Source organism: Pistacia vera, unplaced genomic scaffold, assembly GCF_008641045.1.
Source record: "Pistacia vera cultivar Batoury unplaced genomic scaffold, PisVer_v2 Contig405, whole genome shotgun sequence".
Lineage (NCBI taxonomy): Eukaryota > Viridiplantae > Streptophyta > Magnoliopsida > Sapindales > Anacardiaceae > Pistacia > Pistacia vera.
This window is the reverse complement of record NW_022196230.1, coordinates 445254-517342: the sequence shown is the minus strand read 5'-3', so window position 1 is coordinate 517342 and position 72089 is coordinate 445254. Positions and strand designations below refer to the sequence as shown.

General features: G+C 36.0%; 2 protein-coding genes, 1 non-coding gene and 1 pseudogene across 4 annotated transcripts; 3 read left to right on the top strand and 1 right to left on the bottom strand.

Annotated features, from left to right (window-relative positions):
• Positions 1-14826: 14826 nt before the first annotated feature.
• TRNAL-AAG lies at positions 14827-14907 on the top strand. Its single transcript has one exon. It is a non-coding gene; the product is annotated as a tRNA-Leu (tRNA).
• Positions 14908-16570: 1663 nt separating this feature from the next.
• On the bottom strand, positions 16571-21835 carry LOC116142157 (histone deacetylase 19). The gene is made up of 8 exons (XM_031427592.1): positions 21649-21835; positions 20883-21410; positions 19211-19651; positions 18446-18676; positions 17593-17663; positions 17458-17515; positions 17063-17134; positions 16571-16954 (listed from the first exon to the last, which is right to left on the bottom strand). The coding sequence occupies exons 2-8, from the start codon at positions 21408-21410 to the stop codon at positions 16856-16858; spliced, it is 1500 nt and encodes a 499-aa protein (XP_031283452.1). The 5' UTR covers positions 21649-21835; the 3' UTR covers positions 16571-16855.
• A 6217-nt stretch (positions 21836-28052) lies between these two features.
• On the top strand, positions 28053-35964 carry LOC116142110 (annotated as a pseudogene).
• A 957-nt stretch (positions 35965-36921) lies between these two features.
• LOC116142152 (phototropin-2-like) lies at positions 36922-42844 on the top strand. 2 transcript variants are annotated; one of them, XM_031427585.1, is made up of 13 exons: positions 36922-37198; positions 37670-38282; positions 38374-38556; positions 38890-38981; positions 39063-39333; positions 39636-39852; positions 39956-40026; positions 40776-40882; positions 41102-41151; positions 41253-41357; positions 41974-42033; positions 42501-42587; positions 42769-42844. In XM_031427585.1, exons 2-13 carry the CDS (start codon positions 37702-37704, stop codon positions 42814-42816), a joined length of 1872 nt encoding a protein of 623 aa, XP_031283445.1. In that variant the 5' UTR covers positions 36922-37198; positions 37670-37701; the 3' UTR covers positions 42817-42844. The 2 variants fall into 2 exon arrangements, with proteins under 2 accessions (XP_031283445.1, XP_031283446.1); XM_031427586.1 differs by having other exon boundaries at positions 41974-42038.
• Positions 42845-72089: the final 29245 nt, after the last annotated feature.

Genomic DNA, 72089 nt, shown 5'->3' with positions numbered 1-72089 from the left:
TTGATGATTACTCACGATATATGTATCTCTATTTGCTTTATCACAAGGATGAAGGTGGGTGCTTTCAAAAATATAAAGCAGAAGAAGAGAAACAATGTGGAAAACAAATTAAGATTGTAAGATTTGATAAAGGTGGTGAATATTATGGTAGATACACTGGTACAGGACAAGCACTTGGTCCATTTGCTAAATTTCTTCAAGAGCAAGGTATTGTGGCTCAGTACACCTTGCATGGCACACCATCTCAGATGGTGTAGTAGAACGGAGAAATGAACATTAATGGATATGGTACGGAGTATGCTGAGTAACTCCAAACTTCCTCATTCTTTGTGGATTGAAGCTCTCAAAATTGTAGGTATATATTAAACCGAGTTCCAACTAAGGCGGTTCCCAAAACACCATTTGAATTATGGAAGGGTTAGAAACCAAGTTTAAGTCATTTACGCATCTGGGGTTGCCCAATGAAGTTAGGTTATAATCCATAAAAGGAAGTTAGATCTTAGGACTATTAGTGCATCTTTTATGGATATGCGGAAATCTAAGGGATATAAGTTTTATTGTCCTAACCATTCCAGTAGAATTGTGAATCAAGAAATGCCAAATTTCTTGAAAATGATGTGGTCAGTGAGAGTGATCAAATCAGAGACTCAGTCACTCAGAAAATTGATGTTTTGACAATGCTCCTACATTAAGTAAAGATTGGTTGTTCATCCAAATAGGTGAAATTGAGGAACCACTCAATCAAAATCCACATTTTGATGAGATTGTTTTAAAAGATCATTTTGAAAAACCTCTGCCATAGGAGAAACAACCAGTTGTGCAACAGTCTCAACAAGAGATTGTTGATACAAAATTAAGGAGATCTACTAGAACAAAGAGATCGGCAATTTCTACTGATTATGAAGTGTATATGCAAGAGTCTGACTGTGACATAGGTATTAAGGATGATCCAGACACGTTTTTACAAGCTATGAACAATAGTAAATCTGAGTATGGTAAATGCCATGATAGACGAGATGAATTCTATGGCGGATAATGAAGTTTGGGACTTGTTGAGTTGCCTACTGGAAAGAAACCTATTGGTTGTAAATGGGTATTTAAAACCAAAAAGGATTCATTAGACAACATTGAGAGATACAAGGTAGACTTGTTGCAAGGGGTTCACGCAGGAAGGAATAGATTATAAGAAACATTTCTCTAGTTCTAAAAAGGATTCCTTTCGTATCATAATGGCATTAGTTGCCATTTCAATTTAGATTTACATCCAATGGACGTGAAAACAGCTTTTCTCAATGGAGATTTGGAGGAAGAGTTATATGAACAACCTGAGGGTTCATTCAAGTGATGGTGACATTGTTTTGCAAGTTAAGAAGTCTATTTATGGACTTAAACAAGCCTCCCGTTATGGTATTTAAGATTTCACACTGTTATCTCTTCATTTGGTTTTGTAGAGAATATCATGCATCAGTGTATATACCACAAGGTCAGTGGGAGTAAAATCATCTTTCTTGTGTTATATATAGATGATATTCTACTTGCAACCAATGATTTGGGTTTGCTACACGAGTGAAACAATTTATCTCTCAATATTTTAGTATGAAGGATATAGGTGAGGCGTCTTATGTCATTGGCATTAAGATTCATCGGGATAGGTCTCAACATATTTTGGGACTATCTCAGGAAGCCTATATTAATAAAATTCTTGAGAGATTTAGGATGAAAGATTGTTCACCCAGTGTTGCACCCATTTTTAAGGGTGACAGGTTCAATCTGAACCAATGTCCTACACTTGAGATTGAAAACGAACAAATGAAAACTATTCATTATGCTTCAACTGTTGGAAGCCTAATGTATGCCCAAGTCTGTACTAGACATGACATCGCTTTTGCAGTTGGCATGTTAGGAAGATATCAAAGTAATCCAGGTTTGGATCATTGGAGAGCTGCAAAGAAGGTCATGAGGTATCTTCAAGGAACTAAAAGTTTCATGCTTACTTATAGACGGTCCAACATTTTAGAAGTCGTCGGATATTCAGACTCAGACTTCGCTGGCTGCGTTGATTCTCGAAAATCAACATCCAGATATGTTTTTATCTCGCCGGAGGTGCTACATCTTGGAGAAGTGCCAAACAATCCTTAGTTGCCACTTCTACCATGGAAGCTGAGTTTGTTTCCTGTTTTGAGGCCACTACACAGGGTATTTGGTTGAGAAGTTTCATTTCTGGGCTTGGATTTGTTGAGTCTATCTCTAGGCTAATAAAGTTATATTGTGACAATTCAGTTGCTGTATTCTTTGCTAAGAATAATAAGAATGGAAGTCGAAGTAAACACATCGACATTAAGTACTTAGTAATAAGGGAGCACGTTAAAGCTAAAGAAGTGCTCATTGAACACATACATACCGAGCAGATGATTGCTGATCCTCTCAGAAAAGGCATGCCACCAAAGACATTCAAGGATCATGTTGTTCAAATGGAACTATGTCCCACTTTGTCACTATGAGAGGTAATACTTTCATTGTCTGAAACTTTGTAATTTAGTTTGTTTTCTCTTTTAAGTTGTATACATTTTGGTTGGCGACAAACAAACATTCTAGAGGACTTGGAACAAACATTTGAGGTTTGTTCATAAAGTGATATTCCACATTTAAGCGTTTATTTAGAAAGAGAAAAATTGTATTGTAATACATGGAAGGTAATACTTGTTTAAAAGGGACTTACCGCTATGATTCATATAATTTCCTCTTTCTAATTGAACATACCGCATATACATCTCTTGTGTTCTGGATTATATTATAAACGTTTGGACCAAGTGGCAGAATGTTAGACTTTTTGCATTATGGTCCTACACTTTTAATATAATTACATTATGGTCCTACACTTTTATACTGATGTGGACTGATGTAGTCATACGATTGTGTCTCTTCTCTTGAGCAGTTGTCTTTGATGAAAAGACAACTGCATATAAAAATGAGACTTTACAGGTCCCCATTAAACACAATTTTCATTTTAGATTCCCAAAACCATCATTCTAAAATTGCAGTCAGTGGAAGATCTTGTATTTTGAAGGAGCAAGAAGATTAAACAATAATTGCTATGGCTGGAGGTTTGTCTTTTACTTCCGCATATATTCCATGGAGATTTTATGACGAAATTGATTATATTATCAACTTTTATATGAATATTGGAATATGAATGTATTTTACACCCATCCCTTGTTTGTGAAAGGTCTTTATATATTTGTATATATAAAACTTGTTAATTTATATATTGACAATTATACTGTCTTTTGTGAAAGGTCTTACTAATAATTTAGCATAAAATTAATTTATCTTCTTTATTGTCGTATGTTTTTGTTGAAGAGAATTTATCTCGGAAACTTAAAAAAAGAATAAAATTAATTAAAATAGGGTATAGCAACATTTGCAACATTTTTTTTTGGGCAAAAGGTAATTGTATAAAGAATAAAAGAATGTGGATCTAAGAAGAGGACCTCTACAAAGTCAAGTTCCTTGGACAAGCCCAAGAAACAAAGCAAAACAAAACTAGCAGAATAGACACGGATTTACAATTCAAAAGAACCACCAAACTTGCCTCAAAGAGGACTATACAAAAAAAGTGACCAGTAGCACAAAAATAATGCAGGTCTTTTGATAAAGAAAGGCCAACTGCACAAGCTGTACATCAAAATCAGCTACCAAAAAAGACAAAAAAAAAAAAAAAAAAACCCAACATAACAGCTGCAAAAATCCTGCACATGAACAGAACCAAACAAGAGGAGAAAAGGCAATAGCAGGCATCAACACTGTAGATAGCTTCCCAGTGCATACAGCTCCCTGGATAACAATCCTATCAACTAGTCTGCATGCACATAATCTAAAAGTCAAACTAACCTCCATACCAGCCAGACAGAGTAAAGAGAAGCACCCTACACTAGACCTACCAATTAGGGCCGTCTCAAGAACATTTGTGACCCTAGACAAGAGTTACTTTGGGGCCCTTTTAATAATATAAGTATATATTAAAAAATTATTTCAAATTAATTTTTCTTGCCTTTTGAGATGCAAAATCACTAATTAAATTTTTATATTCAAGTTTAGAAATCAAATCTTTTTCAATTGATAATATAGCCAAATTACCTAATCTTTTTTGTGAAGGCGAGAGGTGGACAGCGGGCTACCAGGGTCAGGTAAGTGAGGGGTTTTAGGGATGGGGCTGAGAGGGCTAAGGGGACGAAGATGGTGGTGTCGGGGAAGGTCAACGACAGCGGATACATGTCGGAAATGGCTATCGCACGTGGTGAAGAATGAAAATGGGTTGTGAAAATCAGCAAAAATCGAACAAATTGGGGGTTGTCAAGGTTGGGAAAATGTTTCAGAAATGATTAAGTGATGAATCCAGTCGATTTTGGTGAGAAAATTGACCGGAATCATCACTTTAACACCGACAGGGACACTATGGCAGTGTAAAGGGGTGGAAATGCAATGTTTTCATCATTTTAGGGATTGAATGAATCTTTTGAAATTTTAGACATTTAAATAACTAGTTTAGTTAATATAAGGGTGTGAATGGAAAATATGAAACATGGTTTTTTTGTAAATTTATGTAAAAAAAATTATAATGAATTTGGGCTTTTTCGGCTTTTTTGGGGCCCTTTGGACCGGTTTGGATAAAAAATTATAAACTTTTTTAGGCCTAATGGTATTTCTGTAAATATTTTTAAAAAAATCTTAAAATATTTTTGGGGCTTTTTTTTAGGGGGCCCTAGGCAGGTGTCTCACCTGCCTACCCCTTGGGCGGGCCCTGCTACCAATATGGCAGAATTCTAGAAACTAATAGATGCTAACCCCTCAAAAGCCCACCTCTCCTTATCACACGCCCACCAGCACCCCATAGGCCTGGAAGCTTTGGTTCAACCACTATTCAACCACTTTTCCAAAATACAACCACACTTAGAACCCCACTCTCCGTAGTTTTCGAGCTGCTCTTGAGGGAATAAAAAGGGCTTGCTTCTCTCTAATAACATCAAACTCCCAATATCAGGAAAGAAGGGATTGAGAACATAATAACTATCTACTAGAAAAGTGTTTACTCCATGGGGTATTAACCTGCAAAAGGAAACATAGTAGAAAAAAAGAGGGGGTTAGTAAAAGAGGTTGCAGTGAAAGGCACCCACAGTCCAATTTTAGGACATCTGCAGCTAACAAGATCACCCACAAATAAATTCATCCTCCGCCACATCATAAAGACAATTAGCATCAAGGTTTCAACTTAATACACCTCATGGGGAGACCCCATTCAGTCAGCACTCTCCGGATTCTCAAAGTATCTTTGAATTGAAGGGAAAGAAAACAAGAATTAACATCATCAATTATTTTTTGTTTCACAGTTTCAGCGCTCCTATTAGTGCCTTTGAACAACCGGTTATTCCGTTCTTGCCAAATCACATAGACAGCAGCCCCAAACACAGGGCCGGCCCAAGGGGTAGGCAGGTAAAAAAGCCCCAAAAATTGGCTCAAAATTATTTTAAGATTTTTTTAAAAAGATTTACAGAAATACCATTGGGCCTAAAAAAGTTTATAATTTTTTATCCAAACCGGTCCAAAGGGCCCCAAAAAAGCCGAAAAGGCCCAAATTCATTATAATTTTTTTTTTACATAAATTTACAAAAAAACCATGTTTCATATTTTCCATTCACACCCCTATATTAACTAAACTAGTTATTTAAATGTCTAAAATTTCAAAAGACCCATTCAATCCCTAAAATGATGAAAACATTGCATTTCCACCCCTCTACACTGCCATAGTGTCCCTGTCAGCGTTAAAGTGATGATTCCGATCAATTTTCTCACCAAAATCGACTGGATTCATCACTTAATCATTTCCCAAACGTTTTCCCAACCTTGACAACCCCCAATTTGGTCGATTTTTGCTGATTTTCGCAACCCATTTTCATTCTTCACCGCGTGCGACAGCCATTTCCGACATGTATCCGCTGTCGTTGACCTTCCCTGACACCACCATCTTCGTCCCCTTAGCCCCCTCAGCCCCATCCCCAAAAACCCTCACTTACTTGACCCCGGTAGCCCGCTGTCCACCTCTCGCCTTCACAAAAAAGATTAGGTAATTTGGCTATATTATCAATTGAAAAAGATTTGATTTCTAAACTTGAATATAAAAATTTAATTAGTGATTTTGCATCTCAAAAGGCAAGAAAAATTAATTTGAAATAATTTTTTAATATATGCTTATATTATTAAAAGGGCCCAAAGTAACTCTTGTCTAGGGTCACAAATGTTCTTGAGACGGCCTTGCCCAAACAACGGTCTATAAATAATCGCTTGGATATTGTTTCCTTTGAATAATTTCATACATCTAGAAACCATATTATCCCAGCCAATATTTGGGATGCTGAATTTACCTTTTTCTTGGGCCACTTTCCAAATATTCCTCGAAAATGGACAATCAAAGATGAGATGGTCATGAGAATCCATACGAACACTACAGAGGGCACAACTTAATATTTGAGGATCACTCCAGGCTTGCATTCTATCTTGCATAAGCAGCTTTTTTCTTATAGCCAACTAGACAATAAAGGAGTGACATGGAACGCAGGTTCCATTCCACACTAAAGAGCTCCATGACACTTTGTCATAGGTTGGGGATAAATCTTTCCACACTTGGCTAGTAGAGAATTTAATTGTTTTCCCCTTCGAGGTTTTCCATAAAACACAATCTGTGGTGCCGTCCAGGGCAATAAAAGGAAAATAATTGACAACTGTAGAAAATAAAGACTTGAAGAAGGAGGAAAAACGTACTCTATTTCTTCTTGTGTTGTTTTATTCAATCAAGAAGACAAATAAATAGGTAACAAAGGTGAGACAATTCCGGAAAGGAATCTCTCTTAAAGGAAGAAATAAAAATAAATCAAGAAGATTTGGCAATTAAGAATTCAATCTTCTTGTAAAAGGAAAAGAATAATAAGAAAATAAAAAACTCCTAAAATAATAATAAAACTCCTAAAAAAACAAGATACACTAGCTAATACACAAAACAACCAAATAAACACAGTCAATGACTTGACTTTCAACACTCCCTCTCAAGTCGATGTATAGATGTTGATCATACCAAGTTTCTCTACAAAGTCTTTGAAGTTAGCTCGAGCAAGAACTTTTGTGAGAATATCTGTATTTTGATCAGCTGTCGGAGTGTAGCTAACCTTAAAAATTCCTTCTTCAATCTTTTCTTTGATAAAATATCGATCTATCTTCACATGCTTAGTTCGATCATGATGAACCAGATTCTTGGCTATACTGATAGCAGCTTGATTATCACAGTATAATTCCATAGGATGCTCCAAGGTGACCTTTAATTCTAACAATAATCTTTGTAACCAAATTCCTTCACAAATTCTTTGTGCCATAGCTCGAAATTCTGCTTTTGCACTACTACGGGCTACAACTGATTGCTTCTTGCTTCTCCAAGTCACCAAGTTTCCCCACACATAAGAACAATATCCAAAAGTTGATCGTCGATCTGTAATGGATCCTGCCCAATCTGCATCTGAATAAACTTCGATATTTCTCTTAGAAGTTCTTGAGAAGAATAGACCCTTACTCGGAGTCATCTTGAGATATTTCAGAATTTTGTATACAGCAGTCATATGTCTCTCAGTCAAGCAATTAATGAACTGGCTGACTACACTGACGGAGAAACCGATGTCAGGTCTAGTATGGGAGAGATAGATGAGTTTCCCCACAAGGCGTTGATACTGTCCTTTGTCAACAGGAGCACTCCCATTATTAACTTCAAGCTTGACTGTTGGATCCATAGGGGTCTCGGCAGGTTTACAACCAAGTATTCCTGTTTCACTCAACAAATCTAGAACATACTTACGTTGGGAGACAGAGATGCCTTTCCTTGACCTACCAATTTCCATCCCCAGGAAGTACTTGAGATTCCCTAGGTCCTTGATCTCAAATTATTTATCAAAGAATTGTTTGAAAAGTCTAATTTCTTCCTCATGGTCACCTGTTAGAATGATGTCATCCATATAAACAATAATAATGGTCATCTTCCCTTCAGGGAAGTGCTTCACAAACAGAGTATGGTCAGATTATTGACACTGGGAATATCCATAACCTTTGACTACTTTAGTAAATCTCTCAAACCATGCCCGCAGAGATTGCTTGAGTCCATACAAGGATTTTCAAAGTCTACAAACCTTGTTGGAGTTAGATGATGTCTCAAGCCCGTCAGGAATATCCATATAGACTTCTTCCTCTAGATCACCATTGAGGAAGGTGTTCTTCACATCTAGTTGATGCAAATACCAATTAAGGTTAGCTACCAAGGATAAAAGTACATGAATAGTGTTAAGCTTCGCAACTGGAGCAAAAGTTTCCTGATAGTCAATGCCATAGGATTGGGTGAATCCTTTGGCAACCAAACGAGCTTTATACTTGTCCACACTACCATCCACCTTATATTTCACTGTGAAGATCCACTTACACCCAACAGTTCTCTTACCTCTCAGAAGATCAGTAATTTCCAAAGTTCCATTCTTTCTTAGTGCCTGAATCTCTTCATTAACGGCAACCTTCCACTTAGGACACTCAAAGGTTTCCTGAATATTACGAGGAACCTGTATCTCTGTAAGACTACTAGTGAAGGCATGAAAAGAAGGTGACAAACCATCATATGAAATAAAGTTTCCAATGAGATGTTGAGTGCATGACCGAACCCATTTTCTCCAACCTATGGGCATATTTAAGATCTCATTTTCTAACTCAGAATCAATAGAACCATCTAAGTCAGAACTATTACCTGCAATTTCGGGAGGATTAGGACTTGGTTCAGCTTCATTGTTTTGTTGAGAAAGTGTTCTTTTCTCTGTTTCCTCTTGGATGTGCTCCGTATCCCACAAATCAACAATGAACTCGGTGTTTTCGGCAAGTTAAGGGTGACTAAATGACTCTAGAGGAATGTGATTTTCTATGGTGATGGGTGACTCTAGGAATGACTCAAAGTTCCAAAACTGATATTCCTGAGCTAAGTTCTCCCCCTGAATATCAAGTTTGGCGTAGTATGGTTGATTCTCAAAAAAGGTGACGTCCATTGAATTGTAGAATTTTCTTATGACAGGAGAGTAACACTTATATCCTTTTTGATTTGTTGAATACCCAAGGAAGATGCACTTGAGTGACCTAGGATCAAGTTTACTTCTATATTGTTGATGGACATGGACATGGACAAAGACAGAGCATCCAAAAATTTTAGGTGGAATAATGGAAATGAGACGAGTAGTCGGAAAAGATTTTGGAAGGGTTTGACATGGTGTTTGAAATTTTAGCACCCTAGACGGCATCCTATTGATAAGATATGCTACTGTAAGAACGTCTTACCCCCAAAAGAATTTAGGTACATTTGTGGAGAACATTAGCGACCTAGCTACCTCTAACAAATGTCTATTTTTCCTTTCAACGACTTCGTTTTGTTGTGGGATGTCTACACAGGAATTCAAGTAAACTATCCCTTCTTTTGATAGGAACTCCCCTAGAACGATGTTGAAGTAATCTCTAGCATTGTCAGACTTTAGGATTTGGATTTGTGACTGGAATTGGGTCTGAATCATATTTTTGAAATTTTTAAAGATTTGACTTATTTCTGACTTGTCTTTCATAAGAAACACTCAGGTTAATCTAGTATGATCATCTATGAATGAGACAAACTACTTGGCACCTGTTACATTTTTTATTTTTGACGAACCCCAGATATTGTTGTGAATCAGAAAGAATGGTCTAAATGCTTTATAGGGTTGAATAGGAAAATGAGATCGGACATGCTTGGATAATTGATAGATTTCACACTGAAGAGATTTTGGATTTTTATTAAATAACTAAGGAAATAAACGTTTGAGGTACATAAAATTGGGATGACCTAAACGATAGTGCCATAACATAATAGTACTATCATTATTTTGATGAAATACTGAAAAAGAACTAACGCTAACTGTCGTTTGAGGTTGTTCTTGTGAAAGTGGGCACTCCTTAAAGATATAGAGTCCAGAGCACTCCTCAGCATTGCCAATCGTCTTCCCCAAATCCAAATCCTGAAATTCACAATGAGTGGAGAAAAAATTAGTAACACACATCATTTACTTAGTAAGTTTACTAATTGAAAACAAATTGCACTCAAACTTAGGAACAAAAAGAACAAAATTAAGTGTAATATCTTTTGATAACACAACTGAACATGTACCAGTAACCTTTGGTAGTGAACCATCTGCTATTCTAACAGTTAAATTATTTGGACATGAGTTAAATGTATTAAAAACCGTTGCATCCTTTGTGATATGATCAGATGCTCCTGAGTCCACAATCCAGGGTTTGTCTTGTTTCTTATACACAGAAAAAATGCTCATAGAATTACCTTTGTGAGCCAGGGTTCCAGAACCAATGACATGATTTGAAGACGAACCAGTTTGTGACTGAGTAGACAAAAAAAGAGACAATAATTTTTGAAGCATCTCCATTTGTTCCTTATTAAAAGGACTTACTTCAGGTGATGGTGGCTCTTCTGTGGAGATGTGATTTCCTTGGCCTTTTTTCTCCATCTGACATGCTGGCTTCCAATCAGATGGCTTCCCATGTAATTTCCAACATGTTTCCCTCAAATGTCCTAGTTTTCTGTAATGATCACACCAAGGCCTTCCTCCTTTAATTTTCTGACGATTATCTGAAGGGGCAAACTGAGTTCCTTAGTGAAAAAGGCAGAGTTTTTGACTACACTCGGATGTTGAGGTGACCCCATCATGACTTTCTTTCTACTTTCTTCTCGTCGGACTTCAGAGAAAGCTTCTCTGAGACTAGGTGATGTCTTTGCTCCCATGAGTCTCCCACGGACCTTATCAAGATTTTTATTCAAACCTAGCAAAAACTTGTAAACAAGTTTTTTCTCTACAATCTTTTTGTACAATAATCCATCAGTAGTACATGACCAATTATGAACCTCATACATATCAAGTTGACGCCAGTTGCAAGTAAGAATATTAAAATATTGAGTTACCGTAAGATCCCATAGAATATTAAAATATTGAGTTACCGTAAGATCCCCTTGTCGCAAATCATGGAGAATCCTTTCAATCTCTGCCACCTCAGAAGTGTTCTCGATGTCGGAGTAAGTCTCCTTGGCTGCATCCCAGATCTCCTTAGTAGTTTCAAACGCCAAAAAATTCTCGCCAATGTCCATATTCATTGAGTTAACAAGCCATGACATAACCATGTTGTTTTGTGCCAACCACTTCTTGTAGGTAGGAGCCATTGGTTCCGGGGCTACAGAATCACCAGTGAGGTAGTTGTATTTCTCTTTCCCCCGAATGAACATTAAGAGGGATTGAGACCATGGGACATAATTCTGTCCATTTAATTTATGAGAAGTAATAGGAACATTGGTGGCTTCCATATTGTGAACAAAAGGAGATGAAGGAACGATGATGCTCGAAGACGTTGAGGAAGAATTACTTTCTGTAACCATACTGGAGGTTGGTCCGTATTTGGGCATGAAGATTTGGAAAACCAAAAAATAACGAGTAGGAAAAACTTGATGATGACGATTAAAGATACAGGATTAAACCTGCTCTAATACCATGTAGAAAATAAAGACTTGAAGAAGGAGGAAAAAAATACTCTATTTCTTGTTGTGTTATTTTATTGAATAAAGAAGACAAATAAATAGGTAACAAAGGTGAGACAATTCCGGAAAGGAATCTCTTTTAAAGGAAAAAATAAAAATAAATCAAGAAGATTTGGCAATTAGGAATTCAATCTTCTTGTAAAAGGAAAAGAATAATTAAGAAAATAAAAAACTCCTAAAAAAACAAGATACACAAGCTAATACACAAAACGACCAAATAAACATAGTCAACGGCTTGACTTTCAACAACAACATTAGGGAAGGCTTCTTTGATTTCGTTAGGCCAAATCCATTGACCATTTTTTGAAAACATCACATACTTTGGCTTGGTGGCCTAACCTTGACTCATAGAACATCCTAGGAGGAATAACTTCATCAACCGGTCCAAGGGCATGCCATGAATCATGCCGTAGGGATGTTCTATCACCTTTGCCAATAAGGGTATAAAAATGTTTCTTGAGTGAGTCCCTCATACTAAGAATTTCGCAACATTTGAAGAGCTAACATGCAATACTTTTTATCTTAGTTGATTCAATTCTAAATTTATTTCATTAAAATTTCTAAATAAATGAAAATATCTATACAACCCCACCCAATTACAAAATAACCCTTTTGTTTATATTTCCAATCCGAAAATTAAACTTTATCAATTATATATTCTCTATCAACCCAATATCATAATTCTCTTTTACTTTGTTGTACTAAGGTTTATGCCATTTTACCTTGTTCATAATCTTAACAAGTTATTTTCTTTACAAACTACAAGTTTCTTTCTTATAATTTCCTCTTAGTTGAAGAAAATTTTAGCAGTAATTATATTCGTGCTTTCAATTCGAAACATTATAGGTTTTAAATTTCTTCCTTTTGATGTATATGTTTCTAAGATTATAATACAAAATACTTAAACAAAACCTAAGGGTCCGTTTGGCACACTTTTCTTCCCCTTATCCTATTTCACTATCCTATCATAAAAACCCAAAAATGCATTTGTGTTAATATTCTTCAAAATCCAATCATATCCTACTCAACTCAAAACATTAGCAATTATCTTTCACAATAAAAGTTTTAAAATTAACAAAAACATCCGCCAGCAGTTGTCGTTGCCACCGCCAGCCACCGGCACCGTAACGAAATATGAACAGTTGGATCTGGCCGGTCGTGTGCTGATCTTTATGTTTCTAGCTAGATCCATGGCCAGATTTTTTGCAGTAGATTTGCTCGTTTCCGACTAGATTCAAGATGGATTTGGCCAAAAAATGTCAGATCAGCGCATGAATGGCCAGATCTAGTCGGTTGTGTGCCATTCTAGCAAATTTCGACCACCTTCTGACAGTGGTGGCCAGCTGCTAGAAATATGTGGGTGGTAGTAGGGGTGTTCGATTCTAGGTACCCTGCATTTTTTGAAGAAACCGAAACCAAAACCGAAACCTATAATAACGGTTCCGGTTCCAGTTCTGGGTATCCTATAAAATGACAATTACCCCCCAAAAGTTTTTAAAAGGGCAAAAAAACCCTTAAAAACTCACAAATACCCCCCCACCTGGCACTTGTTAACAAAAATAAAATTTAAAATTTAAAATTACAAACTCCATTACTTTGTAAAGGTAAATTCTCAAAAATCAAACCAACTTACTTTAAATGTTATGAAATATAAATATAAATGTATTCATATTACTTTTTCTATAAAAGTTTTTATTAACCCCCCTACTCTTTAATTTTATTTTATATTAGTCTCGGTTCCTGGTTCCGGTTCTGGTTCCTAACTATAGAAACCAGAATCAGAACCGCACAGTACCGGTTCCAAAAATTTGTAATCGGAACCTACCCATTGATGGCTGGTTCCGGGTAGGAACTGGAACCAAACCCCGAGTACCCACCGGTTCTAGTTCCAACCGGTTCTTTTGAACACCCCTAGGTGGTGGGGGTGTTTTTGTCAATTTATAAACTTTTATTATTGAGGGTGTTTAGTTAAATTAACAAACCTAGGAGGTTAAAAATAATTTAAATATTTTTAGAAAATGATATTCAGAAATATACCAGAAACTTCTCAGAAGCCTATCATATTTTCAAAAAATGCTAAGTAGCATAGAATGCTATTCTAAATAACTAACCAAACGGAGCATTAAAATCTTTGGAACTTGGTAAGAATAACGTAAATTTATCTAATTTTGAAGTGTGAATCAATAGAAGAGTGAAGAAAACTAGGGTTAGGATTTATGATTAAAAGGTAAAATTTGAGTTAGGGTTTATGATTAGAAGGGAAAACAATTTTTTTAGATTAAAAAAATGATATCCTATTTAGTAACTTTTATAAAGGATAAAGTTGTAAATAAGTTAAAAATAGTAAATGAGGTCTATTAAGATAAATTGTGGGGGGCAATAGCATCACTCTACTATGAATCCTTATTTAAATCTAACATAAAAAAGAAAAAAAATCTAAAATTTTAGATAATTAAATAGTTGAAAAGACCCAAATTTGATGTTCTTTTTCTCTTCATATATTTTGATGAAAAGATAATTGCAATTCCTAAAAATTCAACCAATGGTCGAAAATTAGTTAATATAGTTTTAAAACTCCAACTTCTTCTTCTCTTTCCATACTTTATTTTTTCTCTCATAAAAAAAAACTTTTATTTTAAATTAAGATTTTTAATTAAAAAAAAAAATTGTAAATGGGAACCAACAATTAACATATTTAAGATAAGCTATTCGAGACAAATAAAAGAAGTGGTAATTTGAAGGAGTTTTATCGGTTGTAGAGGTGATAAATTTCATTTTTTTTTTTTTTTTCATTTTTTGTGTTTTTAGACAAACATATTGAACAGGTTCTCATTTTTTGTGTTTCGGAAATCTATTTTTAGACAAGCATGTCGAATGTGTTTTATTTTTTATGTTTTCCAATCATTTTCAATATTCTCAAAATATGAAAAACATAAACATAAACTAACACATCCTTAAACTTTAAGGTAAAGATTCAATATCTTAATGTGAAAGGGTTATTATTATCATTCAACCCCTTGAGAGATTAATGAAACACAAATGGCACCACGATTTTTACGAAGTGTTGTAGGACTTTCATTTATTTCAACATAAATTATAAGATAATTTTTATTACTTCTAGATGATTTAACAGAGTTGAGATGGCCGAGTTGGTCTAAGGCGCCAGATTAAGGTTCTGGTCCGAAAGGGCGTGGGTTCAAATCCCACTCTCAACAAATATTTTTATTTTTGCAAACTTAAGTCTTGATGGGCTGGGTTTACTTAATTTGGATTCTTTATATCTATTTTTCTTTAAAGCCTAAAGTCTTGATGGACTGGGCCGAGTTGACTATTTTGTTTTTTGGAAGTTTTTTAGCCCCATCTAATTTAAGAAAGTGATCAGTATCTCCCACTTTTAAATATACTTTTTTTGTTTTAACATTTTTAACCTTAATAAAAGTTGTTAAAAATGGCATAAAAATTTCTACACACTCATATTATGTATTATATTTTTACTTTAATTCTCAAACATAAACCCTAACTATAAATCTTCTAAATCATTGAAACATATTTTTTTTTTGTTTCAAATATTTATTTGATTGATGAAATATATTGCTAAAGTTATGGAGAAAATAATCACATAACACGATGAATTTGATTATGAAGATAAAAAATAAGTTTAAAATTTGAAATCTAAAACCTAATTAAAAAATTGGGGAAACCCTAATTAAGTTTGAAATTGAGGGAAAGTGATGTAAACAAATACCATAATTAAGTTGAAATTGGGGAGAAAAGGTGCAAACAAAAACTTAAATTAAGCAGGGTTGTTTTTGTTATTGAATGGGGTTTAAAGAGACATTTTATAAACATGATAGAGCTGTATTAGTACTGGGAGCTATATATATGTCATCTTAAAGTAATTTTAATTAGCCCCAATCAAATTGATTAATAGCTCCCAGTACTATATATATATATTTGTATGTTTAACATTCAATCTTATATAAACCCTAACCCTAAATTTTCATAATCATAGAAATCTTTTTTTTTTTTTTTTTAAATTCAAATATTTGTCTGTTTGATGATAAAATAATAACAAAATAACAAAAAAAGTAATCGTACAACAAAATGAATGGAATCTAAAGAAAAAGTTAGTTTCAAATTTTAAAATTAAGAACGCTGGGAAGGATATAAACAAAAAACCTAATTAAGTTTGAAATTAGAGAAAATAAACCTAATTAAGCTTAAGGTGACTATTTTTGGTATTTAATGGATTAAATGGATTTAAAGATATTTATTTTTTAAAATTATAGAAGATGCATTTAGCAATGATGACTATTAATCAATTAGATAAGGACTAAAAACCACTTCTCTTTATATTTATATTTTTTATTATTTTGGTTTTCTTCATATAACATAGAAAAAATCTTTATATATATATATATTTTTTTTTCATTTCGAGTAAGGCTACATAAATTTAAAATTGTTTTACTTGAATTGAGACACTAATTATAGATTATAAATGTAAAACAATCCAATTTACGCAGAGTTGGAGAGACTATGCCACTGTTGAATTGTAATAGATTCTGGACTATTAATTAATGTTAATAATTGAAATCAAATTTTCAAGTGCCAACGATGGATCAGCTTTTGGGTATTAAANTTTTCTTCACCACCCTTTAAAAAAAATCAAAACCTTTTAATTTCCTTCAAATAGATCGTTTTTCGAGGGCGCATACCCCCGACGTGTACCAAAAGAAGGTTTTTGGTCACACCAAAGGCGTGCACACCAAATATATACACCACAATTCAAATGAAGATTTTAAAAACACAACAAAACAAACCCCAGCCCAAAATACATATGCAATGATAATATAACCTCCGAGACTAGTTAAAACGGAATTGTAATACTGAAGCAGAACATTGCATCAACAAATGAGAGTTGCGTCCCAAGTCACAGAAAAACCTCCAATGACCAGTTAGATTAAGGCTCAGTTTGAGTTTTCATAACTTAATACAGAACTCACGATATAAGGAAGGAAGCCACCTTTGGATAAATACTCATGCTTTCAGGACCAGTACAAATTTTGATTCATTTAGATAGATGTATCTACATCTTCGAATAAAAGCGAGAGCTACTGCACTAATACGTTATTGACCAATGATGGATGTTTAGGTGGATTTTGCTCAGGACTTCGGGTACATGTGATCAGGTGTCTTGTTCATGTTTTCTTGTTCTACTTTTACACTTGCTTCATCGATTTGCATTGAACTCGTATCCAATACCTGAAAATACAAATGGAAAAACAAAAGATATTTTAGTGCCACAAATGTGATTATACATTCAAGCATGTGCATGGCTTTTTCATCTGTCCTTGCATGCTTTAACTTCACCTTCGTGTTAGCAGTTTCATCAGCATTTGTATCAAAGCCTCTAGCATGCTCAGCAATTCCTTTATGGCCCTCCTGCAGGAGAAATAAGCCGAAACTTACAAAGAATGTTGAGACAAAATAAAATTTACAAATAGGAATTATTTTTAAGTAAATACAAATAATATTGTGATTCATTGGAGAATATGGACCATATGTAGAGGTTACATGGTATGAAATAGTCCAATTTGAAGAATTAATATTATTATTATTTTTAAAAAAGATAAGGGTTTAGAGTTTTTTCTTCTCATACACCAGATATGTAAACTTATGGATATATGCCAATATTAACCTTATAATTTATCAAAATGTAGAGAAATAAGTTACTCCAAATAGAGTTTAAACAAATTAGAGCATACCAGATCTTTTGGCTCAGGTTCAACCGTTTCTCTCTTTACTCTGGTTGGTAGAGGTTTTCTGCACAAATCACAAATTAGTAGAATACAAAGGCTATGGTACAGGACAACCAGAATAAACGTAGGAAAAAAAAATACCGTTCATCATCAACTTCCATGTCAGAATCTGGATCCCACCTCTCATCTGGATCATCTTGATCTTCATCTGCCTGAACATTATCCAACAATCAGCAAAACACAGGAGTTAGTACCAAGTAGCTAATTGTTAAGCACAACTGCAGAAACCCGTTAAAAAATAAAAAAAAACAAAAAAAAAAACAAGAAATATATACTCCAAGATAGAGTATGGACTGAAACCAGTTGAATTGGCGTATGAGCAATTACAATCCAAGTCATCTGATCTTGTTTTAAATTTAAATGACGCAATATTTTAATTAGATCCTATTTAGCAAATGATTCAAGAGTGAGAGAACAAGGCATCTGACATTTTCCTTTCTAACCATGGCATTATGTTTTCTCACCAGAATCTACACTGATGAAGTGTTTTCTATCCAAACTCTCTTCTCTTGTAACCCTTCTTCGTCTCCAATTCTTTTGTCTCTTAATCTCTGTCACTCTATATTCCCAATTTGTCCCTTTTGTTTTTAGCAATTTTCTCCTTCCATCATACATTAGGATAATGATACAAAATTATAACAGAGAATAGCATTATTCTTCAATGGAACACCAGTTTATTATTTAATTTTTTTTATTGGAAATAAGATTATAATTAACGACAGAGATCAACAGGTATACATGTAACTTATCTAGCTGTCCATGACGGTTTTAAAGATAAAAACATGAGACCTACCTAAGAATCTAGGAGCAAAAGGCCCAAGGGAAATACATTTTTATGATAGTAAATACTCTACCAATAGATTATTGAATGCAATGACATCGGGAAGAATTAAGGATGAAAAGATATAATGAAAGATACAGCAGCAGAACACACCTCTGGAATTTCAGTATCAGGTGGTCTTTCCTGAAACTGGACGCTGGGTGCATGCTGAAGCTTTGAGAGATAATCAAGAAGCTTAATTCTTATTTCCTCAAGTAACTGTCTCGAATTCTTATTCTCCATGTTACTCGGAGCAACATGAAGGCTATAGTCTGGACCAAAATACTCGTAATACTCATGTTGAGGCATCTTGTCATCAACTTCCATACCAAGTGCAACTCCAGTCTGCCTTACATTTAGGACATTAGCAATAAGATATAGTTGCACCCCGAAGGGCAATAAATAGCAAAAAAAGGCATCATTTAGAACTTTAATCAGAATTTGTGAATCTCAAGCCAAGGAATAGTAAGTGAAATATTAGTTCAATCAGTCAACCTATCAAACTATATATTCCATAACAACTAGTTTTCTCATTTAAAAAAAAAAAAAAAAACAGAAAAAGACAACTAGAACCTGATAATAGTTTAACATGATCTCTGCCCTCAGAAAATAAATATTAGAATAAAAGAATTGATAGAGGAGACCATAATCATGTTTGCCACCTCACATTGTAAAAATGATTAGTAGATCCAACCCTTTCTCCTTCCACAGTCAAATTCTGACAGAAAAAACACTAGGTACTAATGAACAAATGGCAAATTTCCTTGCCTTATCTGACTAAACTTTATACCTACAAACCCACTAGCCAAGAGGATTGCAATTTATTTTAGGAACAACCTTTTATCAATCAATAATGCAATATTGAAAGGAAAACTATACCTCGTAGCACCAGCAACGAGCAACATTTCGAATGGTATAACCACCACCTCCCAACAGCAATAGTGGCACATTGAATGATCTCATAAATCTGACACATTCTGCATGACCTTTGATTGAAAGATTGAAGCATCCTAATCTATCCCCAGACAATGAGTCGGCACCACATTGGAGAACCACAGCACCAGGCCTAAAAACTTCCATCACTTTTCCAATTATTGGTTTGAACAAGTAGTGATAGCTTTCATCATCAATCCCATCATCCAATGGAACATTAAGAGAATAGTACTTTCCTTTTCCATAACCAATATCACGTATGTCCCCTGTACCAGGAAAATAGTCTCCAAACTTGTGGAATGAAACGGTCATGACCCTATCAGTTGTATAAAACGCCTCCTCCACACCATCTCCATGATGGATATCAATATCCACATATAAAACACGCTGCAAGACATAATAATAGAACATATTAGGTAACATAAGTAGATATCATGTTAATATCAAAAAATGCTTATTTACGTCAAATGCTTAATCAAATTCCAAGAAAAAATTCATATGTATCATGGAAGTAACACAAACATAGTCCTCCAGCCTCAACTATTTAACCCATCAAGGTCTGGTTGCTCATAATAAGAAGGAACGTCATAATTTATAGTTGATAAGCAGTAGTGCATTATTGGAATGCATTGAAAGCCAAACCAGAACTGGTAATGAAAAAAAATTGAACAATTTAAATTTTTTGAAAATTATCTATATTCTCTGGAACTTAACACGGTGAACAAAACAACTCCCACAATATCAAAACCATGTCCATAAAATGAAACTTAAACCAAGATTCATTAAAATTCCCTGCATGACATAGATAAACATAAAGTTTAATGCAATTTTTGGGGACCCACTTGACAGGTCATTCAATTCCATTGCCACCCAATGTTTTCTAAAGTATTAAAAACATCCCTCCCATTAAATGAAAGAGGAGGGCAGGGGAAAAATCATAGTACTGGCTAGTATAATGCTTCCTTGGAAATGATTTTGGCCGTATAGTCTAATTGAAATGCAGGATTATCAAGGAGTAGTTTCATTTCTCACACACTATGAAATGAAACAAAACTCTTAGATTTACTTTATTCTTTAGTTCCAGGACCCCATAAAATAAAAGGCCTAAGTTCCCCCTGAAGGTGTGAAATTATTTCGCTATTTCAACCAAATAGTTATCGCAACAATAATAAAGATGATGACTACATTAACATAACGATAGTTTAAATATAATCAACGTTAAATGCAGAGACTTCAAATGCATAAACTGACAAGCAATGACTATATATTTCTTTTTCACATTATCTTCAATCATGAGACCAAATCCCACAATTAGTAATAGCTTAACTGAATCAATATAGAAAGACAAGAATATTTTCAGTTATAGCACTTGCTTCCATGAAGAGTCCAAATAATAGCTAAGACAGACAACCTATTTGGTTAATCAACAAGCATACAAAAGTAATATAGTTGAACACGAATATTTCATGTATAAATAATCATTTTTCTCTGAAAAATGACATTCATGCCCATACCCAAAAATATAAGACAATAAAAGTACACGATACCATCAAAACATTTCTACAACAGTATAAGAAAAAAGAAATTAAAAGAAAAAGGCACCTAAAATTGAACAAACCTCATGCTGCTTAAGAAGCTCCAAAATGGCCAAGACAATATCATTGACATAGCAAAAGCCAGAAGCTTCACATTTCTTAGCGTGATGCAGCCCACCAGCCCAATTGACAGCAATATCGCATAGGCCGTGGTTCAACTTGACAGCACCACCAACCGAGCCGCCAGCATAAGTTTGACAAAAGGAATAAAGACCATCAAAGACAGGGCAATCTTCACCAACATTAAAGCGCTTGAGTTGCCGGAGCTGATCCTGCTGGGTCTCAGGGGTAATACTCCTGAGAAAAGACACGTAATCGTCGGCATGAAAACGACAAAGATCCCTATCTCTGGCAGGAAAAGGCTTGAGGACCTGCATATACTGAAGCAATCCATAGTGGGCAAGAAGGGCATGAGTCATCCGAATGCGATGTGGTTTCATAGGGTGACCCTGTCCATAGTAGTAATTTCCCACCTCTGGATCATAGAAATAACACACTTTTCTCTTAACCCCATCAGCCCCAGAGGGTAAAGAATTTCCTCCAGTGTCCATCTAAAGAGAAATCACAAATATAGACAAAAAACGAAAAACAAAATTATTTATAAAAATTAATTTATATAACTAAGTAATTCTTCATCAAACCTAGCAAACAAGAGATATAAGAACGATAAACACAAGTATTTTGTATTCACCAAATTAAAAATAAGAAAAGACGGGAATTGTTTCCAAAAGAAAGAGAGTGAATCTAATAAAATCCATATTCAAATAAGAGAAAGAGATTGAAGTATACCTAAAAGAGAAGAAGAAGAAGAAGATAGGTTCGTGTTGTGTAGTGTAGCTGCTCAAGATTCATAAGCAAATGCAAAGCGGCCGATTTCTCCACTTCTTCGATGTCAAACAATGTAATGTATCTTAAAGTCTGGAACTGATAAATGCAACTTAAAATATCCTTAATACTTTTGTCTCAATGTATGTTTATGTATTTTCTAGAAATAACAACCCTAATAATTATTATAGTAATTTTCCGAAATCAGTCTCTTATATTCCTTCTTCCTATTGGTTATCTGAGAAATATTTATTATTATTATTATTATTATTATTATTATTATTATTATTATTATAGTTAGAAATAAACAAATAAAAGGAGAATGGGTGCCAGAATGAGCAAATATGTTAATCCCAGGGGGTTGGTTGACGGTTCGGAAAGTTTGTTCCTTCGTTTTGACTTCATAGGTCGAATCACCTTGGGCGCTATCTATTGTGACTTACTTTGGATCATTAGACTTATAATGTGCTCAAACTAACCTAGACACCAATCATTAAAAAAAAAAAAAATTGATGATTTCAATATAAATATATATTGTCTGTTAACTAAACTTCACTAATCTTTTTTGTAAATTTCATGTTGATACAAAAATCTCACCAACTAGAAAATTCTGATTGACCCTATTTAAGTTGGAATAGATGTGCGCGTGATTTATTGAAATTAGCAATGAACAAAAAGAAAGAGTCATAATAAAACACAAACAATTTTTAAAGTGGTTTAGCAAGTTAGAACTTGAGTCTATGTCCACTATTATCTTATTGCTTTTAAAAGCTTACAAAGAACAGTATAATCCTAGGAAAATTTGCTTAGAACCATTGCCCACCCCCCATAACCAAGTTATGATAGGTTTAATAGCATCCATTTACATGATAGAGTTGAGTAAGATTCAAATAGTAGGATTAAAGTTGCACGATCTTCAACTACCTTAGTTGGAATCTTAGTCAATTTGAATATCTTTCTTCCAAATTGAGTCAATTTAAATATCTTCTCTCCTAATAAGAAATTATCCTCTCCGGATTTCCTGCACAATATCATTGATAATATGTTTAAATTATAATTAATCTAAAGGGTTCCAAATTGAGGATAATTTAATACTTATTGAAAAAGTCAACGAGTTTAACACCCACCACCCCCCCCCCCCCGGCAAAAAAAAACACAAAAAAAATGACCACACCTAAATGTCTCTAAGCAAAGTTCCAACAACATGGTATTGAAATTAGATAAAGTTTTTCATGTGAAACGTGAAAATAAAAAAAAATAAAAAAAATTGTCACAATGATGCAAAGGTTTAGATATTAATATCCCACTTAAGTTGTATTTTGCTCTTAAGAGAGATAGGGTCAAAGAAGAACTTATGAAAATATAATTTTTGTGAAGAAGTTGTTAAGTTGTATGGTTAAAAAATGTTAAAGGGTTTTCGAATGTTAATTTACAAAAAAAGGGCTTAATATACAAGAATAAATCAAGTCAAATATTTAAAATAAAGTAATGATATTTTTTAAATTTTAACACTTTAAATAAACTCAAAAATAGTTTGTCAGAAAAACTTAACTTTTAAGCTTTTCCCGTAGGTAGTAAAATAGCTTATTTTAAATCCTATAAGCGTTTTTGAAATGTTACCAAAAAAAAAAGACTTTAAATAAGTCCAACTAAACAAGCTATAGTTTTGTTTTTTTTATCATTGAAGTCAACTATCTTCTACATAATACTCATCATCTATCCCAAGGCAAGTATGTGAAAGAGTTATTTTAAGGTGATGTGATATTGAATGCTGAAGATATTCATGTTGTAATCCAGCAATTGTTGTGCTCCTAGATTAATTGTTGTAATATTTTGTAATTAAACACCTTTATTGTATTTACAGCCACTGTATAAATTGGCTATTATACACATTACAAAATATACAAGTAATATAGAAAAGTACTCTCTTCTTCCTCTTTGTTCTTGGCATTCTTCAGCAACATTGCTTGCCTCTATTATCAAGCTTGTCCTCCATTGGCATTCTTTGGTAGTACTCTTGCCTCTCTTGCCACTTCCAACCTAGACTCTAACATGGTATTAGAGCTTGCTTGCTTCTGCAAAAACAATCCTCTCTAAGCTAGTTTTCTAGAACCTGCAAAACAAGGCAGTAGGATTAGTTTCTTCTTTCTTACACCCGAAACCAAAATCCACAAACACAAACAACAGTCAACAATGGATTCAACCAAAACACCATTAGCATTAGAACAAACAGAATCCAGGGCCACTAATGAGCCAACAAACCAAGCCCATTCCAATCGAAATATTGGATCTACCACAAACACAAGCCCAAACGACGAAACATGCCCAAACCACCAAACTGGCCAAACCCACCAAACAAGTCCACATCACCAAATTGGACCATACTACCAACTCGGATCCACCTACCAAACCAGCCTAATTCCTTTTGGGTTTGTGGGTCAGATTCCCAACCCGACGGGTTAGAAGCCCTACCCAATTTTCTAGATCCTTCTAGCCACCACCGATTGACCAAAACCAAGGGATGTTCTTTGCTCGCCAACATTTGATTGCTTCAAGCTAGTGCTCGTCAAACAACCATTGGCCGAATCCCAAAACTATGCAACCTTGGCTAGGGATTTCCGAAGAGCCTTGATAACCAAAAACAAGGAAAGGTTCATCGATGGAACCCTTCCACATCTCAATGAACCCCACTTTCTCAAACACTGGAATCAGTGTAACACCTTTGTCCATGCATGGATTAGCAACTCCCTGACCCAGAGATTGCTGCTAGACTTCCTCCAATTGAAAATGCCTAAGAGATATGAGCAAATATTTGAGAAATATACGGTTAATTAGACCTCAGAAATATTTTCACTTTGCATCAAAACCTCGCCGACATAAAGCAACACAACTCGCCTATAATCACATATTTCAATCACCTTTCAATGATCTAGAACGAGCTTGATGTCGTTGAAGAACCATTTGAAGGGCCATCCATGGTTTTTCAACAAATCAAATGCGTCAAGGATCAAAATCGTTTGATTCACTTTCTCATAGGTTTGAATGATAGTTTCTTACCATTTCACACTCAGATGTTGGCCACCTCGCCGACACCATCCCTCAGTCGCACTTACCAACTAGCGATGCAAGACAAAAGCCAAAGATCGACTTCATTTGATCATCAACTTGTTACAGAGGCGACTACCTTCATTGTAGCCCAACAGCAACGACAACATGCGGTTGCAGATGTGAAAAATGGAACTAAAACAAGGGGAACCAAGCGACTAGGGAAAACTAGGGGAAAACAAATTATTTTATATAGGGCCACGAACGGACCAAATTCCATGGGCTCATCCAATGGCTCAAATGGGCCTACTAATTATCACGACCCAAATTTGGTAGTTGGCCAGCCTCCTTAAATAACTCATACTCCTCCAATAGGCCCTCAAAATCCAACAAGGGTCGATATTGTGATTACTGCAAAAGGAGAAACCACAATAAGGACACATGTTGGAAATTGCACGGCCACCCCCCAAATCAAAGATCAAGTTGGTCAAATTGAAAATTCTAGAAATGGTATTGTAACACCCATAATTAGCCCAAAACAATATCACTAGATTTTGCAAATGCTCAATCAACTTCCCCAAGCCAACACAACATCTTATTCAGGTATATCTTTTTGTTTCAATTTAATTAAAGATGATATTTGAATAATTGATTCAAGGGCTAGTGAACACATTGTTTGCAATCCCAAACATTTCTCCCACACATCCACTAAATCTCCCCCATTGGTTCGTATGCCCAATGGTACAATTGCACCCATCATACAATTAGGAACTGTCAATCTTACCAAACACTAGTCCTTTACAATGTCTTATTTGTCCCAACTTTCTATTTTAATCTTATCTCTGCTCCTAAACTATGCCAAGATAACGTTTGTGTTTTAAAATTCTTTTCTAACAAATGTGAGTTTTAGGACCGTTTGACTGGGAATCTGATGGGCTTGGGTATGCTACAAAATGGTCTTTATTATTGGATAGGTTATTCTGATGCACAAAATTATATGTCTTGTATTACTCAAAATAAAATTTCACATTATAATACAAACATTAATAAAACTTCTTTTATTTTGCATCAACGTCTGGGTCATAATGCATCTATTTCTCAACCTAATTGTCCTGTTTGCCCCATTGCAAAATAGTCATGCACCAAATTTCCCAAGCACACCCACCACAACACACATCTTTTCTTTAGTTCATATGGACACATCAAGTCCATATCACACAACCAATCACGATGGCTCTAGATATTTTCTAACCATTGTTGATGACTTCTCTCGAGGAACCTGGATCTTTCTCATGCAATCTAAAACACAGACCCTCACTCATATTAGGAATTTTTTGTCCATGGTCAAAACCCAATTTAATCTTTCAGTTCAATGTATTCGAAGTGATAATGCCCGGGATTTTTTTAACTCTCACTGTTCCACCATATTTTCCTCTCTTGGTATTACCCATGAAAACTATTGTGTCTATACCCCTCAGCAGAATGGCATCGTTGAATGAAAACATAAACATCTCCTAGAGATCGTCCATGCCTTAAAAACAACAAGCAACATCCCTAGTACTTTTTGGGGCAAATGCGTGGTATAGCCACCTACCTGATCAATTGAATGCCAAGTTGGATTCTCAATGGTAGGGCACCCTATGAGCTTCTCTTTGGCAAACCACTAACAGTTGATTATCTTCGAGTTTTTAAATGTTTGTGTTATTCTACTAATCTTGGGGGGCATGACAAATTTTCTCCTCAGGCCACTCCATGTGTAGTTATGGGTTATCCAATGCATTAGAAAACTTATCGACTTTATGATCCCACTTTAGAAAAATTCTTGGTATCTAGAATGTGATCTTTCATGAAGACTCATTTCCTTTTATGGACAATACCACTTTTGGCCATGACCCTCAGCAGTCTTCTTCTTTTTTGGAATTCTTTTTTGGAAGATCCCTCAAATATCTTTCCACAAGGATCCTATTATACCATGCATTCCACTACTACTATGGGACCATCCATGTTAGACTCAGAACTAGATCCACTTGTTCATTCTCTTACAAAGAGTCCGATTGTCAATCCATCTCCACCTTTGGATAGCCTTCTTGTGGTTCCTGTACCCACTCAGTGGAAATCTAAAAGGGCCACCAAACCTCCTATTTGGACAACAGACTATATATGTCTTACTATCCAGACTACCATAGGTACACTTTATCCTACTTCTCACTATTTTAGCCATGACCGACTTTCTCCTGCCTACAGGGTGTTAGTCAGATTTCTGCCCAACAAGAGCCATTTTGCTATTCTAATGCAGTTCCTTATGCACATTGGCGTCAGGCCATGACCGATGAACTCAATACTCTTTTTCAAAATCATACTTGGGATCTTGTTCCTCACCCCCCTCACAGAAAACCTATTGGCTACAAATGGGTTTACAAGATCAGGCACCATGCCGATGGTCTAATATAACGATATAAAGCCCATCTCGTTGCAAAAGGCTTCACTCAACGAGAAGGTTTTGATTACTAAGACATTTTTTCCTCGATAGCCAAGCATGTTATTGTTCGAGCTTTCTTATCCGTTGTTGCACTATGCAACTAGTCTTTTCATCATATGGATGTTCATAATGCATTCCTTCATGGGGATCTTCATGAGGAAATTTACATGGATCAAACAAAAGGCAAAGTATACATATATTGGCTACATTCTCTCTAAATTCTCAACTGTCAAAATGGAGAAACTCATGTATATATATTGGGATGCCATGGCTGCATGGCAAGAAGGCAATGGATTAAACAAAAGGCTAAGCATACATATATGAACCATGGAGATTACCCTCTTTGACTTTTTATGAAGAAAATAAGAAGAAGTTAGCACAGTTGTGGAGGCTGGAAGGAGCAAATGAGAGACTACAACTGGTGAGGGTCAATTTAATGGAAAAAGGTAGCTTTGATGAAGCAATTAAAAGATGCCATGGTGTCTTTCACACCATTTCCCCTATAGTCAAACCTTCATTTGACCCGAAGGCATGTTGTGTTTCTGACTTCTGTAGCAAGCATTGAGTTCTAAATAATGTATAGTAGGAATGCCGACTGATGATGATAACGTACGCATGCATGGTTTTCTTTTACATTGCAGGTAGAAATCATAGAACCAGTTGTGAGGGGGACACTGAATGTGCTGCGTTCATGTACAAAAAATCCATCTCTAAGGCGTGTGGTTATCACCTAATTGTAATTTGTAAACATTAATAAGGTAGTCATACACTTTGCGCCTCCAAATATAAAAATGGGTCACAAGTGTTGAATGGCTACCTTCTCTCCAAATTCTCAACTATCAAAATGGAGAAACTCATGTATATATGTTGGGATGCCATGGCTGCATGGCAACAAGGCAATGGGTCAAACAAAAGGTAAAGTATACATATATGAACATCAAGATAACCCTCTTTGACTTTTTATGAAGAGAATGAGAGAAGTTAGCACATTTGTGGAGGTTGGAAGGAGCAAAGGAGAGACTACAATTGGTGAGGACCAATTTAATGGAAGAAGGCAACTTTGATGAAGCCATTAAGGAGCCATGGTGTCTTTCACACCGATTCCCCTATAGTCAAACCTTCATTTGACCCAAGCAGTTGTGTTTCTGACTTTCTGTAATAGCACTTGAGTTCTAAATTGTATAGTACAATACTGATGTGATGATAACGTACCATGCGTGGTTTTCTTTTACACTGTAGGTAGAAATCATAGAACCTGTGAGAAAACGATGAATGTGCTGCGTTCTGTGCGAAAAATTCATCTCTAAGGCGTGTAGTTCTCACCTAATTGTAATTTGTAAACATTAATAGGGTAGTGATGCACTTTGCACCTCAAAATATAAAAATGGGTCACAAGTGTTGAATGGCTACCTTCCCTCCAAATTCCCAAATATCAAAATGAGAAACTCATGTATATATATTGGGATGCCATTGTTGCATGGCAAGAAGGCAATGAATGAAACAAAGGCAAAGAGTACATATATGAACCATCAGATATACCCTCTTTGACTTTTTATGAAGAAAGTGAGATAAAGTAGCACATTTTGGAGGCTGGAAGCACAAAGAGAGACTGAGCAATTGGTGAGGGCCAATTTAATGGAAGAAGGCACTTTGAGAAAGCAATTAAGGATGCCATGGTGTCTTTCACATCTCTTCCCCTGTAGTCAAACCTTTGACCCCAAGGCATGTTGTGTTCTAACTTTCTGTAGCAAGCATTGATTCTAAACAATGTATAGTAGTAATACCGATTGATGATGATAACGTATCATGCATGTTTTTCTTTTAAACTATAGGTAGAAATCATAGAACCAGCTGTGAAGGGGACGCTGAATGTGCTGCATTCATGTGCGAAAAATCCATCTCTTAGGCATGTGGTTCTCACCTCATCTTCTTCAACAGTGAGAGCAAGAGATGATTTTGACCCCAAAATCCCTCTTGAAGAGTCATCTTGAGCTCCGTCTACCTCTACAAGAAACTCCAGGTAATAACAATCAATCCCTTACGAAATTTTCCAATATTCATGTTAATGACTACAATTTCAGTGTCATTGTTGGAAATTGGTCATTTATAAATTAAAAAGATTTTTTTGTGAGTTTTTATGAAAATATAATATTTCAAAAGGCATTGTTCACGAAACAATGCAACCAAAAGAAAAATTGTTTCATGAATAATGTAATGTTTCAAAAGGAATTTTTTTCATGAAAATATGCAATGTTTCAAAAGGCATAGTTTCATGAAACAATGCATGTTTCAAACTCTATAAAAGACAAGAAGAAGGTTCTTTTAATATACAAAAAAATAAAATAATAAAAACCAATATTATCTTCCTTCTTTTCTTCTTTATCTGAACTTGCCAGAAAACTAAAAAACATTCTCTTATTCATTCATTGTTAAGATTGTGGAATACCATCGTATATAAATAAGGCGAATTTAATCACTACCTCCAGCCATATTGTTCAAGTTTTGTAGAAAGCCAAATGTAATGTTTTGTGAGTAGTGTTTGAGAGATATCTTTTAGCCTATTCTCCAGAGTTTGGTTTTATGCAATATCTCTTTGATGGAGAAGATGATATCTTTATAAATGGCTATGCTAGGAACCAAGATAATTCCCATCAACTACCTTTTATCTCCCATCAGATTAAGATAAGCAGTTAAATAACTCCTCCTTAAACCACCTTCAACTGCATAATTGTGGCATATGGTCACATCAAGTCTTACATTCTCCCACTTGGCCTCATGCCACAATTTGAAAATATTGCATAGGTGATTAATCCAAATATGGTCATAATATGAGTTATAGCATACATTACTTACATAAAAGCTCAATACATGAATGATGACATCATATCCTTTAAATCTAACACTCTCATCCATCTATTATAAGCATGGTATTTTATATAAGAGTTTATGAGTTTCTCAATTATGAATGAACTTCCTATAAGTCATTTGTGGTCCACTTTATTTTTGTCATTTAACTTTATGTGCGCCAAAAAAATATAATAGATAACTGTATATGTCAAAATATCCGATTAAGGTCATAGATACAAACATAAAAGTTAACTTATACATCAAATGAACTAATTAGCCCCATACGATCCCTATGTCCTTAAATCCTTTAACCTGCAATCCTTTAGTCATGGGATCGACACCATTAATTTTGTATTGATGTGTTGGATATCCACCTTTTGCTCTTTAACATGACCTCTAATTGAAAGATACTTTATATCTATATGTTTGCTACGACTACTACTTTTTTTATTCTTTGAGAAGAAAACAGTAACCAAGTTATCACAATAAATCTTTAATGGCCTTTCAATGGATTCGATAACTCTTAAACCAGATAAAAGTTTCTCAACCATAAGCTTGTGATGTAGCCTCATAGCACGCAATGAATTTTACTTCCATTGTGGATGTTGCAATTATATTATGCTTAGTTCTTTTCCAAGATATAGCATCGTTAGCAGCATAAATATATTTCCAAAAGTAGACTTCTTAGAATCTTTACATCTATCAAAATCAGAGTTTGTACACCCAATCACCACCAATGATCTGAGTGTATGTATGTAAGCATATAATCCTTGGTTCCTTGCAGATAACGCATAACTTTTTGGCAGCTTTACAGTGTTCAAGGCCTAGGTTACTTTGATATCTACCTAACATTCCTACTGCATACCCTATGTCGGGCCTAGTACAAACCTGAGAATACATATTTCCCCACAGCTGAAGTATAGAAATATTTATTCATCTCTTTGAACTCCAATGAGTTTCTTTGGACATTGTTCCAACTGAATTTATCTCTTTTAACAACCAGAGCTAGTGAGGGACAATTTTCATTCGAAAACTTTCCAAAATCTTTCGATGTAGGTCTTTTGAGATAAACCTAAAAACTTTGAGAAATAATCCTTTGGTGTCATGAAGTAGACCCAAATCACTGCTTGCAGGTAAAATTCACCCACATATAGAATTAAGAAGATAAACTTGCTCCCACTGGTTTTAATAAACACATTGGTCCACAATATTCTCAATGAAAACAAATGACTACTAACATTATAAACTTTGTGTACCACTGACAGGATGCTTGCTTAGGTCTTTATATGGATCTATTCAACTTGCATACTAGCTATCCTCATTATAGAAACCTTCTGGCTATTTCATGTATACCTCCTACTCAAGATCTCCATTTAGGAAGGCTGTTTTCACATCCATTTGATGTAGCTCCATATCAAATGAGTTGCTAAGTCATGACAATTCTTAATGAATCTTTCTTTGAAATTGGAGAGAAAGTTTCATTATAATCAACGCCTTCCTTTTGTGTGAAACCCTTGGCCACCAATCTTGCTTTATTCATTCGATATTACAAAAAGCATCTCTTTTAGTCTCAAAGACCCATTTACAACCATTATAGTTGCTCCTAGTGTTATTTGACAAGTTTCAAAACTTGGTTTTTAGCCATTGATTCATTCATCTTTCATGGCATTATACCAAAGGAGAGTTTTTCTCCATTCATGGCTTGTGAAAATGAAATGGGATCTTCATTTAACTGACCATCAAAATCAGTATTTTTAAAGGTATACCATAAATCATTAGAATTTGCTAGTTTCCTTACTCTCAAAGATCTTTTTAATTCAACTATTTCATCCATATTATCATATTTTAGACAACAGTATCATTATCAGTTGAATCTTCATGGTGCAACTGAGTAGGTATTTGTTCATCTTGAGTCAATTGATCTTCTAAATCTGAATGATCATTTTGAACATAATCAATTGATTATCTTGAAAATGAACTCAATCCCTTAATTTCCTCAAATGTACTTTACGAGGAAGGTCCACCTACTGAAAACAAGATCTTTGAGGAATTTTGCATTTTTAGCTTTACTATCGTAGGTGCGTGAGAATGATGAAAGAATTTGAACCCTTTGGAATTCATTGGATAACCAATGAAATATCCATTAACAGTTTTCGAGTCCAATTTCTTAACATTTTGATTATAAACCTTTACTTCTGCGGGCAAACCCCAAATGTGTAGATGTCTTAAACTAAGTTTCCAACCAACATATAATTCGAAAGAGTTTTTGGAACTGCCTTTGATGGAACCCGATTTAAGACATATACTGCTATCGTTAATGCTTTACCCAAAACTTTAATGGAAGATTGGAGGTACTAAGCATACTTCTTTCCATGTCCATAAAGTACGATTTCTTCTTTCCATCACACCATTTTGTTGCGTTGTCCTAGCATGGTGTATTGTGCAGCAATACCCTCTTCTCGAAGCATTTTGCAAATGGACTTGCATTTGACCCTTTTCTGTATATCATCCATAATATTCTCCATCCCTATTTGATCTTACAACCTTTATTTTCTTTTCACTTGTTTCCCTACCTCTGCTTTGAATACCTTAAAGGCATTTATAACCTCTAATTTATCAAACAAAGGTAAAGAACATGTATCTTATGGTCATCTATGAAAGAGATAAAATATCTCTGTCCATTTAGACTAGGTATGGAGAGGGTCCCTATATATCTATATCATGATCTCTAATTTATTAGTACTCTCTTCTAGCCTTTTTGTAGCTCTATTAGTTTTCTTTCCCTTTATACAACCACTACAAGTATCGAAATCAGTGAAGTCAAGAGTTTGTAAAACTCCATCATCCACCAACCTCTTAACTCTTGTATAGAGTATGTCATAATCTCTTATGCCACAACTTAGAGGAGTCCTCTTAATGATACAATGTTTGCTGCCATTCTCCTCTGCACAATCATAAGACTATGCTCAATTCAGGATCTAGATCAAACTTATACAAACCATCAAGTAATTTTCCATATCCAACAATAACATGGTCTTTTAGAATTTCAAAGATTGAATTCTAAAAGTAAATGCATAACCAAGTTTCACGAGTTTGGATACTAAACTAAATTTCTAGAAAATGATGGAATATAAAAAGTATTATCAAGATCCAATACATAATTAGAATTTAGAACAAGTCTGAAAGTCCCCATAGCTTCCACTCAGAATGCATCTAATTGCCTGAATAGATGCTTTGTTCATTCCCCACTGGTTTCCTTAGGTTTAGAAAGCCTACATGGTACTGGAAATGTAAATTGTACAACCCATCAATCCACTATGTCATTAGAAGCATCAACAAAATAAGATTCATGATATACATATGAAAGAAATGTACCTTTCTTCTCAAGCCAATTCTTGTATTTCAAGCATCGCTCTCCATGTTTCCCTTTTTCTTGCAAAAGAATCACAAACTTTGTAACCACTAGGATTACCATGTGCTTTACCCTTATTCTTGAATTTTGAGACACCTTTGCCTTCTTTCCTTTTCCTTTGAAATGTGCTACTAAATGAGCACTTTCCAAATTCTCATTCTTCAACCTTTCTTCCTCTTGCACACGCATTACTAAAGTTCATTAATGAACCAATCTTCTTTATGGGTGCATAGAGATTTTGAAAGGTCCATACTCATTAGGAAGAGAGTTGAGAATGAAAGTGACAAGAATGCCTAAGAAAATTCAATCTTAGGGACTTAAGTTGAGAAGTTATATCTCGCATTTCCATAATATTTTCCCGCACACCCTTAGAACTATCAAACTTCATGCTAAAAGTTTCTTCATTAAGGTGCTAGCTAATGCCTTATCAGATGTCACAAATTGTGCTTCAAGTGCTTTCATGAAATATGTCACCTTAGTGCACTCAGGAATGAAACTTCTAATAAGCTACTTATGTGGGTCTTATCTGCATTAAGCTTAAGCGATTTGATCACTCTCACTTTTCATATAACCTTTTCAGATGACATACTTGCATTGTAGGGACTGGTTTTCGTTCATACGAAATGCCAAATCAATATTCATACACCCAAGTATTAACGTTATCTTTTCTTTCCAATCAGAAAAGTCCCACCATTTAACACTGGAACTGAAAAGAATTATTAGCAAAAAACAATAGAAACAGTTGCAATAGCCAAGAATTTAATCATGTCATGCTATTGTAAACATACTTTATATTTGAATCAACCAATGTAAATTCAAAATTATAAATTCAAACTTCCTTTGGCCAGAGGTTTTAACTTGCATTGAATTTATCACTTATTAATAAGACTACTGAACATACATCACTCATAATAATCCATACCTTTGGGTATAGGATTTACCTAATCATGATACTATTCAATGTCTTATTCTAGTTGTTTTACTAAGGTAATTACCGCCCTTTGGGCCGGGCAATTATCTCTAAAGTTATATGCCATAAAACCTCATGAGTTAAAACAAAAATAACTTTATGTGATTATTGTCATGCCTTAAGATGCTTTGGCTACTCCTTCCAATATTAAAATATTCACTTCTTCAATATGGCAATAATAGTAATATCAACTTAAATTTATGTTGATCATATCAATTATGCATAGAAAAAATAACTTAATCTCGGCAATAGTTTTAATATAAATAATTTTGATTTGTAACGTGAAAAACAATTTAGCCTAGGGGTCAGGAAGTGCCGCTCTCACACAGGAGAACTGTGTTCGACTCTCATCAATGAAATTTTTCGCTTCTGTTGTGGCTGAATTTAAAGCATTCCTACTAGAACAAATAAATTAAATTAAATTAATTGATTTAACAGTTTCGTGAATCGACGGTCTGGTTCATTTAGTAAATTAAGACTCTCAACTAAATGATTATATGTTCGAGTCACAGTGACAGTTATTTTTTTTTTTTTTAAAATAGTAAACGACTTGTCATTGTTAAAATTTAAAGGAAAACGACTTGTCGTTTCTCTCAGCCTAGTCCTCTTAATCCCCATCCGGGTCTGCAACCGGATACCCGATCCGAAACAATCCCCTTCCAACCCGAAACTTCAAAATGCCATAACTCAATAAATTGAACTCCGTTTTAGAAGATTCAAAAGCCGTTCTTCTCATAATTTCACTGGGAATTTAATTTTCTAATTAGTTAAACTAAACATAATTCTCAAACATAAATATGAGATAACCAGAATTGAATAACCAAAACATAAATATTACATCATACTTCATTCATTATTGGACCTAGTTTGCCTCTATCAAAAACTCTGGCTGAAATGGCTGCATGGGCGTTCTGTGAAGAGAAAGGGATTGATTTAGTCACAGTTGTACCTTCATTCGTTATTGGACGTAGTTTGCCTCCCGATTTATGTTCTACTGCATCTGATGTCCTTGGCTTACTAAAAGGTTAAGGTTAATCTGTTTTTTATTATCTTCTATATGATTTTCTTCACAATCAGCATGCTTATTAATTCATTTAAAACAAACAGGAGCAACAGAGAAATTTCAGTGGCATGGCAGGATGGGATATGTTCACATAGATGGTGTTGCCTTTTGCCACTTCCTTGTTTTATGAGCACAAAATTTGTTGTGGGCGATACCTTTGGTGGATAACAACGACTTGGCATCCTTTTTGTCATCACGTTATCCATGTCTTCCTTTGCCTCGAAGGTCCTTAATTTCTTGTTCTTTATTTTGTCCTGCTACTTACCCCACGGATAACTTTTTTCAGGTTTGAAGAACTAAACAGAACATACTACGAGTTCAACACTTCAAAACTGACCACTTTGTGATTCAAGTTCAAATCTGTTGAAGAGATGTTTGATGATTGCATTGCTTGGTTTGTGCAGCAAGGTTACATAGAGCTTGAAATTTTTCTTCAATTTTCCTTTAGATTTTCAAATGAGTGAGGAACTCAATAAGACAAATGAATGTTCTTTTTTATTCTCTCCTGAAATCATTGTGATTAGTCTTTTAACAGTTTTTTTTTTTTTTTTAACTAACTCTGTCTAAGAAAGAAAGAGATGAAAAGAAAGGCAGTCATATCTTCTGCATTTAGAATGAACAGGTAGGTGAGACGTCACAACGAAGGCAGATAATAGAGCGGTACAGACCACAAAATGTCCAGTAGCCCAAGACCCACATACGGACACGTATCCACGTGATTATTGAGGGTTTTTGTGGCTGCAATTGCTGCCACTTTTGATTACCACCCGGCTGATATAGACTTTTTCTGGCCCAATGCTTCAAAACATTACTACTTGACACGAGTGGGATTTCTACTTTTGTTGTTGGACTAATGAGACTGAATTAAAAGTGGGTTTACTTTTAACCTGATATAGTATGGAAATTCACCTCGATTTTACCCAACTATAGATTCATAAACTCCTGAATAAACTTTTCCCACCCGACCATATTGCTATATTAACAGAAATTTGATTTGACAAATCTCCATGTGATGAGCAAAATGTAGAAGGGGATTGGCTAGAACAGGCAGTCTGAAGAGACAGTAAAGTCTGAAGATGATAGTTCTATAAATGTAAAACGGATAATATCCTTCTAATAATTTTCTCTCACTAATTTTTTTATCAGAATTTTGATATAATAGTTTATAATTAATCAATTTATAATTAATTAATGAGACTTACGTTGAGTCTTGAAAAAAAATTTATAAAAAAATATTATTAGTATTGTATTATTCAATGTGAACAGAGTGATTGGATTTGGATAATGGAATGTTATGGACGGTATAAAGCCTTAAACTTTGGTACTGTTATAAGACGTGGAGGTTTACAAGGCCGTGGTCCTTGTGTGTTTGATATGCAATGGGCACTCACTTTCCTATGTTGAAGTGATGGCGAAATTTATCTTCAAACAGTGTCAGATAGGACTTTTGTAGCCTCATAATTTGGGTATTTATGAAATGAATTCAATTCTGTCACTCAGAAGCCAAACGATGAAGATGATGGACGGCCAACGATCATGAATGGAAGGTCGTGATGAAAAGGCAAATTAAAAATATGGTTGTGACTCCCATTTATGATGAAATCTAAACGTTATCTTCCTCTTCACCTTCCTTTCTTTACAGCTCATTCAGTATCAACGGAAAGAAAGAAGAAAAGCTTCGCAGATAATAATTCATCCGTACGTACTGAACTTGCTTGTATGAAACACCAATGGATAATTGGCTCCACTTCAGCCACTCTGTGTTGAAGTTTGAGCTCTTTTTAATCTGAAACACCAGTGAGAATCACTTGCTTTTCCAATTCTCTTTCTCACATGTCATACTACACTACTTTTCTTTGTCAGTTGCCATATCCATATTTTTCCTTCGATATAACTACGGTTAATAATTTGAACGATTCTCACCAAAATTAGTGGAAATTCATTCCCTGTAGAAACAAATTTCAAGAGTAGTTGTTGTATCAGTGTGCATGTGTAGTTCAAATTTAGGAAAAAAAGATTTCAGTTTTAGACTTTCTAGATTATAAAATCCATTAAATTCAGGGGAAAACTCTGGTTCGGTTTCCGGCTTCAAGTTATTTCATTTAATATTATGAGCAGGAATTGTTTTGTTTCTGTTGTATTTTTTCTTGACTTGGGTAAAACATGCAGCATTCTGTTTCCCGTAACAGAAATTTCCGAGAATGGAGCTTCCAAAATCATCTGCAAATGATGATAAAGATCAGCGAAGATCAATTGAGGTGTTTGAACCGAAAGCAAGTGATGGTGTTGGACAATCGAGTAGTGTTAAACAGGAAGGATCATCAAAAACTGCCGCTTCCAATATCAGTAGCAACAAGGACTCTATTAAGAAATGGATGGCGTTTGAAAAAGAAGCGAGTGGTGGCAAGACGGAATCGAATGGGACTAGTCTCGAGACGAAAGGGAATCAAATATTAGCAGGAGCTAACATAGCTGAAAGGACGGCGGAATGGGGATTCGTGGTGCAGAAAGACGTCGGAGAAGGAAGTTTCATAGCCGTTAGTGGTGACCGGGGCAAAAATTCATCAGAAAGATTTGCAGTGGATTCCACAAGGACGTCAGAGGAATCAGAATCCGGGGCCGTTCCGAGAGTGTCTCAGGAATTGAAGGAGGCTTTAGCGACATTGCAACAAACGTTTGTTGTGTCTGATGCTACAAAACCAGACTGCCCAATTATGTATGCCAGCAGTGGATTTTTTAGTATGACCGGTTACTCTTCCAAGGAGGTCATTGGAAGGAACTGGTAATCATTGTCCTTCATCTATAATTTACATATAAAATAAAAAATCAATATATAGTCTTTAAACTTATGGGTGTTTGTGGTTGGTTTGCAGCCGGTTTCTTCAAGGTCCGGAGACGGACGGAAACGAGGTGGCCAAGATACGAGATGCGGTGAAGAATGGGACGAGCTACTGCGGGAGGCTGTTAAACTACAAAAAGGATGGAACTCCCTTTTGGAATCTTCTCACTGTCACCCCTATCAAAGATGACAGTGGCAAAGCCATCAAATTTATTGGGTTAGTCTTCTAATCTTCTCATGCCCCGTTCTCTCTTGGAACCAATTAACCCTCTTGTTGGTGATTATATTGAAGAAAACTGTGATACCTGTTATATGAACTCCCCAGTCGAATCATCATTTGGATGCTTACAGTTTTGTTGGGTCTTTTTCTTTTCCTAAACTTACTGAAGTCCAGGTTTTGGTAACTAATACTCTATTATAGTTTATAAATATATACAATAATTTGGGTTTTTATCATTTTCTGTTCTTGTAAACCGTTGTATTTGACTATTTTCTACAAATTATATACAATGTTTTTTTTCTAATGACATGTTCAATTCTGTTTTTGCAGAATGCAGGTTGAGGTCAGCAAATACACAGAAGGTATAAATGATAAGGCATTACGGCCAAACGGATTGCCCAAGTCGCTGATACGGTATGATGGTAAGCCTATTCAACCCCACTTTATACAGAACTAGAATTTAAATCCATTTCTAACTATTGACTTTCATGTTCATGTGGCAGCTCGTCAAAAGGAGAAGGCTTTATGTTCCATTACAGAGGTGGTCCAAACAATGAAACATCGTCAATCTCACAAGCCAACTGGAAGTCTTAGTACTATTGAAGATCTTGGAGAGCACGAGAAATTCAACCTTGATTATGCTTTGCCTAAGTCAGTTAATACACCTGATAGACAAAGTCCTCATATTGATAACACAAGGGATATGCCTCACACGAGTTCAGTTCAGGAAGTTGGCAAAAATTCTAGAAAATCGGGGCGCAATTCTTTTATGGGGTAAGTCTTTTTTGTTCAACATTACATTGCATTATTATGGCTACAGTGATGGTAACAATAAACTTTTGAGGACTTTTCAGTGTGTTTAGGAATGTTCTTTGTCTTCTATACAATTTTCAATTTGTGCTAAAAATAAGAACTATGATCGAACTGTTTGAACTATCAAAACCTATGCTTAACTTTCTGTATGCATAATTAGCATTATATATTGTCCAGCTTCTGGGCTTGCATGTCTGTAGATACGTTACTCAAATCTGCTCAATAAGTATCAGATTGGATAAGCATAGTAACATTTTCTGCAGGCATAAAGGGAGGTCTCTAAGCTTTCCAGTAAAGCATGAAGCTGAACGAAGTAATGCACCTGAAGTTTTAATGACTAAAGACGTAGAGCGTACGGACAGTTGGGACCATGCAGAAAGAGAGAGGGATATTCGTCAGGGAATTGATCTAGCAACCACATTGGAACGCATTGAAAAGAATTTTGTTATCACAGATCCAAGGCTTCCTGATAACCCTATTGTAAGACTCAAATGTCTGATTACGACCTGTTTTTTCGAAAACACAAGTAACGGAAAGCAACTTGTGTACCTGGATTTCACTTTGATTGGTACTGTATGTGCAGATATTTGCGTCAGATAGCTTTCTCGAATTGACAGAATATACACGTGAGGAAATTTTGGGAAGAAATTGTCGGTATGAATTTTAATGGTCTCTTTTTTGTTGAAGATATTTGTATGAACATGAAATTCTAAAGTATTTTACTGAACATGTTAGATATAGATGGCATAAATTTTAAGACTTCCGGAAGGTAGCAGAAATAATTTTACTTTGGAATGGCATTCAAAGATTAAGACTGGCGAGTCCTTTTAGGGAAACCAGTTTACCTATTCTGCTTGATAATAGTTTTAATTAGTGAAGGTAGATCCTTTTTGGTGTTGGTTTGATACGATTTCCTTGTGACAATTGATTGGCAATTAAAACTTTTGGGCTTATGGATTTAAGTTGATTCCTTTTCCTTCTCTCAAACTGCAATATGAATAGTGGTTAATATTAAGCATAAAAGAATTTATTAAAATTATTGTTGCTATGGTATCCTACTAAATTTATGGTTAATTCAGTGTCATTGTTTCATGTCAATCAGCATAGCTATTTGTGCATACTTGCAGTAAATTCAATGTCAATTACTTTATATGAATCAGTGAAGCAAATTGTTCATAGTTGTGGTAAATTTAATATCATTTGCTTTATATGAATCAGCACAGCAATTTGTTCATATTTACAGAAAATTCGAGGCCAATTTTTTTATATGAATCAACAGAGCATTTACTCTGCAAAATCACTGAATTTTCTCATCTATTCTCTGACATGTACCAGCTGTTATACAGATTAAAAATTCTTTCAGCAATTCCTATACCATTTTAATTTGATTTTTCAATTTACAGGTTTCTTCAAGGACCTGAAACTGATCAAGCAACTGTCCAAAAGATAAGAGATGCTATTAGAGAACAAAGGGAAATTACTGTTCAGTTGATCAACTACACTAAGAGTGGTTTGTAAAAACTTTTGATTTTCATATGGTGCAAATATACTATGAACTAGGATTTTTTTTTTCTTAGTATGTTTTAACTTTCCAAGTGTTTTACTTCACTTGAAGCTTAGTCAAAAGTTCCATATTGTGTATAAATTCCTTTTGGAGGTTAAATTATGCTCATGGAAGTATATTTTTATAGTTTTGTATTTTTCATCATTATGATTTTGTGACTTGCAGGAAAGAAATTTTGGAACTTATTCCACTTGCAACCCATGCGTGATCAAAAGGTGGCTGTGGGATCCTCATTCCAGTTAATTGTTTTCATTTCAATGCAGCTGGGTTGTATAATCTCTAACTTTACATTTGGAATTCATTATTAATTTTGCAGGGTGAGCTTCAATACTTCATTGGTGTCCAACTCGATGGAAGTGATCATTTAGAACCCTTGAGGAGCCGCTTGTCAGAGAATACAGAGCAAAAAAGTGCAAAGTTGGTGTGTATTTTTTTTTTTTTTCTTTCCCTTTTCTATACATCAGTTGCCATTGTTGGATAATTGCATGTTCAATAATTGGGTTGGCCAATTATTATAAGTGCTTGTGGTAAATCCATGTAGTCTTGAAAAGTGTGTTGTGTTTCTTTGTTAGGTTTGCACTTTGCACATCATAGCTCTTCTTAGTAATTACCTTTTAGTGATAGTCAAATAATTTAACTTGCTAAACTAATGTATCATTTCTAGCCATATTAACAATCACTAATAATTTGAAATGGCAATGTAAGGAAAGAGGCCCTACAATGTAAGATTTTGGTCATAAATCTTTGATTGTCTTAAAAGGGAGTAGAAGTAAACTACAGTTCTAATTGAAATATATCTATTTCAACACAAGAGCTTAAAATGGAAGTTCAGTTCTTCTCCCTTGTTTGTTCTGTGGAACTTTTCTAAGCTTTGCTATGGCTGTTACTGTTACACTGGCACATAGAGACAAAAAAATAATGAAGTACCAAAATAACAAGTATTAATACAAGGATTTGTACATTTTCATGCGGATAGTGTAATAATCATAAGAGAACAGAATGGTTCTGATGCGTGAAACGTTTTTGTTTTTCATTAGGTCAAAGCTACTGCTGAAAATGTTGATGAAGCTGTTCGAGAACTTCCTGACGCCAACTTGGTAAGGTACTCTTTTTGCTCTTTGTTATTAATAGTAGATAGCTCATGTCTTTATCATGGTTTAAAAGAGCACAAGTATCGTCTGTTTGTATTTATTAAGTGTTAAATATAAAGAAAAACAGATACCAATTAGATCATGCTTTCATTCTGTGGATCTTTCAACAACAATTAAGCAGAAAAAAATTTACCACATTCAAATATGCTTGTTTCTGAGATCCTACTAATGTTTACAATAAGCCGACTTTACATCCTGCAAAAAGTTCATATGTTCTGCTTTTACAAAGATTTTTGATAGCTTATAAGTATTTTCATTATATAGGTCTTTCAACATTAATTAAATCTCATAACCATTTCTTCACTATTATTTATCACAATGATTTGATATATTACTGAAGGCCAAAACCAAGCTATTCTTGAGCAATTTCATTGCATCTTAGCTCATGCAACTGAAATTTATAATATTTTTAGAGACCAGAAGACTTGGGCGATCCACTCTCGGCCTGTTTTCCCACGGCCACACAAAAAGCACAATCCTTCTGGATAGCGATAGAAAAGGTACCAATTTGTAGAGTAAGGCTCCTCATATAAAATTCTTGCTTGAAAACTTCATCTCCCATTGTATTAAATTATATAATTTGATGCTATTTAGATTTAAATTTACAGCTCTCTCCTCCTTTATAATATCTCCATTTTTTATTTTTTTTTCTTTTGGGGATAAACTATTTGAGCTTCATAGATCACTGGACGTGGTGAAAAAATTGTCTACATCATTTTAAGCCGATAAAACCCTTGGGTTGTGGTGATACTGGCAGGTAATTTTTCCCCTCACATGCTAGTATCCCTGAGATTTTCAAATTATGTTACCTTGATTTCCTTAACCCAACAAATGATACACTTGTGAAAATACATACTCCTCAAAGTCTCAGTATAATTTTTTTATATTCAATTGATAACTTCTAGTGTCATTGTTTCGTGAACTAAAATTTGAAAGTAGATCAGAAAGGTAGAAGGGGTTTGGGGGAGAGCCAACCCAAAAGAAATTTCAATAAGTTCCTTAGCGGGGATTGAATGGAGTCTTTATGGTGAAGAGGGAAGAAGAGATAAAAAAAAAAAAAAAAAAAAAAAATGGATTCTGTAAGGTTTAAATAATTTTGTTTTTTCAAACTTGAATAAGGAATCAACATTCAGATTTAAGTTTAAAATCCTGGACGGTGTGGATAAGGCGCTTATTTATGCCTAAAATAGTAGGGTGAGTTTCTAGGTTCCTGTAATACTTGTGCATGGAGATTTACTTACATTCAAAATCTTGTCTCTCATATCTGCAACTAATTACTAAGACTGTTGTTTATACTAAGTCAGTGGTACATAAATTAGAGGTTTCTATTCCTGCTTAAAATTCTATGGTATTTGTTGCAGCGTTCACTGGTGGAACGCAGGAGACTGGCGAACTGTATGCTATGAAGCAATGGAAAAATCTATAATGATAAATCGTAACAAAGGTCTGAAATATAGTATGATCAAACTCAACTTTTAAATAAAAACTTTAAAGAGAAAAAATTGCTTCATAGTGCCAATTTTGTACAAGATTAATATTTAATCTTTGTTCTGGTGTTAGTGCACCGAGTATGCGCTGAAAGGGAATCATGTCATTACTCGATCATCCTTTCTTCCGACACTCTATGCTTCCTTTCAGGTATTCTTATGTTTCTGTCTATATCTCATTTTCATAGCACTATAAAACTTTGCTTACTCCAAATGAAAAAGAGAAAAATTTAAAACTTTTGTGCACATTTTTGTTGTCATAGTTTTCTTGTTGATGTTTAAATGCTTCTATACCAAATCAAACTCAACTAAGCTCAATCTTGAAGTAAATAGGGGAGGAATGCTTCGTTAGAGCCCAACACCTAGTTTAGTTTGGTCCGTGTTATACATGAAGGAGGCTGTTAGAGGAGCTTAATCTAAGTTAGGCATACTGCAATTTTGCCTATATGACCTTTGTAATGATAACATCATAAAGAAATATTTGTGTGTCTTTATGACTTTCTCTTAATTTCTAGTGTAGAATATCTTCCTATTTACTTATTTTGTCAATGTGGATGCTCGAATTCTGCAATTCATGCACCTTTTCTCTAGTTGGCATGAATTTTGACAAATTCTATGAGGCTGCTTTACCCTCCTGGTTTGTCTCTATAGCTTCAGTTGTAGAAAACAAAAGAAGGGTGGAAAATAATAAAGTTCAACCAACCTAAATTTTAGTGTAGAGTAAAACATCAGAAGAGGAAAAACATATGCAGACATGTGATGAAAGTCAAATGAGGAAAAAGAAAAGGGAGAAATAATGCATATTACACAATAATCAATATTGCAAGTCTTGATTCCAACCGAAATAAATCTCTTATCTATGTTGCCGAAACCTAAACTAAATAGACAATGGAAATCTACCCTAGGAAAAAAATCCCAAGTAAAATGGAAAAGAAATTTCTTAAATAGGTAAAGAAGGTATTCACATCCTTTCTCTTTGAAACTGAGAGATCCTGCGACTGTTATCTGTTTTATGTTTATATTGATCATCAATCCAATACCCTTAATACTACAATTTAACATATTTCATTAGAGTCATATCAAGAAATTTTCTTGTTTGGTTTCTTAAAATGACTTAGTAACTGCAGTAATAAGTACTAATGTCTCTTTATCTTCTCAGACTCCTGCCCACATATGTTTGATAACAGACTTTTGCTCTGGTGGAGAGTTATTTGCTTTACTTGACAGGTAGTCTATGAAGTTATTTAAAGAGGAATCTGCCAGGTACTTTCATCTGTTACCTTTGAAGGTATCTGATTATTTCTTGTTGAACGACCAGAAACTCTGCTAAAGATATACTTTCAATACAACTTAAAGCAAGTTATTGAAGTATGTTGCTTGCAGATGACTGACCTAGAGAAAATTCAATTACTTTACATTTATTCTTGCTAGAGTTTGCTGGAATTTGAGACTGGCTGTTTAATATTGTTTTCCTTTTTCTTTTCTTTTATTTTTCTTTATGTCTGAGCTTATTGTCCAGATATCATGCCCTTGTTATGTTGTACCATCTTGATAAATATCTAACAATTAGTACTTCTCCAGGTTTTATGGTGCAGAGGTTGTCATTGGCTTGGAATATCTTCAATGTTTAGGTATTTTGAGCTCCTGAGAACTATATTTGCTTTTTGTTCAGATAAATTCATTGTGTTATGTTTCCTATATCATAATTTGGAAAAATATCAAGTTATTTATGTGAGTTCGTCACTGAACAGTAATCATCTTTGTTTGAAGTATTAGGAAAATGTCAGAGTCCATATTTTCATTGGATTCGAACAAAAAGATTTTGCATCATTGTAAAAAGGAAGTGAGAGAGATGGTCTCCAATGGCTTTTAGAAGAAAATCTGTGCATGAGAAGTTTTGTTGTAAAGTTGAGTAGGAGATATCAGCTAATGATGGAAGTGAGAGACATGTTCTCCAATGGCTTTAAGATAAAGAAAATTAGTTGGCTGCAATCCAATAATTTTTTATAACTAATTCATGTCATTAATCTTGTGCTTTTTTCTATTTTTGTTGGTGATGACCCTGCAGGAATAATTTATCGGGACTTGAAGCCTGAAAATATTTTACTCCAGAAAGATGGGCATATAGTATTAAGTGACTTTGATTTATCATTCATGACGTCCTACAAACCCTAAGTATGTTACCACGTTCCTGTTATTGTTTATATTTTCATTAGGATATGCACTTTGTCTGTTTCCTGAGTTATGTTCCCTGAGCATGGATAATATGAGTTAGCTCAATTTATCAACTGTTTATTGGAGGGTGTTCAGTTGCCCTTTTCTTGTTACTGGTATGCATGAAAAAGATGATTTTCCTTTTAGGAAGGTTGTTCGATAGCAAGACGGACACTTCCTTTTAGTTATACCGATATAAATTGCATGATTTGTAGGGTACTACCTATATTATAGCTTTTGAGGTTTCTTATAGGTGTACAAAGTCTATGAAATAAATCTTGCCCATGCCAGGGTTGGAAGGTTTATGTTTGCTGGATTAAAGTGTGTAAAAAAATAACTATCTTTATATAGTCATTCTTTCTCCAGCGTTGCAAGGTTATGAAAAGGATTCCTTGTAATCTCTTGTCACCACAGAATGTGCTTTTGTCATGTCTACACATAGAATTTGCAAACAATTACATCTTTCCAGAATTTCCAATCTACTTTGATACTTATCAAATGCTTAGAATGGGAACTATGACTACCTTTACAGGCTATAAATTTTACTACTTTTGCAGATTATTAAGCATCCACCACCTAATAATAGGAGAAGATCCAGGAGTTAGCCACTGCCAACATTTTTGGCAGAACCAGTTGTAGTGTCAAATTCATTTGTGGGAAGTGAAGAGTACATTGCTCCTGTAAGAGATTCAATTTTTCCCAGAGCTTATGCATTTCATGCTATTTGTGATACTCTGTTAGCTTGTTAATGTCCATTTGCTTCATCTGAAATGGAAGGTTTAGATAATATTTGCTGCATGAAAACTTTTTGTCTAATTTGGTTTTTGAAATTCTAGCTAATAAATATTAATTGTTCTTTTCCTGCTCTTGTTTGTTTCTACAATCTGCATTATCATGTATTTAATATTTGTTATTCGATTTCAGGAAATTATTACAGGTGCAGGCCACAGCAGTGATATAAATAAAAAGGCTCTTAGTAAGCACTCGCTGAAGCTGAATACATGATATCATGATCGTTTTGTGTTTCCTCTTCTTGTTATTTCTTTTAAATGATATGTTTCAAAAATGCTAGTCTTTTAAATGATATGTTTAAAAAATGCTAGTCTTAGATTCATCTTACCTTCTAGATGTGGGAATTTAAATATTACTAGCTTATATTTGTGCTTTGAATTCATTTTATGTCTGGTATTCAGTTATTTTTTTGTATGAGATGCTCTACGGTCATACACCTTTCAGAGGTAAAAATAGACAGAAGACATTTGCCAACATTTTGCACAAAGACCTCACTTTCCCAAGTAGCATTCTGGTAAAAATCTGCCGCCTTTTAAGTCGGTTAAAATTATTCTCTTGTTATTCTGGTGAGTCAGTGGATATTGTATACATGCTCAAGATCTTGAGGTTTGGTCAAAATATGGATAATCTCTTGAACTTAAATTGATGAATAGTTAACAATGGAGAACATTTAACAAGTGAGTATTAACCAAAAACTTCTTTTGGAAAGGTAGCGGATACCTTCCTGAGAACATCATGGCTACAAAGTATATTGGGTCTAAATTTTCACTGCCTTTGATGGAAATGTGTACCAGCTATAAGTTTTAACTGGCTCGGAGATGTCAACATGAATTTAGAAGTGATTGATGATGATGAACGGGGGCTTCTCTTCATTGAACTTGCCAAATTAGTATTCCATTTGGGCAGAACATTTCGGTTTCATGAGATGAGCAGGCAACTGATGTTAATTTGCTCGATGTTTCATTCCAAGTCAGTCTTGTAGGTAGACAGCTGCTTAATTTGTTGTTAAACAGAGATCCCGCAGATCGTTTAGGATCAAATAGTGGTGCCAATGAAATTAAACAACATCCTTTCTTCTGCGGAATCAATTGGCCTCTGAAGATCATGGCAAGAGCTGGGGTCCCCAAAGCGAAAATTTCAATACTGAGGTACGTAATGTTAACTTTATATTTTGATCTTGTTGATCAAATAGGATTTATTTTAGTATTGATGAATGTTATTATCATATCAGGTCATGGAAGGAGGTGAGGCAAATTGATCGTCAGAACTTGAGCAAATTTGCAGTGGTGTTCGATGATGATCGTCGCCAATCACAAGATGAAAACTACTTAATAGGAACGTCGACATTATATAGTGAGAAGATGAGAAGTTCATCATCAACTAATTGGGTTCCACATCCACGTACGGGGATATATTTTCTGCAAGGGCAAGAATGGGTGATGGATGATGTGCCAAAAGGAGCAGCTTCTTTTGGGCAAACTTATTGGCTCAGGGTTGACGATGGTGTTGAGTAACTAGACCCTACTGGTGATCATCCCACACTGAGATTCCAATTGCTTCCATTCCATGCAAGCTTTTAAATCTCAAACGTTTCTACGTTAAATACTGTAACATTTGTCGGGTTGGTAATATTATTCATCGATATTTGTTCAATATTGAAACCCCAAAAGTGACTAATCCCTATTGGCTATTGAAGAGATGTAATATTGGCGTATAGTATTAAGGGTTTGATCATAAATAGTATGGCCTAGAAAGACTGTGAGACTTATTATACGTAAGTCATGGCCAGTTTAATTAAATGTATAACAAGTTATTATTATTATTGAATATGTTAGTTTATCTATTAAATTCTTGCTAATTATTTAGTATATACTTGCCCGTGCTTGTTTAGGAGTTTGATATTAAGATATAGGGTTATTGTCAAACACAAGGTGGACAAATAGCATGGTTTGCTTTTTTTGCGGAATTGAACCATACCGTACCAAAAAAAAATTGTTGTACCATATGTAAATATTATGTAAATTTAATAACCAAACCATATCGAATTGAAAATTTTGGGATGGTACAATACGGTTTATCGGTTTTTAGTGGGAGATTTTTTGATATTTTTAGGGGATTTTATGATATTTTAAAGGGCTTTTAGGAATTTTAAGGGTATTTTGGAAAAAAAAAATTAAAAAACAAAAAGACAAATGGTAAAGTACGATACAGTTTGGTTCGAATAAACCAAGGACTGAAAACCTTACGATACCATATAGTTCTTAGAAAAAAATCGAACAGTTTTTTTAGTTGAAAAACAATATCATTCGATTGTACACCTTTTTGTCCACTCCTATCAACTAGAGGTGGAACAAATGGACCGGGTTAGGCGGGTCAACCCTAACCCGGCCCGCAATGAAGAGTTTCAACCCGGACCGCTAATAAGGTGGGCCAGGTTGAACCCAAACCGGTAGCAACCCCCGGGCGGGCCGGGTTGCAAAATGGAAACCCGCAGACCCGCGGGTTGCTGTTTTGTCCTTTCTAAAGAAAGGACCGCCAACCCGTCGAGTTGACCGCGGGTTGGCTATTACACACCAATGGCCAACCCGCCGGGTTGACCCGCGGGTTGGCCGAAAAAAAATAGAAAATTTTATTTGTTTTTTCAAATCACCCCTTTACCCATGAAATATAGTCGTTTTATAGCTGTTAGAGGGGTCTTTTTCGTCATTTTCTTTTCCCATTTTTTTCTATAAATTAGCCTTAAACTCTCATATTTTTCTCACAACTAAAATTCTCTCATTCTCTGATATTCCCTAATCTCTAATCTCTCAATAATTCATTTATTCTCTTAATCTCTTTGTTATCAATTTGCTCGTATTTTAATTTTTATTAGTTTTCGCAATTTTCAATTCATATTTCCAATTTTCCAAATTCCAAATTCCATATTCCAATTCTCTTTCTTTAATTTTTATTTCTTCTACATCAATTTTTTTTTTTCAATTACAATGGATTAATTTTTATTAGTTTTTGCAATTTTTAATTTATATTTCCAATTTTCCAAATTCCAAATTCCATATTCCAATTCTCTTTCTTTAATTTTTATTTCTTCTACATCAATTTTTTTTTTTCAATTACAATGATGAAGGAAACTACTATCCTAGTCCTAGTCCTGCTGATTTTACTAAAATAAATGCAAGAGGAGATTCAAATAGTCCCGCTTTCTCATTTCAAAATCCGATACACCTCAAAATATGCCCCTGATTCCAACAGCTCCCGTGGTTCTAGAAGTCGTCCTCATAATCGTCGTCCTCATCCAACTTCATCTCAAGCTGAGGCGGGTTTATCAACTGTCGTCGAAACCGAAGACAGACACACATCAGACGTTTGGGCGCATTTCAACAAGTTTTACGAGACAAAAAATGGCGTTCAAGTCAAGAAAGCAAGATGCAAATACTGTGGAAATATTTATAAAGCTGATTCAGGTAATGGTACTAGTACTTTAAAAAGGCATGCTAATAAACATATTAATCAACATGGAAATAGAGAAAGCAATCAAACTCAAATAACTAATATGGGTACTACTTGGCATTATAATTGTGATGTATATAGGGAACGGTTAGCTTTATATATTGTTGCAACTGATCAACATATTAATATGGCTGTAGATAAATATTTTGAAAGATTTGTTCAAAATTCATTTTTTCCAGGATTTAAAAGTTATTCTAAAACTGCAACTAGAAATGATTTAATAAAATTGTTTTGAAAAATGAAATTAGAATTAAAAAATAAAATACATAGTTGTCATGTTAGTGTGGCTCTAACTGCCGATATTTGGAGTGGTAGAGCTAAACAAGATTATATTTGTATGACTAGTCATTATTTTGATAATGAATTTAAATTAAATAAATCTTTATTAGGATTTAGATTAATGGATGTGAATCATAGTGGTCAACAAATTTATAATAAAATTGTTAAAGTTTTAGAAGATTATGATGTTCTTGATAAAGTGATAAGTTTAACTTTAGATAATGCAAGTGCTAATACTACAACTATAGATTTTTTTAAAAGTAATTATCGTTTGTGTAACAGTTTGAAGTTTTTTCACCAACGTTGTGTATGTCACATTATTAATTTAATTGTGAAAGTGGTATGAAAACAATTAAAAAAAATATTGATAGAATTAGGGCTTCTTTAGCTTGGATTACTAGTAGTAATAAAAGAAATGTTGAATTTCAAGACGCTTGTATAAAATCAAATATGTCTCATAGAACTTTTACATTAGACATGCCTGTTAGATGGAATAGTACTTATTTAATGCTTGATTCATGTTTACCTTATGCTAATATAATTAGTTATTTTGTAGCAAATAACTAATTATATTAGAGGTCCTCATTATTTGGTAGAAAATGATTGGCAGATAGCTAAAATATTTCATTCTTTTCTTAAATAATTTTACCAATCCACTTTACAACTTTCTGGTGTGCATTATCCTACTAGTCCATTGGTAATACATACAATTATAAAAATTTCCGAGTTATTTATAAAAAACAAAGACAATGAAATTTTAAAGGCACCAATAAAGGCAATGGAAATTTTTTTTTTAAAATATTGGGAACCCATTCCTTTTCTTTATTGTTTAGGTGTTATATTTGATCCTAGAATTAAATTAGTAGGTTTAGAAAATGGTTTTGACAATTTATGTGAAAATTTACAAACCGAAGCATATGCCAATCAAATAGGAGAGGTAAAAAATAGTCTTTTCGAAGTATATTTCCAATATGAAAGCAGGTATGGGAGCCCGTAAAGAGGCGAAATATCTAGGGAAGCTGCATCAGAAGAAACAAATGAAGACTTCTACTCATGGGGTGCACTGAATAGGCCGAAGAGGACCCGAATCTGAAGCACAGCCTCCTCTTCAGAAGCACCACTAACAACAATAACAACAACAACTAATGTATTGTCCTCCATGCAGTCGCAAAGTAATTAGCTTCAACAATATTTTGCAACCCCCGAAATGTTACCAACAGATCCACAACAAAGAGCCAACTTTGATCTCTTAGACTATTGGAGAGCCAGAAAATATATTTTTCCGGTATTATCAAGACTTGCCTTGGATGTTTTCGCTATTCCTGTCTCAACCGTCTCATCCGAACAAACATTTAGAGCAAGTGGAAGAATTTTAAATGAAAGGAGGACTAAACTTTCTCCAAAAATGATTGAAGTCCTCACATGTCTTCCAAATTGGGAACGGTCGCGCCATCAAGATCAATACGAGGTTGTCGACGATACTTTAATAGAATCATTTCAATTTTGTAATATAGATGATACGGATGAGGGAGGTCCTAGTGAACCAACCACAAATTAGTTGTTTTATAAAATATAATTTGTAAATTAATTGTCAATTATTGCACTCTTTTTTCTTTACCAAGTTTTTCTCCCATTGGGTTTTTCTTGGTGAGGTTTTTAATAAGGCAATAATTGTTGTAATTTCATTTTATTTTTTGATAAATGAATAAGTCTAATTTTTCTTATATTACAATTTTATTGTATTAAAATTGAATTAATATTTGAAATGTTAACAAAAAAAAATTAATTTAATTGAATTATTGATATTTGAAAAGTTAACTAAAAACAATTAGATTTATAATTTATTCATTTATAATTGTTAATTATTTTTGAAAATTTAAATAAATAAAACAAAATAAAATAAAAAAATAGGGCTAACCCGGCCCGGCCCGGCCCGTCGCCTAACCCGACCTGCCTTTGTTAACGGGTGGGTTAGGACTGACCCGCCAAAATGCGTAACCTACCGCGGGCCAGGCCGGGCGGGTTACTTTTCCACCTCTACTATCAACAGCACCCTAATCTTAAAAAAAAAAAAAAAAAAAAAAGAGGAAGTTAGCCCTAACAAACTTATAAACTACCATGAAACCCCCCGCTGATATTTCGGTTGATTTTATACAAGGTTTTTTTTTTTTTTTTTTAGTATCTTTAAAAAAAAAAACTCTTTTAGACATTCAATAGTTTTTCAACAAAAAAATTAGGCTGCATTTGGTAGATTTTTTTTAATACGATTTGTAAAATCCTATTCTGAATTAATTTAAGATAAGATTCTAAAAATGTGTTTGATACATTATTGGAAAACATTTTATGAAAATTTAGATTACTTTTTAACCCCCTACATTTGTTAATTTAGCTAAACACCCCATACATTAAAAGTTTATAAATTAACAAACACCATCACCCACCCAATCGACTTCCGGCAACAGGCCACTACTGCCAACAGTGGCCGTCAGTCACTGGAATGGCGCACGACCTACCGCATATGGCTGGTCGTGCGCCGGTCTTACCTTTTCCTGCCAAATCCACTGTGGATCTAGTTAAAAAAGGCAAGATCAACACAGACCAGCCAGATTTAGTTGGTCGCGCGTCGTTTTGGCACTGACGCCAATGGTGGCAACGACGATGGCTTTTGGTGGGTGATAGTGGCTTAGTTGGCTGATTTTGTTTTTGTTGATTTATAAACTTTTACTGTAAAAGATAATTGTTAAATGTTTATGTTGAATATAATATAATTGAATTTTAAATAATATTAAAACAACCACATTTTTCATTTTTTATGATAGGATAGAGTGAGAATATTAAAACAAATAGAGTCGAAATCTTTGTGGTTAGTAATAATGAAGCTTCATATGTCCATTATATCCGCTTATATATTAATTTTCATATGCCTTTCAAGTTCTAATTACACATAAATACACAAAAACAAAAAACAAAAAAACAAAAAAAAAAAAAAAAAACACCAAGGGGGAACTTGTGCTTTCACCATACTTTGGGAAAGTAATTGTCATTTAGCTAAATATAATATGTGCAATTCAACTAGGCAAATGAGCGGCCAAGTGGGCATGAATCAGGTTGTCGTGGGTACATGTAAACAGGTACGGTCCAAAAAGTCTTAGTTCTATACGGTAATGAAATTTGGACTCATACCCTACCTTATGCGGGTACGGGTGACTTGCAGGTACCTTTTATTATTTTAAGTTAATTTTAATTTTTAATCTTTTCCAGTCAACAAAAAAAAAAAATAATAATCCAAAAGGTAAAACATCATATTTCATATAGAGTGACCAAAATTATTTAGTCATCAATAAACCAAAAATTAAATGATCCAAAAAGTAATTAATAATTTTAATATTTAAATTATTAATTACTTTAAATTTAAAATTATAATAATTTTTTAAAATGCAAGTACTCGCAAATATACTTGATCACCCCAAAAAAAAAAAAAAAAAAAGAAGTTGGATTAGGTATGGATATTTGATAACATGTCCTACATTATACAACATGTACCCCTTTTTTATATGGGTACCCGTAAGTATATACCTATTTTGCCAGGTCTAGATGTCATTTGTTTTTTTAAATATTTAAATAATTTATTTAAAATAAAAAAATAATGACATTTGAATTTTATAATTCATTACAATTATATAATGATTATTTTATTAATTTATTCATTAATAATTACTACTCCATTAATGCTCAAGCTCGAGGGGTGAATCCCTCGTGTGAAATTTTAAAAGCCTTGTCAATTTACGTTGATTATGGTCATCCCTCTCAATTTTAGTTATATAAGATTGGCACATTTGATGCTCGATTTTGACACCAACTATTCACACGTGAGAAATGTTAAATGGCTCAGAAGTCACACGGTGAGAAATACTGAGTGGGCTCAGAGTCACACGTGAGAAATACTGAGTGGGCTCAAAAGTCACACGTGATTATGGAAGTGCTTAGTTAATTGAAAGGTGAGGAACAATGTTTAAAGTGGTTCAGATGCTCACATGCGAATCCTACGTCCACTGATATTGTATTAATGAGTGAAGACAGGTCGCGTTCAGTGAGCTGAGTTAAGAGAGAGAGAGAGAGAGTATGCTATTCTAGAGTGAAATTAGCCAATCCCACAAATAGAGAGAAGTCCTCTATTTATAGTGGGATAATCAGGTAATGATTACTGAATCTACAATTGAGGTAGATGTCGTGCAGATCCATCTCTACGTCCCATTGCTCACCTGCCCAAGTGATTTCCTCGACTCGTGCAGGATGGACACGTGGATCATTTCCAACCATTTGCCAACTTGGTGTACACCTACTACACTGGCAGAGCATGCCGCTCATGTCATCATGCGACGTTGCCGCATTTGAGCAGTTGTAGAACTTTCTTAAGCTCTGACCACCCATGTTGACAAGGCTCTGCATCAGCCCTACTTTTTTAGGCATACTAGAATTCCCTTAGTTTTTAAGGTTTGAGAATCGAACTTTGAGAACTACACCATTATGCCTTTGATTGATATGCGCCGATGACGCCCGATCGATCCGACCTGGCTACAAGGAGGTCATAAGACATTCCCATATAGGCGACCTGAATTGTCTTCTTCCGCAAGACATACGACCTGGACCAACCTTATTCAGTGTCATACTGATGGAGCTCTTATCTTGACCGAGGTTCACGACCTGAATATACTTAGCATATTCTTCACTAAAAGCAAGGATGTCGCATCGCTTCACAACAGCATGCACGAAGAGTGTTTTACCTAACGACCTCTTCATTGTTATCCGTTGCGCTTTGACAACTACATTAATGAAACACCTTTTGCTCTGACAGACATGTCCTATGCGCATAATGTCAGCCATGCGCATTAATGTAAGCCATGCTGAAACGACATTCCTTATCAGAACATTAAATGCGGATGAGTGCGCATTTAATATGGAGAGGAGGGAACAAGTCATCGTTCGTTTTCTCAATGGAGGGAATTGACGATTTGATTTCTTGAAGCATGGCGATTACTCTTTCCCGTTGATTGATGACACGTGGTCGCGATCACCGGCCGAGATGGTTTCCGTTCGAACGTTGCTTGACTTCGAGAAAACCAAGCGCCACTTCCTTCACTATAAAATCTTAGGCTCACCTCAAGAATTGTCACATACTCACTGTTTTAGGAAGAGCAAGAAATTTTCGTGAGACTAGTTTTCCACCTCCCATATTGGTGTGCACTTGACGTTCATAACGGGAAGTTTCATCTTCATACTCAAGAGGTAAAGATGATTCCTTCTTACTTCTTTCTTTTTCCTTTTGGGTTTTCACGGTAGCCATATGATAATGGTGGGTGTTTGTTGATGTTTAATCGAAGAAAGCTTTCCTCTAGGGTTTGATTCTTTGGGGGTGGTCCCCAAGGATTCTTAGGGTTTAGGGTTTAAGGAAGATATTGTTTACCTTTTCTTCATACGATTCTGTATGACGACTGAGTAATTCCTGCATGTCACTCTTTTTCATACTGTAGAAGAAATTGACCCATCAAACACCAGGATGATGAGGGAACGAGCTCGCCAGTGCAGGACCCCCAGTAGGTCCCTCACAAGAAATCATGTCAATAGCCACAACGAGGACATCCAAAACGGTGGACCAATATGCACTTAGCGTAGACGTCTATCAGCATAGGACGTATACGCTCGGAATCTGCCAAAAGAAATGTTTGCGATCTCCAAGAATATTTTTAAGTGCGGAGTGTTAATTCCCTTCCACCCTTTCATAAGGTCGGTCTTCGATCACTTCGAGGTCGCATCGTTACAGTTGATGCCAAACACATATATGATAGTAGTGGCTATGTATATCGCGTGAGGCGAGCTGACTGCGCTAGAGCTTGGATGCTCGTACTATATGAAAAAGAGTAAAGACAAAGACTCTTTTTACCTCTCGAAGCAATCTACGATCGAGGGAGGAATACAGTTACCCCAGCAACGTCGGGCGATGAGACAAAATTTTTCTTTTTTTGCTATGATGGCATTTGCCAATTTAGGGAGCCGAGTAGGTTTTTCTTTTCTTTTTCTTGGCGAATTTTCTTTCTTTAACCGTTGCTAACGAGCTTTTTTTGCTTCTTCGCAGTAAACAAGATGACCAGGTTGTCGACTCTCGTCGATTTCAACGAATAATCGCTTTCGGTTTTTTGCCCAACACAATCGCAACAAGAGGCTGCTCGTGACAACCCACGAACCTACGAACCTACGAAAATATGGGTTTTTCAACCCCGAAGCGACCTTGGAACACCTTACCAAGTAAGAATCTGTTACCTTAGCCAACTTTGATGTTTGCATGGGGCGAACTGTTTACTAATGATGTTCGCATGCAGCGACCATGCCACCCAAGGTACTTAGGTCACTAAGAGCGAGGGAGTTCTCCTTTCCTCAGGTCGATGCCACAGGACTGGCTGGGGCGCCCCCAGCGGTCCTCTAGCCGGAGGAACGCCAGTAGCAGCGTCGGTTCACCAGCAGGTGCTTCCCAACTTGCTGTTGCTCGCCCCAAATAGAAGACTATGGCCTAGAATCCAAAAAAAAAGTAGCTTCGGCTGAGTTAGAGTCCGAGCCGAAGGACTGGGCATTCAACTTAGGAGGTCGTAGCCTTACTAGGCCTTCCACTCGGGAGGGCCTCCTAGGTGCACGATAGGTGTCACCATTGCCCCTAGGACTCCGCCAATCGAACAGAGGAGGTCGCAGACCCCGGAGGAGATCAGGTAAGGAACCCAGCGAGGTGCCACATGTCGCCAATGGCACTCCGGTGTTGAACACCATAGGGCAATTCCTGGAGCATTTACAGTCGGTAATGTTTACCCTATTGGAGTGCTAGCTCACAAAGGCATTCGGTAGTAGTTCGTGGCCTCTAACGCGCGCGGACCTGATGACCATGGCCGTCCAACATCTAAGCCAGTGTAAAATGATTTGTCTTCGTCGAGGACTTTCTTACATTTCCTTATTTGATGGAAAAGAATTTAACATTTTGATCTTTTCACTTCGCAGTCCCTACTCGCCATGCACCTGGCCCAGCAGAAGACTCAACTGGGGTTGCTGAGGGGCTGATCGAGCTGAGAGTAGAGAACTTGTGACTGAAACGAGACTTAGAAGTCGCATAGCAGAGAAAAAATATCCACCATTCAGGCAAACCAACATTTGTCTGAGCGAACACTGCGCTTCGCACGGTGGATTTCTAAGGCCGAGCTAAGAAGAGAGGAGAGGAAGCTAAAGAGCTCCAAAATAGTGGCCAGACTCACCAAGGAGGCTGGCGAGAAAGAGCTAGAGCTACGAGAGAACTCCGAGCGGGCCTTGCAGCAGTAAGAAAGAGCGCAACTATGGGAAGTCACCGAGAAATAAAAGTGGGCACTTGAGGTTGAACTCCAATTCGCCCGGGTCGCGTCGCTTCGCTAACTGAAAAAAATGTAGCACCAACAGTTGGAGATTGAGAGGAGGGCTGCCAATGGGACGATTCAGTCCATCTATGCCTTTCGACCGAGAATCCCACCATAGATCCATCGACCTCCCGAATGATTACCAGAGGATTCTCACTTCTATGGCACGAGCCAAGGACGAGGAGGAGGTCAGGGGCCTAATCCAGAAGATGAGCATCCAGAGGAAGACGTCCCTAAGAGCCAGCAGCCGACCAGACGGTAGTGGACCAGTCTGATGATACTGAGGTCGCTCTTCCGGTCCTGGGATGAAAGCCAGTGATGGCCTCTGCTTTTCACTGCTTTTTCTATGCTCCAAATATGTATTTAATTCTACGTTACAATGAATAAAGAGATCGTTCCCCAAATCATTTGTAGTACTTATAATTTTTCGTACCCCACAAATGTTACACATGTGAACATGAGGTTGCTTTCTAACTGTTTATTATAGCATTCGTACAAATAATTCTATGCGAACAGAACTATATACATGCGGGAAATGATTACAAAGAGCTTATCTTATTTACAGGCTTAAGAAAGTAAGTCTTTACAAGGAAATTAGGAAAATGAGTTCGGAATTACCGATGATAGGGGCGAAGATGTTCAACGTTCCAAGCTCGCAGTACTTCAGAACCGTTCAGCCTTTAAGGTGATAAGTCCTCAGTCTTATCACTTTAGCGATGCGGTATGGGCCTTCCTAATTCGGTCCTAATACTCCCGCACTTGGTTCTCTCATACCAAGAAGGACTTCACTCAAAACAAGGTTGCCGACTTGGAAGTCTCTTCTTCTAACCTTAGAGTCAAAGAATCTTTTTGCGCGCTGTTGGTAGGCTGATATCCTTAGCTGAGCCTTGCTGCAAGTTCTTCAACTAAATCCGGACTCGCGCGCATAAGCGCCTATTGTCTGTTTCATTGAACAAGCCTCTTCAAAGTGAACCAGTTCCTACCTCCACAAGGATCATTGCCTCGCAGCCATATGCTAGCGAGAATGGCGCTTCTAAGGTAGAGGTCCTCGAGTTATCCTGTTGCCCATAGGACTTCAAGGAGGTCGTCAGCCTAATTACCTTTGGCAGCACCAAGTTTGGCTTTCAGAGTATGCTTGATGGTCTTGTTGACAGCTTCAACCTGACCATTTGTTTGCGGTCTTGCAACTGAGGCAAACTTTTTGTGGATTCCTTGCTCATCGCGAACTGCTTGAATTCCTCATTATTGAACTGCCTCCCATTATCAGAGATGAGGGTATGAGGAATTCCATAGCGGCATACTATGGTTTTGAAGACAAACTTTCCATTTTTTATCACACTCTCATAACATGTCCCCATGCTATACATCTTTCCTTGAAAATATTGTGAGGAATGGACACGGTCGATGAGTTTTGTGTAGACAAAGATGATGACATTCTCTCTCCCTGGCAAGTAGCACCCACAACCAATTTTTTATAACTTTAATTAGTATAAAATTAATTCATATTATATATAAGAACAATTATGAATAAATATCCTTAGGTTGATTAAAAGAAACATATATTTGTTATGTAACCAAAACCAAGTGAGCAACACAAACTATTTCACATTCAACAGACACTAATATGGGTTGCAATTCGAAATGCAGTGGCTCACGAGTTGATTGAGATTCTGCAACAACATATGTTACACTGTATAAGGGTGAAATACTATCTTGCTTGTAGTTTCTCGATTTGTTGTATTGATGAAATTTTTATAGAAATATGAGTCTTCAGTCTTGACTATCAACTAAGGAAAACGAGGTTATGAGGCTTTGGAGACACTATATTAGGCATACTTTGCAAACTTCATTTTAAACTTCCTAAACTTAGGTACAATGATCCATTTTGAGCCGTTGAAGGTTGATTATCACATCTTGTTATTCAATAATGAGAAAAATCCTTTAAAGGCTAATGCTCTTTGTTTTCTTTAGTTTTAGTTCTAACTGAAGTTCAGTTTATATCGTTGATTATCTTCACAAAGTTGATTTTACAACTTAAATGTAACTTAAGAATACTGGTAGTCTTGTGCCTGGTGAGATTTGATTATGCAATATTGAATGATGCAGGTGTTGAATATAATTTTGTTCAAGATATGCTTGTTTTTTCATGATTTTTACAGTTCAAAGAGACAAAGTCACAAACAAAATAAAAAAAACAGAAGCAAAAACAAAAAGAAAGAGAAAGATAGGATGACTTGAAGCTCTTATAGTTCATTACCCGGTAGACGGCAACTCGCAGACAATGACAGTGACAACAACTCATAGATGCCAACGATAGATTTGAAGGCTGAAGAGGTTGAAGTTGAAGAAAGTTGTGAATGTAGCTCGCAGACAGCAAGGCAAATGGCAGACGTAGATGACAGATGAAGACAATGACGACAGATGTGAAGGCTGAAGAGGTTGAAATTGAAGGAAGTCACGAATGCAGCTCGTAGATGGCAACAAACAACAAACGCTGACCTTTAGATGAAGACGACGACAATGACAATAGAGGCAATGCAAACGATGACAACGACGACAACGATAGATGTGAAGACTAAGAGGTTGATTGAAGGAGTTCGTGAATGAGGAAAGAGCAAAAGCAATCGCAAATGGAAATGGGTTAAAAAAAATTGGTTTTAGGTTGAGTTTTTTTTATTGGACTGGATTTGGCGCTGTTTCGGTTGGGCTGGCTGTAACATCTACTGAAAACTAGTACAATGCATGCATAATAACAATGTAAAATTGGGCCCAAAGTTTTCTTTTCATTAAATACATATGTTTTTTATACACAAATAGTACTGTTTACAAAATGCATTTTAAAAGACAAAACAGGGAACAGTGTAGCTATTGCTCCTCGCTTGCCGACGCCCTCCGACTGCATCATCACCTAGATCCTGCATCCACAAAGGAAAATAACGGGGTGAGCACAAATAATGCTCAGTAAGTAAAACTCTCTAACTGTCTGTCCCCGTGTGTACTCTTAATTCTTTCCTTTCTTTAATTCTATTTTTGTTTCTATTTCTACTAAATAGCACGACCTCATCTTACCGGAGGTACGGCCGGATGGCGTTCACACAGCACCATCTCACTCTCTATAACTATCGGGTGGAATTCACATAGTACCAACCCGTTCTTAGTGACTACCGAGTGGGGATCACAAAGCACCTACTCAGTTTTCCTAACTATCGGGTGGAGATCACTTAGCACCTAAACGTTTCTCATGACCTTTGGGTAACGATCACCAAGCATTAACCCGTCTCTAGTCACTATCGGGTGATGATCACAAAGCATCAACCCGTTTCTACTAACTGTTGGATGATGATCACAAAGCATCAACCCACTTTTCTAATAACTAATCGGATAGTGATCACAATGCATCTACCCCATTTCTATTACTCATTGGGTGACGATCACAAAGCATCGACCCATCTCTAAGGGCTACTCGGGTGATGATCACAAAGCATCAATCCAATTCCCATAACGGTCGGGTGATGATCACAAAGCATCATCCCAACTATACTACTCTTCTAATTCACTCTTTTGTAGCATTTTTCAATGCTCTCTACCCTTAAAGTAGTTATACCCACCAAGCTCTCTACTACTAGGGTAATTGCATACACAATTTTCTTACACTTTCTTAGGTCACTTTTCAATGCACAATTAGTGCCTATAGATGGTTCATCTCAACCAATGCACTTATGAAATGCCAACATGCAATGTTGCAAGAATTAAGGTTCACTACTCACACTCAAACCTCTATTAGGCATTTCATCAAACAACTCATGTGCACTATAAAACCCTATTATAGCAATGATTCTAAAGCTTTTTCTAACCATCCAAAATGGGGGAAAAACCCCTTCACAAAGTCATAAAACCTGTCAAAGAAAGCACTTCCAAAAAGGGATCCACAATACCCCTTCAATTCCATCTCAAACTACCTTGCCAACCCAACAACTAATTTCTCATATTTGAAAGAAATAAGCAATCACAAGGCATCAAATTCTCTATTTAAGCCTTCATTCATGGCATATCACATGTACATCACATACACACATCATTTCTATCAAAACCCTAATCAAGAAAATTCATAAATCTCAACTTGGGTTGGGTTTTACTTACCTNTTCTAATTACACATAAATACACAAAAACAAAAAACAAAAAAAAAAAAAAAAAAAAAAAAAACACCCAAGGGGGGAACTTGTGCTTTCACCATACTTTGGGAAAGTAGATTGTCATTTAGCTAAATATAATAGATGTCAATTCAAACTAGGCAAAATGAGCGGCCAAGTGGGCATGAATCAGGTTGTCGTGGGTACATGTAAAACAGGTACAGGTCCAAAAAGTCTTAGTTCTATACAGGTAATGAAATTTGGACTCATACCCTACCTTATGCGGGTACGGGTGGACTTGCAGGTACCTTTTATTATTTTAAGTTAATTTTAATTTTTAATCTTTTCCAGTCAACAAAAAAAAAAAAAAATAATAATCCAAAAGGTAAAACATCATATTTCATAATGGAAGTGACCAAAATTATTTAGTCATCAATAAACCAAAAATTAAATGATCCAAAAAGTAATTAAATAATTTTAATATTTAAAATTAATTAATTACTTTAAAATTTAAAATTAATTAAATAATTTTTTTAAAATTGCAAGTACTCGCAAATATACTTGATCACCCCAAAAAAAAAAAAAAAAAAAAAAGAAGTTGGATTAGGTATGGATAGTTGATAACATGTCCTACATTAGTAACATGTACCCCTTTTTTATATGGGTACCCGTAAGTATATACCTATTTTGCCAGGTCTAGATGTCATTTGTTTTTTTAAATATTTAAATAAATTTATTTAAAATAAAAAAATAAATGACATTTGAATTTTATAATTCATTACAATTATATAAATGATTATTTTATTAAAATTTATTCATAATAATAATTACTACTCCATTAATGCTCAAGCTCGAGGGGTGAATCCCTCGTGTGAAATTTTAAAAGCCTTGTCAATTTACGTTGATTATGGTCATCCCTCTCAATTTTAGTTATATAAGAATTGGCACATGTTGATGCTCGATTTTGACACCAACTATTCACACGTGAGAAATGTTAAATGGGCTCAGAAGTCACACGTGAGAAATACTGAGTGGGCTCAGAAGTCACACGTGAGAAATACTGAGTGGGCTCAAAAGTCACACGTGATTATGGAAGTGCTTAGTTAATTGAAAGGTGAGGAACAATGTTTAAAGTGGTTCAGATGCTCACAATGCGAATCCTACGTCCACTGATATTGTATTAATGAGTGAAGACAGGTCGCGTTCAGTGAGCTGAGTTAGAGAGAGGAGAGAGAGAGAGTATGCTATTCTAGAGTGAAATTAGCCAATCCCACAAATAGAGAGAAGTCCTCTATTTATAGTGGGATAAATCAAGGTAATGATTACTGAATCTACAAGTGAGGTAGATGTCGTGCAGATCCATCTCTACGTCCCATTGCTCACCTGCCCAAGTGATTTCCTCGACTCGTGCAGGGATTGGACACGTGGATCATTTCCAACCATTTGCCAACTTGGTGTACACCTACTACACTGGCAGGAGCATGCCGCTCATGTCATCATGCGACGTTGCCGCATTTGAGCAGTTGTAGAACTTTCTTAAGCTCTGACCACCCATGTTGACAAGGCTCTGCATCAGCCCTACTTTTTTAGGCATACTAGAAGTCCCTTAGTTTTTAAGGTTTGAGAATCGAACGTTGAGAACTACACCATTATGCCTTTGATTTGATATGCGCCGAATGACGCCCGATCGATCCGACCTGGCTACAAGGAGGTCATAAGACATTCCCATATAGGCGACCTGAAATGGTCTTCTTCCGCAAGACATACGACCTGGACCAGACCTTATTCAGTGTCATACTGATGGAGCTCTTATCTTGACCGAGGTTCACGACCTGAATATACTTAGCATATTCTTCACTAAAAGCAAGGAGTCGCATCGCTTCACAACAGACATGCAACGAAGAGTGTTTTACCTAACGACCTCTTCAGATGTTATCCGTTGCGCTTTGACAACTAATACATTAATGAAACACCTTTTGCTCTGACAGACATGTCCTATGCGCAATAAGTGTCAGCCATGCGCATTAAATGTAAGCCATGCTGAAACGACATTCCTTATCAGAACATTAAATGCGGATGAGTGCGCATTTAATATGGAGGAGGGAAACAAGTCATCGTTCGATTTTCTCAATGGAGGGAAGTGACGATTTGATTTCTTGAAGCATGGCGATTACTCTTTCCCGTTGATTGATGACACGTGGTCGCGATCAACGGCCAGAGATGGTTTCCGTTCGAACGTTGCTTGACTTCGAGAAAACCAAGCGCCACTTCCTTCACTATAAAATCTTAGGCTCACCTCAAGCAATTGTCACAATACTCACTGTTTTAGGAAGAGCAAGAAATTTTCGTGAGACTAGGTTTTCCACCTCCCATATTGGTGTGCACTTGACGTTCATAACGGGAAGTTTCATCTTCATACTCAAGAGGTAAAGATGATTCCTTCATTACTTTCTTTTTCCTTTTGGGTTTTCACGGTAGCCATATGATAATGGTGGGTGTTTGTTGATGTTTAATCGAAGAAGAGGCTTTCCTCTAGGGTTTGATTCTTTGGGGGTGGTCCCCAAGGATTCTTAGGGTTTAGGGTTTAAGGAAGATATTGTTTACCTTTTCTTCATACGGATTCTGTATGACGACTGAGTAATTCCTGCATGTCACTCTTTTTCATACTGTAGAAGAAATTGACCCATCAAACACCAGGATAGATGAGGGAACGAGCTCGCCAGTGCAGGACGCCCCAGTAGGTCCCTCACAAGAAATCATGTCAATAGCCACAACAGAGGACATCCAAAAAGCGGTGGACCAATATGCACTTAGCGTAGACGTCTATCAGCATAGGACGTATACAGCTCGGAATCTGCCAAAAGAAATGGTTGCGATCTCCAAGAATATTTTTAAGTGCGGAGTGTTAATTCCCTTCCACCCTTTCATAAGGTCGGTCTTCGATCACTTCGAGGTCGCATCGTTACAGTTGATGCCAAACACATATATGATAGTAGTGGCTATGTATATCGCGTGAGGCGAGCTGACTGCGCTAGAGCTTGGATGCTCGTACTATATGAAAAAGAGTAAAGACAAAGACTCTTTTTACCTCTCGAAGCAATCTACGATCGAGGGAGGAATACACAGTTACCCCAGCAACGTCGGGGCGTATGAGACAAAATTTTTCTTTTTTTGCTATGATGGCATTTGCCAATTTAGGGAGCCGAGTAGGTTTTTCCTTTCTTTTTCTTGGCGAATTTTCTTTCTTTTAACCGTTGCTAACGAGCTTTTTTTGCTTCTTCGCAGTAAACAAGATGACCAGGTTGTCGACTCTCGTCGATTTCAACAGAATAATCGCTTTCGGTTTTTTGCCCAAACACAATCGCAACAAGAGGCTGCTCGTGACAACCCACGAACCTACGAACCTACGAAAATATGGGTTTTTCAACCCCGAAGCGACCTTGGAAACCTTACCAAGTAAGAATCTGTTACCTTAGCCAACTTTGATGTTTGCATGGGGCGAACTGTTTTACTAATGATGTTCGCATGCAGCGACCATGCCACCCAAGGTACTTAGGTCACTAAGAGCGAGGGAGTTCTCCTTTCCTCAGGTCGATGCCACAGGACTGGCTGGGGCGGCCCCCAGCGGTCCTCTAGCCGGAGGAACGCCAGTAGCAGCGTCGGTTCGACCAGCAGGTGCTTCCCAACTTGCTGTTGCTCGCCCCAAATAGAAGACTATGGCCTAGAAGTCCAAAAAAAGGAAGTAGCTTCGGGCTGAGTTAGAGTCCGAGCCGAAGGACTTGGGCATTCAACTTAGGAGGTCGTAGCCTTACTAGGCCTTCCACTCGGGAGGGCCTCCTAGGTGCACGATAGGTGTCACCATTGCCCCTAGGACTCCGCCAATCGAACAAGAGGAGGTCGCAGACCCCGGGAGGAGATCAGGTAAGGAACCAGCAGGCGAGGTGCCACATGTCGCCGGAATGGCACTCCGGTGTTGAACACCATAGGGCAATTCCTGGAGCATTTACAGTCGGTAATGTTTACCCTATTGGAGTGCTAGCTCACAAAGGCATTCGAGTAGTTCGTGGCCTCTAACGCCGCGGACCTGATGACCATGGCCGTCCAACATCTAAGCCAGGTAAAATGATTTGTCTTCGTCGAGGACTTTCTTACATTTCCTTATTTGATGGAAAAGAATTTAACATTTTGATCTTTTCACTTCGCAGTCCCTACTCGCCATGCACCTGGCCCAGCAGAAGACTCAACTGGGGGTTGCTGAGGGGCTGATCGAGCTGAGAGTAGAGAACTTGTGACTGAAACGAGACTTAGAAGTCGCATAAGCAGAGAAGAAAATATCCACCATTCAGGCAAACCAACATTTGTCTGAGCGGAACACTGCGCTTCGCACGGTGGATTTCTAAAAGGCCGAGCTAGAGAAGAGAGGAGAGGAAGCTAAAGAGCTCCAAAAGATAGTGGCCAGACTCACCAAGGAGGCTGGCGAGAAAGAGCTAGAGCTACGAGAGAACTCCGAGCGGGCCTTGCGAGCAGAGTAAGAAAGAGCGCAACTATGGGAAGTCACCGAGAAATAAAAGTGGGCACTTGAGGTTGAACTCCAATTCGCCCAGGGTCGCGTCGCTTCGCTAACTGAAAAAAATGTAGCAACAACAGTTGGAGATTGAGAGGAGGGCTGCCAATGGGACGATTCAGTCCATCTATGCCTTTCGACCGAAGAATCCCACCATAGATCTCATCGACCTCCCGAATGATTACCAGAGGATTCTCACTTCTATGGCACGAGCCAAGGACGAGGAGGAAGGTCAGGGGCCTAATCCAGAAGATGAGCATCCAGAGGAAGACGTCCCTAAGGAGCCAGCAGCCGACCAGACGGTAGTGGACCAGTCTGATGATACTGAGGTCGCTCTTCCGGGTCCTGGGGATGAAAGCCAGTGATGGCCTCTGCTTTTCACTGCTATTTTCTATGCTCCCAAATATGTATTTAATTCTACGTTACAATGAATAAAGAGATCGTTTCCCAAATCATTTGTGAGTACTTATAATTTTTCGTACCCCACAAATGTTACACATGTGAACATGAGGTTGCTTTCTAACTGTTTATTATAGCATTCGTACAAATAATATCTATGCGAACAGAACTATATACATGCGGGAAATGATATTACAAAAGAGCTTATCTTATTTACAAGGCTTAAGAAAGTAAGTCTTTACAAGGAAATTAGGAAAATGAGTTCGGAATTACCGATGATAGGGGCGAAGATGTTCAACGTTCCAAGCTCGCAGTACTTCAGAACCGTTCAGCCTTTTAAGGTGATAAGTCCTCAGTCTTATCACTTTAGCGATGCGGTATGGGCCTTCCTAATTCGGTCCTAATACTCCCGCACTTGGTTCTCTCATACCAAGAAGGACTTCACTCAAAACAAGGTTGCCGACTTGGAAGTCTCTTCTTCTAACCTTAGAGTCAAAGAATCTTTTTGCGCGCTGTTGGTAGGCTGATATCCTTAGCTGAGCCTTGCTGCAATGTTCTTCAACTAAATCCGGACTCGCGCGCATAAGCGCCTCATTGTCTGTTTCATTGAACAAGCCTCTTCAAAGTGAACCAGTTCCTACCTCCACAAGGATCATTGCCTCGCAGCCATATGCTAGCGAGAATGGCGCTTCTAAGGTAGAGGTCCTCGGAGTTATCCTGTATGCCCATAGGACTTCAAGGAGGTCGTCAGCCTAATTACCTTTGGCAGCACCAAGTTTGGCTTTCAGAGTATGCTTGATGGTCTTGTTGACAGCTTCAACCTGACCATTTGTTTGCGGTCTTGCAACTGAGGCAAACTTTTTGTGGATTCCTTGCTCATCGCAGAACTGCTTGAATTCCTCATTATTGAACTGCCTCCCATTATCAGAGATGAGGGTATGAGGAATTCCATAGCGGCATACTATGGTTTTGAAGACAAACTTTCCATTTTTATCAACACTCTCAATAACATGTCCCCATGCTATATCAGTCTTTCCTTGAAAATATTGTGAGGAAATGGACACAGTCGATGAGTTTTGTGTAGACAAAGATGATGACATTCTCTCTCCCTGGCAAGTAGCAACCAACAACCAATTTTTTATAACTTTAATTAGTATAAAATTAATTCATATTATATATAAGAAACAATTATGAATAAATATACTAAGGTTGATTAAAAGAAACATATATTTGTTATGTAACCAAAACCAAGTGAGCAACACAAACTATTTCACATTCAACAGACAACTAATATGGGTTGCAAATTCGAAATGCAGTGGCTCACGAGTTGATTGAGATTCTGCAACAACATATGTATACACTGTATAAGGGTGAAAATACTAAATCTTGCTTGTAGTTTCTCGATTTGTTGTATTGATGAAAAGTTTTTATAGAAATATGAGTCTTCAGTCTTGACTATCAAGCTAAAGGAAAACGAGGTTATGAGGCTTTGGAGACACTATATTAGGCATATCTTTGCAAACTTCATTTTTAAACTTCCTAAACTTAGGTACAATGATCCATTTTGAGCCGTTGAAGGTTGATTATCACATCTTGTTATTCAATAATGAGAAAAATCCTTTAAAGGCTAATGCTCTTTGTTTTCTTTAGTTATTAGTTCTAACTGAAGTTCAGTTTATATCGTTGATTATCTTCACAAAGTTGATTTTACAACTTAAAATGTAACTTAAGAATACTGGTAGTCATGTGCCTGGTGAAGATTTGATTATGCAAATATTGAATGATGCAGGTGTTGAATATAATTTTGTTCAAGATATGCTTGTTTTTCATGATTTTTACAGTTCAAAGAGACAAAAGTCACAAAACAAAAATAAAAAAACAGAAGCAAAAACAAAAAGAAGAAAGAGAAAGATAGGATGACTTGAAGCTCTTATAGTTCATTACCCGGTAGACGGCAACTCGCAGACAATGACAGTGACAACAACTCATAGATGCCAACGATAGATTTGAAGGCTGAAGAGGTTGAAGTTGAAGAAAGTTGTGAATGTAGCTCGCAGACGGCAAGGCAAATGGCAGACGTAGATGACAGATGAAGACAATGACGACAGATGTGAAGGCTGAAGAGGTTGAAATTGAAGGAAGTCACGAATGCAGCTCGTAGATGGCAAGACAAACAACAGACGCTGACCTTTAGATGAAGACGACGACAATGACAATAGAGGCAAATGCAAACGATGACAACGACGACAACGATAGATGTGAAGACTGAAGAGGTTGAAGTTGAAGGAGTTCGTGAATGGAGGAGAAGGAGCAAAAGCAATCGCAAATGGAAATGGGTTAAAAAAAATTGGTTTTAGGTTAGGGTTTTTTTATTGGACTGGATTTGGCGCTGTTTCGGTTGGGCTGGCTGTAACATCTACTGAAAACTAGTACAATGCATGCATAATAACAATGTAAAATTGGGCCCAAAGTTTTTTACCCCTATAAATCGGTAGCCAAAGCGAAACCCAATCGGACCAATCTGACTGCCATATGGGTTTCAGAATATAGCTACTGACGACACCTTAGGCAAAGGAATTGTCCTCCCAAAGACCTTGATCCCTTGGTCTTTTGGCTCCGCCATTCCCCAAAAGATAAAACCCCAAAATAAATAAAACCTCTAAAACGGTGAGTTTTAGGGTGGTGGTGTTGTAAGAAGAAAAAGTATTTTTATTGTTTTTATTTTCTGTTGTTGTAAGTGTAAGTAAAAGAGAGAAAGAGATCTAAAGAAATTTGACATAATGTGTCGTGTTTTTGAGAAATTGGTAATTGTAGATTGCTTTATGATTTTTGGCTCAATGAATATATGCAAAGCTTGGTATTTCGTTAAAGGGAAAATTAGTTAACCCATTTTCCCCTTAAATTGGTTTAGTTTCGATTCAGGAAAATTCCTGAGTTGAAAAACTGGTTTGGTTAAGAACCATGGTTAACTGGTTCGGTTAACTGCTTATGAACACCCTTAAGTGTGCCAATTCAAGAATTTCGATCTTCAATGCCAGAATTGATTCAAAAACCCAGAAAAGACAACACAATACTTAAAAAAAAAAAACAATAAAAAAAATCCAATCAACCTCCAATCATCAATCTCCATGTAACGCCCACATTAAAGTACGTAATTTTACTTATACCCTAATACCCTTAGTTGGATTTCTTTGAAGTTACCTTAAAAAATGTGAAGAAAATTCCTTAAAAGTTCATTAGGGGTAAAATAGTCATTTCACTCTTAATTAGATGAAAGAGTGAGGAGTGAAAAGAAATAAAATAACCTGGAGAAGTTAATAAAAATGAAGGTATTTTAGGAATTGACTAAAGGACATAGAGGAAATTTTATAGAAAGTGCAAAGGCAAAATGAGAATACATGCTTATATTATTTGATATAAGGTTTTATTTGAAGAAACCCTAACACACCTTCAGCCCTTGTTCACGCCACCTCTACCCCATTTTCTCTCAATTTTCTTCACTAATTTTCAAAGGAAAATCATAGGATTTGATTTAAATTTTTGGAGATTTTCAATCCTAAAGCATCCTAAGGTAAGATTCCAGCAAAAGAAGTGTGATTAGACTTTAAAGTTTTAAATTCTTCTAGTTTTTATATGATCTAGGTCCAAGAGGAAGAGATTTAGAGCAAAAGGGAAGTAACCTCACATATTCAAGGTAATTAAACCTAATTTGAGCTAGACTTGTGTTGAATGAATTATTACATGTTTATATATGATATGAGAGAATTATTGGTTGTTTTTTATGTTTAATGATGTATAAATTCTAGTCATGAGAAGTAGTGTATGGTTATGTGATGATTTGGTGAAGTTGTGGAAGATTTTGTATTGAAATTTTTGGAGTATAGAGAAGTGAGAAATTCGGTTAGGTTTGATACTAGATTTAGTGAGTTTTTGGCTCACAATTTGGTTGAATTAGAGAGTTGTGGAAGTGTAGCCAACATGGTAATTGCATGTGCATATGAAGTGTTTGATGAAAATCCAAAGAGAAATTGCATGCATGAGTTGGCTAAATCCTAATGAAGAAAGGGTTAGAGAAAGGAAAGAATTGAAGTTTTATTGTCTATCATTGATCTTTTAGCATGTTTTCACAGGGGAGAATGGTTATGAAATGTTAGGGAGTAAGTGGAGGTAAATAAGTATGGAAAAGCCTTAAAGTAGGCATGTTACCAAGGTTGCCCTGTCAAATTTGTGACCTTCTGAGTGATTTTTGGGCATCTTACCTATCGATCTGGGTTGAGTTTTTAACATAAAATTGTAGCCATTTCTCTAAGCTTTAAAACGAGACCAAGACCATAGCAATCCGATGTGTATAACTCGAGATATGCCTTCTTGAATATGACATGTGTAGAATGACTACCTCAAAAGTGCTTCCAAATTATTAGTTTATTTTTAATCTAATAATCTATGATTGATTCCAAGTATGAAAATGATGCTTAAAGGGTTGTGAAACATGTTTGAATGAGTGGTCTTTGTGATTAATTAATGATTGTATGAACATATATATTTGATGTAATGAATGACTATGGAGGCTATGTGTAGTATGTTATATATCACCTAAGTATGAGCTTGTGTATGTATAAACAAGCCTAATGATGATATGTTTCTATGAATTTGTTATGCATCCACGAAATGGTCATGATGAAATGATATGTTCATATATGGAAAGTGTATGTTTTTAAAGAATGCAAGTGTAGAATTTCCATAGCTTGGAAATCCATGTTGAAATGCGTATAGTATCTCTTTCTATAGCATGCGATGATATAAGGTTTTTGCGATGGGGAACCCGTGAGTGACAGAGACGTCCACATATAAGCTGCCACGAGCGAGCGACATCAGCAGAGAGATACAGTATTTGTATAGTCCGTGAGTAGTGTATGTGGATGAGGACTGTACCCAGTAGAGCATACCTACATGCACGCCTCCACGAGCGAGCGACCACAACAGAGAGATATAGTACTTTTACAATCTATGAATAGTGATGTAGATGAGGACTGTACCTACTCACATGGTTAGGGTTCCAAATCCATGCATCAACCTAGTCCGATCACCAAACTAAAAAGAAGAAATAAAAGAAAGAGAAATAGAAAAGAAAAGAAAGAGATACAACATAAAAGAAACAGAAACAAAAAAGAAAGGAAAGAGATACAACATAAGAGAAAGATA

Coding starts and splice junctions, on each gene's coding strand:
- LOC116142157 (XM_031427592.1), bottom strand. CDS start 21,410: ATGGACACTGGAGGAAATTCTTTACCCTCTGGGGCTGATGGGGTTAAG. Junction 17,664..18,445: donor CTGATACTGAAATTCCAGAG/GTGTGTTCTGCT, acceptor GATAATGTTCAG/GCAGATGAAGATCAAGATGA. Junction 17,135..17,457: donor AACCTGAGCCAAAAGATCTG/GTATGCTCTAAT, acceptor TTTCTCCTGCAG/GAGGGCCATAAAGGAATTGC.
- LOC116142152 (XM_031427585.1), top strand. CDS start 37,702: ATGGAGCTTCCAAAATCATCTGCAAATGATGATAAAGATCAGCGAAGA. Junction 38,557..38,889: donor AAAGCCATCAAATTTATTGG/GTTAGTCTTCTA, acceptor CTGTTTTTGCAG/AATGCAGGTTGAGGTCAGCA. Junction 42,034..42,500: donor AACTTCCTGACGCCAACTTG/GTAAGGTACTCT, acceptor TAATATTTTTAG/AGACCAGAAGACTTGGGCGA.